Source organism: Zea mays, chromosome 2 (assembly GCF_902167145.1).
Source record: "Zea mays cultivar B73 chromosome 2, Zm-B73-REFERENCE-NAM-5.0, whole genome shotgun sequence".
Taxonomy (NCBI): Eukaryota; Viridiplantae; Streptophyta; class Magnoliopsida; order Poales; family Poaceae; genus Zea; species Zea mays.
In genome coordinates, this window is record NC_050097.1 from 207,764,321 (window position 1) to 207,836,409 (window position 72,089).

At 47.1% G+C, this 72,089-nt stretch overlaps 1 protein-coding gene across 2 annotated transcripts; it reads left to right on the forward strand.

Annotated features, from left to right (window-relative positions):
- Window positions 1-2,541: 2,541 nt before the first annotated feature.
- LOC103647692 (protein CHROMATIN REMODELING 4) lies at window positions 2,542-50,803 on the forward strand. 2 transcript variants are annotated; one of them, XM_035965463.1, is made up of 12 exons: window positions 2,879-3,105; window positions 4,623-4,868; window positions 5,350-5,437; window positions 5,534-5,635; window positions 5,727-6,398; window positions 21,577-21,627; window positions 21,792-24,467; window positions 26,160-26,314; window positions 27,806-27,920; window positions 47,242-47,309; window positions 47,430-48,036; window positions 48,330-50,803. In XM_035965463.1, the coding sequence occupies exons 5-12, from the start codon at window positions 5,787-5,789 to the stop codon at window positions 50,235-50,237; spliced, it is 6,192 nt and encodes a 2,063-aa protein (XP_035821356.1). In that variant the 5' UTR covers window positions 2,879-3,105; window positions 4,623-4,868; window positions 5,350-5,437; window positions 5,534-5,635; window positions 5,727-5,786; the 3' UTR covers window positions 50,238-50,803. The 2 variants fall into 2 exon arrangements, with proteins under 2 accessions (XP_008670425.1, XP_035821356.1); XM_008672203.4 differs by lacking the exon at window positions 5,350-5,437 and having other exon boundaries at window positions 2,542-3,105.
- The last annotated feature ends 21,286 nt before the right edge of the window (window positions 50,804-72,089 follow it).

The window sequence follows — 72,089 nt, forward strand, 5'->3', positions numbered from 1 at the left end:
TTCATTTTTTTTAATAGTCGGTCTGTCACCTCTAGGTTGGAGCGGTCATGGATAATGAAACTGTACGTACATGCGTTGATGTAATTGTAAACATGTATGGATAATATGATGCTATCAAAATCTAGCACTATTTTACTATGTATGGATCCTATCAAAACAATGAGAAAATGTTGTCAACATTTTGTAATTTAGTGTTTCGGTGTTTATGTATGTCTGTCAGTTTTTAGTGTCTCGGTGTTTCAATAGAGAATGCAATATGTTGAGCACTAATTTGACCAAGCGGACGGTCCAGCCATGTAGGACGAACGGTCCGTGGTCCGGACAATCCACGCGTGCGCAGAATCAGTTATGATTCCGAGTTTCTCGCGGGATTAACTCAGAAATTGACTTGTAACGGGTCCAGACCTCACTTGTATATAGATGTAGGGCTACGACCAATTAACCCCCAACAATCAATTAATCAATCAATATACATCTAGTTCTTTACATTTTGCCCTAGAAGTAGACAGTAACTTAGATTTCTCTCTATGAATCTTCACTTCTCCTGGCTCTACGTTGTTTAGAGACGTCTTGGGTGGCCTACTGATCCTAAGATAAAGCCTAGGATCTCTCCTCCCCGACGGGTTCCTACATGGAGCAAGATCCAGACGTCGACGGCGAACTCCACTGCCCTGAGCACGTGCGGACCGTCCAGCCACCAGGCGCAGACTGTCCGGCTCGTGAGGCAGGAACCCTAGCCTCTGCGCCAGGTCGCAGACCATCCGACCCCTAGTCGCGGACTGTCCGCGTCTCCGCAGAGAGCAACGACGCCGATTCTCATTGCAGTGATTGACGCCCAGATCGACATCAATACAATCTAGCAACATTTTTCTAGTTCGTGTGTATGTCATGACACATTCAAACTTAAACAGTAGCATGCGTTTTCTTACAAAAGAACGGTTGGCCAATAGCTCAGGCGAACTAAGCAACACATGATGCAGTTGTCAGAACAAAGAGAGAAAGGTGACAAATATTTTAGTACATGACTATGATTGTCGTAGCTGCAATCCATAAAAAAAAATACAGTAGAAACTGTAGCCGCAGCCGGATTAAAGCCGTAACAATCCACAACGAGTGTAATGTTATTATTGTCCATTATAATGAGTAACTAGTGCAGTGGAGTATTTTAGCTAGGAAGTGAGCTTATACTATATTCAGCAGCTTACCCATAACTATATTCAAATTTCACTCTGCAAACAATACAATATACAATGCAGAATAATGCTTTTAGGTAAACTTTGAGTGAACTGTTAGAGATATTTTGAAATAGAGCGAGAAAAAGAAGATTTGGTTAATGCTACTTCTATTAGTTTGGATAATTAGAAAAGTCTAAAAAAAGAACCCTTTATTTTGAAAAACAAAGGGCGATGAATCAGGTCCGACAATGAGTTTTTCAAACAAGTTGTACAAGGAGCTCTAGGAACTCTAAATAGTTATTTGAATACCGAGTTATATTTCCGTATGATTCATGTTTAGGGGTGGATATCAAGCCAGCTCGGCTCGACTCGTTATACTAACGAGCTAAAATCTGGCTCGGCTCGTTAGGCTCGCGAGCCACAACTAAATACAAGGATCTACGTACATAAATATATATATATATAACCGAAAAATTACATTTTAAATGTTTAACACTACAAACCCAAAACCTTTATAATATTATTATTGTATCACTATACTAGCTTCTAACTTTTGATATTAAATTAAATAACCAAATATGTATTAACTTATATATTTACAAACCCTTGTTATAATAAGATAACAATAAACATCATTATAAAGCAATTCATCATCCATTCCACAAACATGTTAGCCATGCAATAATGCAAATATTTAAGCACATGTCACATCCACACATGTCCATATCACAGATCATAACTATGAGAAAACAAGACTGTAAGAGATGAGAGGACACCAACGATTAGACAAACTTGTGTTGTGGTTTGGCCCGTTTGGCTCGCGAGCTAGCTCACGAGCTAACCCGAGCTGGCTCATTAGAGAATCGAGCTAGAATGCTAGTTTGGCTCGCTACAAAATTAAAACGAGCCGAGTCGAGCCGAGCTACTAACGAGCCGAGTCGAGCGAGTTATTGAGCCACGAGTATTTCGTCCAGCCCTATTCATGCTAATACTGGCATTCCCGAGCCATAGAATGGAAGAGATAATTTAATTTATTAAGTTTGGACTTTGGTGTGACAATTGTGCGAGCGCATTGGCGAGCGGCGGCAAAGAAGAGAGACTAAAAAAAGCAATAAGAGTATCTCCAATAGCTTACCATTTTTATATCTATATTTAAATTTTACTTTATAAATAGTTTAGTCTACGATATAGAATGTTTTTAGTTAAAATTTGGATAGACTTGTTGCAGATGGACTGGTCTAAGACCGTTTACAGCAGTATATTCAAAGTTTACCTAAAAACATATTTTTACACTATTATGTATTGTATACTATTAGTAGAGTGTGGAATTTGAATATGAGTAAGGTGTCTAAACTCAAAGAAGGGCGCAAATCACTGAAGAATTCACGAGCTTCCCAAGCAAATGATCCGTCCGCTCCACCAATCCCGTCTCCCCCGACCACGGCCGCGCCTGGAGCGGCGGGCCGCGCGCGGCCACCCTCGCCGTCTCCACGCCACCGCGGCGAGCGCGGCGCCCACTCGCCCACCGGGCGCACCCTCCCCCACGTGTCCCCCCTGCCGCCTGAGGGCCCCGCCTGTCACCCACCGTCCCCGGGGTGGGCAGCCGAAAGCGACGCGTGAAGCGCTCTGCCCTGCCTGCTGCCCTCAGCGCTCGCCTCTCGTCACGCGCCCCCTTCACAACCCCCGATGCGATGGGTGCCCCTGCCCCTCGATAGTCGCGCCGCTCTCCTGCCCGTTCGGCCGTTCCCCATTTGCCTCGTCGCCCACCGCCCCATTAGCGCCGCCCTCCCCTATCCGACCCAACGCCGCCGCCGCCGCCGCATAGACCTCGCCGGCGCCTCTGCGCCGCCCCGTGGCCTCCAGAGGTGCTATTCGCGCGCGATCCGCCGCTGCGTCCGTCGCTCTGGCATCGATTCGGCGGCGCTGGGAGGTGAGATGGATCTCTACCGCTCGAATTGGCGCCGCTTTTGGGCCGTTTACGGGGGTTTTGTGGGGAATTTGCTTGTGAAATGGTTTGCCGGCCATGGAGTTTGGGGGGGGGGGGGGGTAGGTTCGGATTTGGGCGTGGGTGGTGGCTGTGCCGTATGAGATGTGAAGCTAGTTACAGGCGGCGAGCTGCTTTTGCAAGCTCTGATGCTTCTGCCGCAGAGTTGACAAGGTCCGAATGGGAGTCTGTCTGTCTTTGCAGCTCTGTTTCTTCTGCACTTGGGTAAAAACGCTGTGAACCCCAAAATTAGGAAGATTCAGTTCAGACGTGAGGATTAGGGGTGGGTGTCCGGTCTGAAATAGCAGTGGACCTTTGATGCCTCTGTTTGTCTTGGTCTGGTTCCAGTGATAGCTGTATCTTGTGCTAGGTTATGGTTATAGCAGTTCATCATATGAGCTTTTGGGGACCAGCAAGATATGGAAAATTCCTGGTAATTACTTAAGTATCATTTCACTGAATGAGTAATGCTAGCTAGTTGTGCAAAGCTGATTAGTAAGGCAAGATTATTAAAACGATAAAACATTGAAACGATCATAGGTGAAATTTTGACTTTTAAACGTTTAATTGTTTAAACGTAGTTTTAAGCAACACAGGAAAAATACCAATATATCATAATTTCAGACAACAACATGAAGTTAAATACCAAAACAACAAGGTTAGTGGCTTACCAAAACTTCACCCATGAGCCAGATTGGACCCCAAAAGTAACTAATAGACTGGGCAGCTAATGGTCTAAAACACATGAAACACTGCGTTTTACAGTTTAGAACGCCAAAACGCTAAAACACGGTTTCAACTTCTAATTAGAGTTTTGAACGTAGTTTAAACATTGTTGAAACATAGTTTTAATAACACTGTAGTAAGGGTTTATAGTGATCTTTCTTATTTGGTTTTGACTATTTATTGTGTTATGGCTTTGTATGCAAAGCTCCAATTTGGGTATTAATGTGATTATATTAACAAATTTATAAGCAACAACCAACAAATTCTGGCCAATCTTGTTTCTGTCATTTAGCTTTCACACAGGTTTATTTCCTATGCGATGGAAATTTCTTCATTTAGACTTACTGTGTAGATTCTAGTTTATTATGTTTGCATTTGCTCTTCCACAACAATATTATCCAAAGAGAAAAGGAAACTTTCGATTGAACCAACAACCAAAGTAAGATAAATATTTGTTGCAATATGCACCTTTCTTTGTTTGGGACCTTGAGCAGAACTGTTCATTGACATCTTAGTATATGTTATGCCTCAAAATGCCTACTGCTCTAATGCATCAGCACTCGTAGTGTTCTTATACTTGATTAAACTACACTTGATCTCATTTTAGATCTGACTCTGGTCCTGTGATCGCATATGTATTAGATCACAGTAGACAACAGTTAGTTTATATCTATTACACGTTGTCTCTTTTGAGTTGGGCTACTAATGAAAAAACATGTTCCTCATTTTGATTGCAGTATGTCTCTGGTGCAAGTGTGCTGAAGATGAAGGAGAGGAGCTCTTTATGTGAAAGTGCAGCCGATGGAAACTGGGGTTTGAAATATAAAAGGAAAAGAAGCAAGTTAACCGTTAGCCCATCTAATGAGAATGAGGCTACCTCACCAACATCTGACTCTCCAATGAGCCATGGTTCCACCAAAAAGAAGTTGAAGCATGACACTAACATTTCTCCATCAGCCAAGAAGATAAGAGGACACGATGGGGTGAATTGCTTACCAAATTACTTTTCATAGTTACCTTAGTTTTGCTTGTAGATATTATTTGTGATCTTTTTGATAAGATTATATACTGTTGTACCTTTATGCGCCGCGCAACTATAATACGAGCAGAAGGCTTAAACAACGATTTAATACTATAGCCATTGTAGAAAAGACATTTTTTCACGGAGTACACATAGTATTATTTTTGTTAAACACCTGGGCTTCAGTCAGGTCTTCAAGAGTATTTTTTATGCAAGTAAGCAAGCCAAGTGAAGGGGAGCTTACATGTTTTATTATGTGAACTCTCTCACAGCCGAAATAGTCTATTAGGCTCATTCCCATAATCCCGTGTATATATGGGAGATATGACTAAGCTTTGAGTAAATATGGTGCTATTTGTTTCAATATACTGTACATGACTGCAACTATACTGAACTGACACATTTGAGTGAATTATGATAAATGGTTGTGAGAAACTTCTTAGCAACTGCAACTTGAAAAGATGTTTATGAATAACTGTTGAGCAATAGGTCTTTCTCCAGTTATCAACACGAGAACTACGAAAAATTGAGGTTTATACACTACGTCACTACCTTATGAATTGCTTTGTATGTGACCTCTGTTGTGGTTTCCAGATTTGCTTATACACTTTACTTTTGTTCTTTCAGTATTTTTTTGAGTGTGTAGAATGTGATCTTGGTGGCAATTTGCTATGTTGTGATAGCTGTCCTCGTGTTTACCACTTGGAATGCCTCAATCCTCCTCTTAAGGTTTGTATTGTGCCCTCACGTTTGGTTCAGAAGTTACAAACTTTCATTACAACGACGGATTTTTAATCCTTGACTTCTTTCCCCAATCTAGCGTCTACCCCCTGGGAAGTGGCAATGTCCAAGATGCCGTCCGAAAAAAGGTAGCTTGAAGATGTTAGGTAATGCAGAGGTTGGCACTTCTAAACATGAAAAAAGTACAAGGACATATGCAGGTACGACATCAGGTAGTCCACCTTCGCATACAAAAGTCTCCTTTAAGACCAGGAACTCCACACAAGACAAAACTGGATCAAAAGAACAAGGAAAACAGTCATCTGGTGGCACAATGATGGGTGGTGACCCGAATAATGAAGTTGAGAAAAAGAACACATTGATATTACATTTGAAGAAGCACTCAATGAAGGAATTATCAGAGAATGCTAAACCTTTGAAGTCAAAATTTGTTGGAGAGCCTTCAGAAGAGAAAATTGTTAAACATGGAAGTGTCTTGAAACTCAAGAAACATTCAGACCGTATGGACTTGTCTCCAAATAAATCTAAAAGCAGGGGGCAAAATAGTCAGAGAGAGAGTAAAAGGCCTGGCACAAAAAAGCTTAAATATTCAATGTCTGATGATGACAGTGTTTCCTCATCAGAACCATCGACATCTCTTGATAACAATGAACCACCACCAAAAAGAAAACCCTCAGATGGAAAAGCACCTTCATCCAGTACCAAGAAAGGGAAAAAGAAAGTGAAGTTCATTGAGAAAAGGCACTCTGAGGTATTGAAGCTAACACTTTGCCATGTTCAAATATTCATGGAGTAAATAAAATTTCCATGTTTTTTGCTAAAAAATGCTCCATATTTATTTTGTTTCTTACTGGTGATTTGATGGACAAATTAGTATGTCAGTTGTTCACGTTGATCTGCCACCATTTACTGTACTGCTATGTTTTTCATTTTCTGCATGTTGTTTTTTCTTTTCATTGAAATTGATAATTTCCCTGTTGTGATTACTTAAGCCTCTTTTTTGTAGTCAGTTACAACTCTATAAATAAACATAATTACGTAGGATGCATGCAGATTCTAAATTTTGATCACAAAGTAACATTTTTTCCGTAAATGTACCATATAATGCTTTCTGGTCACCTTTTGTATATCCTGAACATAAAGTTGGTTCGGTCATGGTTTTTCTTTCCTTTAACCTTCTGTCATCATATATTTTAGTCCATGCCACACTTCTTTTGTTCTTGTCTTTGGCTGCTAGTGTGATAGCATGATTAGCCATCTGCTTACCCTGTTTAACTATCGTATGATCTGTTACTAACCTTGGGATTAATAATTGATAATAAGTCCCTAAGGACTATCTGATATATATAGGCTGTAGGCCTAGGCCTAATGGGTCTTAACACCCCTCCTCAAACTCAATGTGGAAAAGGAGGATCTGAAGTGTTGAGTTTGATCAAGTGAAATTGATGTTGTGCTCTTGTTTGTGCTTTGGTGAAGAAATCTGCCAATCGAGATTCTGAGGGTACATATTGAAGATCAATAGTCTTCTGCTGACAATGAGACCGAGTAAATGATGCATCGACACCAATGTGTTTAGTAAGTTCATGCTTCACTGGATCATGAGAAATCTGTATAGCACTCATGTTATCACATAATAGAGGTGTAGGAGTGTCACAAGAAACACCAAGATCAGCCAATAGCCAGCGCAGCCAAATAATTTCAGCAGTGGTAGTAGCAAGAGCCCGAAGTTCAACTTCAGCACTAGAACGAGATATGACCGCTTGCTTCTTGGATTTCCAGGCAATAGGAGAGGATCCAAGAAGAACACAGTAACCTGTAGTAGAACAACGGTCAACAGGGTCACTTGCCCAAGTGGCATTAGAATACGCATGTAGCTGAAGTGGACTATTAGAATCATAGAGTTCAGTAAACATCTGGATTGTGTCCCGCGTAAGTATCGAAGCACACGAAGCAAATGACCATAATGAACTGAGGTTGGTGTGGATACAAATTGGCTCAACATATGAACAACATGAGCAATATCAGGTCTGGTGATGGTGAGATAAACAAGACTACCCACAATATGATGATATCGAGTGGGGTCTGCTAGAGGTGTCCCATCCTGCGGACGAAGTTTTAAATGAATATCCATTGGTGTTGCAACTGTCCGAGTATCAGTAATTCCAGAGCGATCAAGAACTTGTATATACTTGGATTGAGACAGATAAAAACCTTTTGAAGACTGCTGAACTTCAATACCCAAGAAATAGCTAAGTGGACCCAAATCAGACATCTGAAATTTCTTACTAAGATGCTGCTTGACATGAGAAATATGTTCTGAGTTGTCACCTGTAATCAGCATATCATCCACATATAATAAAAGTAAAGTGCGCCCTTTTGGAGAGACATGAACAAACAATGCAGGATCATGTTCACTAGAAGAGAAACTAGCAGCTGTGATGACAAAGATGAATCGCTCAAACCAAGCACGGGGGGCTTGTTTCAGCCCGTACAATGCGCGACGAAGACGACAAACGTGTCCTGAGGGAGTATCATCCCCCGGAGGAGGATGCATATACACTTCTTCACGTAGATCGCCATTGAGAAAAGCATTCTTGACATCCATCTGGGAAATAGTCCAAGAAGATGAGGCTGCAACTGCAATCAAGGTTCGAACAATCGTCATATGTGCAACAGGTGCAAAAGTCTCATCATAATCAAGTCCTTGAGTCTGTTGGAAACCATGAGCCACAAGATGAGCTTTATACCTATCAATGGAACCATCTGATTTTGTCTTAATTTTGAAAACCCATTTGCATGTAATAGGAACAACATGCGAGGGTAAAGGAACGATATCCCATGTACCCGTACGTTCAAGAGCAACCAATTCATCAATCATAGCTAGCTGCCACTCAAGAATCCCAGAAGCTTCCTGATAAGTAGTGGGTTCAACAATTGCCACACCAGCTCGTGGGAAACCATAGCGATCTGGAGGTTCAATGGTACCACGATCACGAAGACGACATCCCTGATTAAAAACATCGTTAGACTCATAATTGTTAGTACAAGAATCAGGTACAGGATCAGTATCAGGACCAGCCGCATGAATAGACCGGGAACGACAAATGTAGGTTTGGATGATAAGTGGTTTGGAAGAGTAAGTAGAGTATGACGTGGAGGTGGAAGGTGGTGTTATGGGAATGAGAACATCAGATGTGGATGTAGAAGGTGATGGTTCAGCGGCAGGAATGGAAGGAAGACACATGAAAGAAGAAGATTCTGTGGGATAATATGAGGAGTGAGTAGACTGGTTGTGAAAGAAGGGTCGATTTTCATTGAAACTCACATCTCTAGAAATTCGAATACGACGAGTAGATGGATCATAACAACGATATCCTTCGTGTTCAGGACTGTATCCAAGGAATACACACTCCACAGATTGAGCAGTCAGTTTAGTCCACTCACGAGGTGGTAACAAGACATAACATATACATCCAAACACACGAAGATGATCATATCGTGAAGTCCCAAAAAGAACTTCACCTGGTGATTTGCCAGAAAGTTTAGATGATGGTTGTCTATCAATGAGATACACGACAGTGGAAACAGCTTCACTCCAAAAGTGTGAAGGAACAGAAGAAGATATCAAAAGAGTACGCACACTCAATAATATGACGGTGTTTGCTTTCAGCAACACCATTTTGGGCATGAGCACCAGGACAAGAAAGTTGAGCTAGAGTACCTGATAGTCGCCTAGAGGGGGGGTGAATAGGGCGAAACTGAAATTTACAAATATAAACACAACTACAAGCCGGGTTAGCGTTAGAAATATAAACGAGTCCGTGAGAGAGGGCGCAAAACAAATCGCGAGCAAATAATGAAGTGTGACACACGGATTTGTTTTACCGAGGTTCGGTTCTCTCAAACCTACTCCCCGTTGAGGAGGCCACAAAGGCCGGGTCTCTTTCAACCCTTCCCTCTCTCAAACGGTCCCTCGGACCGAGTGAGCTTCTCTTCTCAAATCAAAGCCGGGAACAAAACTTCCCCGCAAGGGCCACCACACAATTGGTGCCTCTTGCCTTGATTACAATGGAGTTTTGATCACAAGAACAAGTGAGAAAGAAAAGAAGCAATCCAAGCGCAAGAGCTCAAATGAACACGGCAAATCACTCTCACTAGTCACTAGGGTTTTGTGTGGAATTGGAGAGGATTTGATCTCTTTGAATGTGTCTAGAATTGAATGCCTAGCTCTTGTAAGTGGTTGAGAAGTGGGAAAACTTGGATGCAATGAATGGTGGGGTGGTTGGGGTATTTATAGCCCCAACCACCAAACTTGACCGTTGGCTGGAGGCGTCTGCTCGATGGCGCACCGGACAGTCCGGTGCACACCGGACAGTCCGGTGCCCCTACCACGTCATCACTGCCGTTGGATTCTGACCGTTGGAGCTTCTGACTTGTGGGCCCGCCTGGGTGTCCGGTGCACACCGGACATGTACTGTTTGATGTCCGGTGCACCGGTATGGGCATGTCTGACGTCTGCGCGCGCTGTGCGCGCATTAAATGCATCGCAGGGAGCCGTTGGCGCCGAAAAGAGCCGTTGCTCCGCTGGTACACCGGACAGTCCGGTGCACACCGGACAGTCCGGTGAATTTTAGCGGAGCGGCTGCCGCGCGAACCCGAGGCTGGCGAGTTCTGGAGACCGCGCTTCCTTGGAGCACCGGACATGTCCGGTGCACACCGGACAGTCCGGTGAATTATAGCGCGCCGGCTTCCGAGAATTCCCGAGAGTGAAGAGTTTAAGTCTGAGTCCCCTGGTGCACCGGACAGGAACTGTTCACTGTCCGGTGGCACACCGGACAGTCCGGTGCCCCAGACCAGGGTTGCCTTCGGTTGCCCTTTTTCTCCTTTGTTGAATTCAAAACTTGGTCTTTTTATTGGCTGAGTGTGAACCTTTTATACCTGTATAATCTATACACTTGGGCAAACTAGTTAGTCCAATTATTTGTGTTGGGCAATTCAACCACCAAAATTATTTAGGAACTAGGTGTAAGCCTATTTCCCTTTCAATCTCCCCCTTTTTGGTGATTGATGCCAACACAAACCAAAGCAAACAGAGATGTGCATAATTGAACTAGTTTGCATAATGTAAGTGTAAAGGTTGCTTGGAATTGAGCCAATATAACTACTTACAAGATATGCATGGAATGTTTCTTTCTTATTTAGTATTTTGGACCACGTTTGTACCACATGTTTTGTTTTTGCAAATCCTTTTGTAAATCCATTTCAAAGATCTTTTGCAAATAGTCAAAGGTAAATGAATAGGAGTTTGCAAAGCATTTTCAAGATTTGAAATTTTCTCCCCCTGTTTCAAATGCTTTTCCTTTGACTAAACAAAAACTCCCCCTAAAAGAGATCCACCTCTTAGTGTTCAAGAGGGTTTTGATATACCATTTTTGAAATACTACTTTCTCCCCCTTTTGAACACAATAGGATACCAAATGATAAATACTTTTAGAAAGCACTAAGTTTTTGAATTTGGTGGTGGTGGTGCGGTCCTTTTGCTTTGGGCTCATTTCTCCCCCTTTTTGGCATGAATCGCCAAAAATGGAATCATTAGAGCCCTTTGGTACTATCTTCCCCTTTGGTCATAAGTAAATGAGTTAAGATTATACCAAAGACGAAGTCCTTTTGCTTTGAATTCTCATTTCTCCCCAAAAGAATAGAGAGATGGTTGGAGTGATGGCGAAGAATGAGTTACGGAGTGGAAGCCTTTGTCTTCGCCGAAGACTCCAATTCCCTTTCAATATACCTATGACTTGGTTTGAAATAGACTTGAAAACACATTAGTCATAGCATATAAAAGAGATATGATCAAAGGTATTTAAATGAGCTATGTGTGCAAGCTAGCAAAAGAAATTTCTAGAATCAAGAATATTGAGCTCATGCCTAAGTCTGGTAAAAGATTGTTCATCAAGAGGCTTGGTAAAGATATCGGCTAATTGATCTTTAGTGTTAATGTAAGAAATCTCGATATCTCCCTTTTGTTGGTGATCCCTGAGAAAATGATACCGGATGGCTATGTGCTTAGTGCGGCTATGCTCGACGGGGTTGTCGGCCATTTTGATTGCACTCTCATTATCACATAGTAAAGGAACTTTGGTTAATTTGTAACCGTAGTCCCGCAGGGTTTGCCTCATCCAAAGCAATTGCGCGCAACAATGGCCTGCGGCAATGTACTCGGCTTCGGCGGTGGAAAGAGCGACCGAATTTTGCTTCTTTGAAGCCCAAGACACCAAGGATCTTCCCAAGAACTGGCAAGTCCCCGATGTGCTCTTCCTATTAATCTTACACCCTGCCCAGTCGGCATCCGAATAACCAATCAAATCAAAAGTGGATCCCCGAGGGTACCAAAGCCCAAACTTAGGAGTATAAGCTAAATATCTCAAGATTCGTTTTACGGCCGTAAGGTGGGATTCCGTAGGGTCGGATTGGAATCTTGCACACATGCAAACGGAAAGCATAATGTCCGGTCGAGATGCACATAAATAAAGCAATGAACCAATCATCGACCGGTATACCTTTTGATCGACGGATTTACCTCCCGTGTCGAGGTCGAGATGCCCATTGGTTCCCATGGGTGTCTTGATGGGCTTGGCATCCTTCATTCCAAACTTGGTTAGAATGTCTTGAGTGTACTTCGTTTGGCTAATGAAGGTGCCCTCTTGGAGTTGCTTGACTTGGAATCCTAGAAAATACTTCAACTCCCCCATCATCGACATCTCGAATTTCTGTGTCATGATCCTACTAAACTCTTCACATGTAGACTCGTTAGTAGACCCAAATATAATATCATCAACATAGATTTGGCATACAAACAAGTCATTTTCAAGAGTTTTAGTAAAGAGTGTAGGATCGGCCTTGCCGACTTTGAAGCCATTAGCAATAAGGAAATCTCTAAGGCATTCATACCATGCTCTTGGGGCTTGCTTGAGCCCATAAAGCGCCTTAGAGAGCCTATAGACATGGTTAGGGTACTCACTGTCTTCAAAGCCGGGACGTTGCTCAACATAGACCTCTTCCTTGATTGGTCCGTTGAGGAAGGCACTTTTCACGTCCATTTGATAGAGCTTAAAGCCATGGTAAGTAGCATAGGCCAATAATATGCGAATTGACTCAAGCCTAGCTACGGGTGCATAAGTTTCACCGAAATCCAAACCTTCGACTTGTGAATACCCTTTGGCCACGAGTCGAGCTTTGTTCCTTGTCACCACACCATGCTCATCTTGCTTGTTGCGGAAGACCCATTTGGTTCCTACAACATTTTGGTTAGGACGTGGAACTAAATGCCAAACCTCGTTCCTCGTGAAATTGTTGAGCTCCTCTTGCATCGCCACCACCCAATCCGAATCTTGAAGTGCTTCCTCTATCCTGTGTGGCTCAATAGAGGAAACAAAAGAGTAATGTTCACAAAAATGTGCAACACGAGATCGAGTGGTTACCCCCTTATGAATGTCGCCGAGGATGGTGTCGACGGGGTGATCTCTTTGTATTGCTTGGTGGACTCTTGGGTGTGGCGGCCTCGGTTCTTCCTCATCCTCCTTTTCTTGATCAATTGCATCTCCCCCTTGATCATTGCCATCATCTTGAGGTGGCTCATCTTCTTGATTTTGCCCTTCATCAATTTGAGCTTCATCCTCATTTTGAGTTGGTGGAGATGCTTGCATGGAGGAGGATGGTTGATCTTGTGCACTTTGAGGGTCTTCGGATTCCTTAGGACACACATCCCCAATGGACATGTTCCTTAGCGCGATGCATGGAGCCTCTTCATTACCTATCTCATCAAGATCAACTTGCTCTACTTGAGAGCCGTTAGTTTCATCAAACACAACGTCACATGAGACTTCAACTAGTCCAGTGGACTTGTTAAAGACCCTATATGCCCTTGTGTTTGAGTCATAACCAAGTAAAAAGCCTTCTACAGTTTTAGGAGCAAATTTAGATTTTCTACCTCTTTTAACAAGAATAAAGCATTTGCTACCAAAAACTCTAAAATATGAAATGTTGGGCTTTTTACCGGTTAGGAGTTCATATGATGTCTTCTTGAGGATTCGGTGAAGATATAACCGGTTGATGGCGTAGCAGGCGGTGTTGACTGCTTCGGCCCAAAACCGGTCCGGAGTCTTGTACTCATCAAGCATGGTCCTTGCCATGTCCAATAGAGTTCTATTCTTCCTCTCCACTACACCATTTTGTTGTGGCGTGTAGGGAGAAGAGAACTCATGCTTGATGCCCTCCTCCTCAAGGAAGCCTTCAATTTGAGAATTCTTGAACTCCGTCCCGTTATCGCTTCTAATTTTCTTGATCCTTAAGCCGAACTCATTTTGAGCCCGTCTCAAGAATCCCTTTAAGGTCTCTTGGGTTTGAGATTTTTCCTGCAAAAAGAATACCCAAGTGAAGCGAGAATAATCATCCACTATTACAAGACAATACTTACTCCCGCCGATGCTTATGTAAGCAATCGGGCCGAATAGATCCATGTGGAGTAGCTCAAGCGGCCTGTCGGTCGTCATGATGTTCTTGTGTGGATGATGGACTCCAACTTGCTTCCCTGCCTGGCATGCGCTACAAATCCTGTCTTTCTCAAAATGAACATTTGTTAATCCTAAAATGTGCTCTCCCTTTAGAAGCTTATGAAGGTTCTTCATCCCAACATGGGCTAGTCGGCGGTGCCAGAGCCAACCCATGTTAGTCTTAGCAATTAAGCATGTGTCAAGTTCAGCTTTATCAAAATCTACTAAGTATAGCTGACCCTCTAACACACCCTTAAATGCTATTGAATCATCACTTCTTCTAAAGACAGTGACACCTACATCAGTAAAAAGACAGTTGTAGCCCATTTGACATAATTGGGAAACAGAAAGCAAGTTGTAATCTAGAGAATCAACAAGAAAAACATTGGAAATAGAATGGTCAGGAGATATAGCAATTTTACCAAGTCCTTTGACCAAACCTTGATTTCCATCCCCGAATGTGATAGCTCGTTGGGGATCTTGGTTTTTCTCATATGAGGAGAACATCCTTTTCTCCCCTGTCATGTGGTTTGTGCACCCGCTGTCGAGTATCCAACTTGAGCCCCCGGATGCATAAACCTACAAAACAATTTTAGTTCTTGACTTTAGGTACCCAAACTGTTTTGGGTCCTTTGGCATTAGAAACAAGAACTTTGGGTACCCAAACACAGGTCTTGGAGCCCTTGTGTTTGCCCCCAACAAACTTGGCAACGACCTTGCCGGATTTGTTAGTCAAAACATATGATGCATCAAAAGTTTTAAATGAAATAGCATGATCATTTGATGCAATAGGAGTTTTCTTTCTAGGCCACTTGGCACGAGTTGGTTGCCTAGAGCTAGATGTCTCACCCTTATACATAAAAGCATGATTAGGGCCAGAGTGAGACTTCCTAGAATGAATTTTCCTAATTTTGCTCTTGGGATAACCGGTAGGGTACAAAATGTAGCCCTCGTTATCCTGAGGCATGGGAGCCTTGCCCTTAACAAAGTTAGACAAGTTCTTAGAAGGGGCACTAATTTTGACATTGTCTCCCCTTTGGAAGCCAATGCCATCCTTAATGTCAGGGCGTCTCCCATTATAAAGCATGCTACGAGCAAATTTAAATTTCTCATTTTCTAAGTTGTGCTCGGCAATTTTAGCATCTAGTTTTGCTATATGATCATTTTGTTGTTTAATTAAAGCCATATGATCATGAATAGCATGAATATCAACATCTCTACATCTAGTACAAATAGATACATGCTCAACAATAGATGTAGAGGGTTTGCAAGAATTAAGCTCAACAATCTTAGCATGAAGAATATCATTTTTATCGCTAAGATCGGAAATTGTAACTTTGCAAATATCAAAATCTTTAGCCTTAGCAATTAAATCTTCATTCTCTAATCTAAGGCTAGCAAGAGATACATTCAATTCATCAATCTTAGCAAGCAAGTTAACATTATCATCTCTAAGATTGGGAATTGAAATATTACAAACATGTGAATCAACCTTAGCATTTAAAATAGCATTTTCATTTCTAAGGTTGTCAATCATCTCACGACAAGTGCTTAGCTCACTAGATAGTTTTTGACATTTTTCTACTTCTAGAGCATAAGCATTTTTAACCTTAACATGTTTCTTGTTTTCTTTAATTAGACAATCCTCTTGGGCATCCAAAAGGTCATCCTTTTCATGAATAGCACTAACTAATTCATTTAATTTTTCTTTTTGAGCTATGTTAAGGTTGGCAAAAAGGGAACGCAAATTATCCTACTCATCACTAGCATTATCATCACTAGAAGATTCATATTTAGTGGAGGAGTTGGATTTAACCTTCTTCTTTTTGCCGTCCTTTGCCATGAGGCACTTGTGGCCGACGTTGGGGAAGAGGAGTCCCTTGGTGACGGCGATGTTGGCGGCGTCCTCGTCGTCGGAGGAGTCGCTTGAGCTTTCGTCGGAATCCCATTCCCGACAAACATGGGCATCGCCGCCCTTCTTCTTGTAGTACCTTTTCTTCTCCTTTCTTCTCCCCTTCTTGTCGTCGCCTCGGTCACTGTCACTAGATATAGGACATTTAGCAATAAAATGACCGGGCTTACCACACTTGTAGCAAACCTTCTTGGAGCGGGACTTGTAGTCCTTCCCCCTCCTTTGCTTGAGGATTTGGCGGAAGCTCTTGATGACGAGCGCCATTTCCTCATTGTCGAGCTTGGAGGCGTCTATTGGTTGTCTACTTGGTGTAGACTCCTCCTTCTTCTCCTCCGTTGCCTTGAATGCAACGGGTTGGGCTTCGGATGGGTCGCCAAGCTCGTTGATTTTCCTCGAGCCTTCTATCATGCACTCAAAACTTACAAAATGCCCGATAACTTCCTCGGGGGTCATTTTAGTATATCTAGGATTACCACGAATCAATTGAACTTGAGTGGGATTAAGAAAAATGAGAGATCTTAAAATAACATTTACCACTTCGTGGTCATCCCACTTCTTGCTCCCGAGGTTGCGCACTTGGTTCACCAACGTCTTGAGCCGGTTGTACATGTGTTGTGGCTCCTCCCCTTTGCGAAGCCGGAACCGACCGAGCTCCCCCTCGATCGTTTCCCGCTTGGTGATCTTGGTGAGCTCATCTCCTTCGTGCGCGGTTTTGAGCACATCCCAAATCTCCTTAGCGCTCTTCAACCCTTGTACTTTGTTATACTCCTCTCTACTTAGAGAGGCGAGGAGTATTGTCGTTGCTTGTGAGTTGAAGTGCTCGATTTGGGCCACCTCATCCTCATCATAGTTCTCATCCCCTACCGACGGTACCTGTGCACCAAACTCAACAACATCCCATATACTTTTGTGGAGCGAGATTAGATGAAATCGCATTAAATCGCTCCACCTAGCGTAATCTTCACCATCAAAAGTTGGTGGTTTGCCTAATGGGACGGAAAGTAAAGGAGTATGTTTGGAAATGCGAGGGTAGCGTAGGGGAATCTTACTATACTTCTTGCGCTCTTGGCGCTTAGAAGTGACGGAGGGCGCGTCGGAGTCGGAGGTTGATGTTGATGAAGTGTCGGTCTCGTAGTAGACCACCTTCCTCATCCTCTTGTGCTTGTCGCCTTTCCGATGCGGCTTGTGGGAAGAAGATTTTTCCTTCTTCTCTTTGTGGTGAGAAGAAGATTTCTTCTCCTTCCCTTTGTTGGAGGAGATCTTCTTCTTCTCCTTCCTTTTGGTGCGGGACTCTTCCGATGAAGTGCTCCCTTGGCTTGTAGTGGGCTTTTCGCCGGTCTCCATCTCCTTCTTGGCGTGATCTCCCGACATCACTTCGAGCGGTTAGGCTCTAATGAAGCACCTGGCTCTGATACCAATTGATAGTCGCCTAGAGGGGGGGGGGGTGAATAGGGCGAAACTGAAATTTACAAATATAAACACAACTACAAGCCGGGTTAGCGTTAGAAATATAAACGAGTCCGTGAGAGAGGGCGCAAAACAAATCGCGAGCAAATAATGAAGTGTGACACACGGATTTGTTTTACCGAGGTTCGGTTCTCTCAAACCTACTCCCCGTTGAGGAGGCCACAAAGGCCGGGTCTCTTTCAACCCTTCCCTCTCTCAAACGGTCCCTCGGACCGAGTGAGCTTCTCTTCTCAAATCAAAGCCGGGAACAAAACTTCCCCGCAAGGGCCACCACACAATTGGTGCCTCTTGCCTTGATTACAATGGAGTTTTGATCACAAGAACAAGTGAGAAAGAAAAGAAGCAATCCAAGCGCAAGAGCTCAAATGAACACGGCAAATCACTCTCACTAGTCACTAGGGTTTTGTGTGGAATTGGAGAGGATTTGATCTCTTTGAATGTGTCTAGAATTGAATGCCTAGCTCTTGTAAGTGGTTGAGAAGTGGGAAAACTTGGATGCAATGAATGGTGGGGTGGTTGGGGTATTTATAGCCCCAACCACCAAACTTGACCGTTGGCTGGAGGCGTCTGCTCGATGGCGCACCGGACAGTCCGGTGCACACCGGACAGTCCGGTGCCCCTACCACGTCATCACTGCCGTTGGATTCTGACCGTTGGAGCTTCTGACTTGTGGGCCCGCCTGGGTGTCCGGTGCACACCGGACATGTACTGTTTGATGTCCGGTGCACCGGTATGGGCATGTCTGACGTCTGCGCGCGCTGTGCGCGCATTAAATGCACCGCAGGGAGCCGTTGGCGCCGAAAAGAGCTGTTGCTCCGCTGGTACACCGGACAGTCCGGTGCACACCGGACAGTCCGGTGAATTTTAGCGGAGCGGCTGCCGCACGAACCCGAGGCTGGCGAGTTCTGGAGACCGCGCTTCCTTGGAGCACCGGACATGTCCGGTGCACACCGGACAGTCCGGTGAATTATAGCGCGCCGGCTTCCGAGAATTCCCGAGAGTGAAGAGTTTAAGTCTGAGTCCCCTGGTGCACCGGACAGGAACTGTTCACTGTCCGGTGGCACACCGGACAGTCCGGTGCCCCAGACCAGGGTTGCCTTCGGTTGCCCTTTTTCTCCTTTGTTGAATTCAAAACTTGGTCTTTTTATTGGCTGAGTGTGAACCTTTTATACCTGTATAATCTATACACTTGGGCAAACTAGTTAGTCTAATTATTTGTGTTGGGCAATTCAACCACCAAAATTATTTAGGAACTAGGTGTAAGCCTATTTCCCTTTCAGTACCCTCTATGGTCAATATCTGGCGATAGTTATTAGATAAAAATTCACCACCAGAATCGGAACGAAAAATTTTAATAGTAGAAGAAAACTGGGTGTGAACCATGCGAGTGAAGGATTTATAAATAGAAGGCAATTCGGAGCGACGTTTCATGAAGTAAATCCAAGTATAACGAGAATGATCATCAATAAAAATGACATAATATTCATGACCACCTTTAGAAACAAACGGAGCTGAACCCCAAACATCAGAGTGAATTAGATCAAAAGGTTTAGCAGAATGAGAATTACTAGTAAAATATGAGAGTTGTATTTGTTTTCCAAGATGACAACCTTTACAATGAAAACTAGACTCAACATGTGTAGGACCTAAACATCCTGACTTTATTAGAGTAGACAGACTAGATCCACATAAATGACCAAGACGATGATGCCACTGGGCGAATGACGTCGTGGGGCCCGAAGCAGCAAGCACATGAGGTGTAGTAGTATGGTTTGAAGGAAGATGCAAAGTATCCAAGATGTAGAGGCGAGGCGAAGTTTTACGGCGACGGCCAGTCCCAATCACATCCCCTGTTTTGCGATCCTGTACAAAACAAGATGAGTCATCAAATCCAACAAAACAATTGTGATCGGTAATTTGACCAACTGATAGTAGATCCATGGATAACTCAGGTACAAAAAATATATTTGGGACAATAAAATTTGGATCAGAAAGAGATCCCTGGTGGGTGACATGACATAATGTACCATCAGCAGTTTGAACAGAAGTACCCTTGGTGACAGGTGTAGTAGTCGCCAGCCGTGACTGATCAGATGTCACATGAAATGAAGTTCCAGAACCAAGAACCCAAGATGATGACAAAGCACCAGCAAATGAAGTAGCAGCCACTGCATCTGAGCCTCTAGGAGATGGTCCTGTACCACGACCACGAGTAGCACGACGAACATGAAAATCAGCCAGCTTCTCTGGAAACTTAGCGAAGCAGTTCTCAGATCGATGAGTGGTCTTTTTGCAATGTTCACAAGGCGGAAAAGAGGTGTTTCTGGACTTCTGAGCAGCAGCCAACACACTGTGAGAACTCACACCAGTAATAGAAGACATGGACTTAAGACGAGTCTCTTCAGCAAGTAATTCAGATAACGCCTGAGCCATGGTGAGAGTATCAGAACTGTGAAGCAGCCTTGCACGTAAAGAATCAAATTCAGATCGAACTCCCATAACAAATTTGTATGTGAAAAACTTCTCAATGAACTTGTGGGCTGGGCAAGGCACAGTTGTACAAGCAGGCACCATGGAAGTCAAAGCATTCATAAGACGATCAAAGGCTGAATGGTATTCATCAATGGACATATCATGTTGCTCAATGACATGAGTCTATTGCATAAGGGTATGTAAAAGAGCACCGCTGCCCTGAACAAACCGGTCCTTCAGATGTGACCAGATAGCCTTAGCAGTGGTGAATTTAGAGAGACTCATAATCATAGTTGGTTTAGTGCTATTGACCATAGCAGCCATTACCTTGCCATCATTGATCTGCCAAGTCTTGATTGCAGCAGCATTGCTTCTATCGGCTGCTAGGACTGGTGAATCTTCAATCAAATGAAATAGTAAACCATGACCTTTTAATGCAGTCTGAACACAGAAAGCCCATTCTGGATAATTTTGACCATTAAGCACAAAATTGACAACAATAGCATTGGTCGACATATTGAAGAGCAAGAGAACAGTCAGAGAATACCAAAATTTCTGGCAGGTAGCCTGAACAAAACTGACTCCCAGCAGATCAGCACAAGTGGCAGGCGAATTCTGGACTGATCGGAGATGACCACGTCGCCGAAACAGATCTGGGCGAGGTGACCGCGTTGGTGCAGAGGACAGCAGGCAGACGGCGGACGGATCTGCATAGGGGACGGCAGACAGATCTGCGCAGGGCGCAGGGACAGCAGGCCGACGTCCCTGTTCGTTGGAGAAGTAGCGGGCGCAGGGGACGACGGAACCGCGGCGTGGCCACGAAGAGCAGCGCGGAGGCGAGCGCGCGGCACCGGTGGCCCGTAGGCAAGGACGTCCGCAGGTGAGCGCGGCGCCCGTCGGAGAGAGAGGCGAGGACGACCGCAGGCGAGCGCGCGACGCCTCGCGCCGAAGCAAAGGAGCGCCTCGCGTGCATCAAAGCAGAGCGGCCTCGGCGGCGGCCGGGAGCGCAGGGGCGGCCGGATCCACGACGGCGGCCGGGAAGAAACGTGACGGCGGCGGAAGAACAGACCTGCGGCCGCGACGGCGACCAGGAGCCGCGACGGCAGTGGAAAAAAAAAAATTCGCGGCGCAGGGACAACCGGATCCGCGACAGCGGCCGGGAGGGTGAGGGCCGGAGGAAGGGCTGCGACGGCGCTCGGAGGAAGACCGCGACGACGGCTAGGAAGGAGCGACGACGGCTGCTAGGAGATTTGAGAAACCCTAGTCGTAACTTGCTTTGATACCATGTTATTAACCTTGGGATTAATAATTGATAATAAGTCCCTAAGGACTATCTGATATATATAGGCTGTAGGCCTGGGCCTAATGGGCCTTAACATGATCATCTGTTAACAATTACAATTCGTTCAAGTTTTGTCACAAGATGAATACCTGATCCGATACTGCTCCCTTATCGATTGTCCTAGGACAGTAATTTTGCAACGCAACTATGCCAGAGTGATGCTCATGTACCTGCAAACATGTTGCAGGAACAGTGTGTGGTAGGAGACAAAACAACGACTTCCCAGGAGGATCAGCAGGTTGGTTGTGTCAGTTATCAATTACTGCTTGTGCATTGTGCAATTTACATTACTTATGTATATACATTGCATCTTCATACAAGCATCCTTAGTCTTTTCTCTGTTTTGTCCTATCATTTGTGTTATTCTTATCTGATTATCATTATATGGTGGCCTTTGCTTAGGTCGATCGCATTCTAGGCTGTCGGCTTCAAACAAACAAAATCAACCCACTGTCCCATGCTTCATTCAAGCAGTTTGAATCAGCTAATCTCCAGGTGGAAGATATGGCTCTTCCGCTTGCTTCCGCTGGCATTCCTAATAAATCTCATGATGGAACTGAGTCTTCTAGAAATGGTACAGTCGAGGATATATGTGCTGATGAATCAGCCAATCATAGTGGTCACAGTTTGGAAATGCAGAAGGATAGGAACAGTAAATCCCATGAAAACGAGTCATGTAAACGAGAACAAGGCAATAATATATTGTCAATATGTTTTGTTGATGAGACCAGTATAATGAAAGATGATCAAGTAGGCAGAGAGAATGTTGCAGCTTCCAAAAAGGGTGAAGATGCGACATATGATTTACCTGCAGAAAAGGATGATACCAAACTACCAGTCACTAGAGCTGATGCAATGACCAGGACCAATCAAGAGCATACAGATGAGAGCAAACAGCATGGGAAAATAAAGCAAATAACAGATAAAGACTACAATGATGCTGGATATGAGTTCTTGATCAAGTGGGTTGGAAAATCAAATATCCACAACACCTGGGTTTCTGAATCCGAGGTAAAAATATTAGCAAAAAGGAAACTAGAAAACTACAAAACGAAGTATGGAACGAGTTTGATAAACATTTGCAAGGAACAGTGGTGCCAGCCACAACGAGTTATTGCTCTTCGAGCATCTGTAGATGAAGTGGAAGAGGCTTTAATCAAATGGTGTGGTCTTTCTTATGATGAATGCACTTGGGAAAGATTAGATGAACCTACACTGATGAAATATAGCCACTTGGTCACTCAGTTCAAGAATTTTGAGTGCCAGGCTTTGGATAAAGATGTGGTAAAAGATTATGCAAACACAAGGAACCGACATGAGCTTAATGTGTTAGCTGATCAGCCAAAAGAACTTAAGGGCGGCATGCTCTTCCCTCATCAACTAGAAGCATTGAACTGGCTACGTAAATGCTGGCACAAGTCCAAAAATGTTATCCTTGCTGATGAGATGGGTCTTGGAAAGACAGTGTCAGCTTGTGCTTTTCTATCATCCTTATGTTGTGAATTTAAAATTAATTTGCCATGTCTTGTCTTGGTTCCTCTTTCTACAATGCCCAATTGGATGGCTGAATTTGCATCTTGGGCTCCTCATTTAAATGTTGTGGAATATCATGGTTCTGCAAGGTCAAGATCTATCATTCGCCAGTATGAGTGGCATGCGGGCGATTCAAGCCAGATTGGCAAAACAAAGAGATCGTACAAGTTAAATGTTTTGCTTACCACTTACGAAATGGTGCTTGTTGATGCTGCATATCTTCGTTCTGTCTCATGGGAAGTTCTTGTAGTTGATGAGGGACATCGCCTTAAGAATTCTAGCAGCAAACTCTTTAGTTTACTTAATTCGTTATCATTTCAGCACAGAGTTTTGTTGACTGGAACTCCTTTACAGAACAACATTGGTGAAATGTACAACTTATTGAACTTCTTACAGCCTACTTCTTTCCCTTCTCTGTCATCATTTGAGGAGAAATTTAATGACCTTACAACAGCAGAAAAAGTAGAGGAGCTGAAGAAACTTGTAGCTCCTCACATGCTTCGGAGGTTGAAAAAAGATGCAATGCAAAACATCCCTCCAAAGACAGAGCGAATGGTACCTGTTGAACTGACATCAATCCAGGCTGAATACTACCGTGCTATGCTTACAAAGAACTATCAAGTACTGCGCAACATTGGAAAAGGTGGCGCTCACCAGTCTTTATTGAACATAGTAATGCAGCTTCGGAAAGTCTGCAACCATCCTTATCTTATTCATGGAACTGAACCTGAATCTGGTTCACCTGAATTTTTGCATGAGATGCGCATAAAGGCCTCAGCGAAGCTAACTTTGTTGCACTCTATGCTAAAAATATTACACAAGGAAGGCCACCGTGTCCTTATATTCTCTCAGATGACAAAACTTCTTGACATCCTTGAAGATTATCTGACTTTAGAATTTGGCCCTAAAACATTTGAAAGAGTTGATGGCTCAGTATCTGTGGCAGAGCGCCAGGCGGCGATTGCTCGCTTTAATCAGGATAAGACACGTTTTGTTTTCTTGCTGTCTACACGATCATGTGGACTTGGTATTAATTTGGCAACTGCAGATACTGTTATCATATATGATTCAGATTTCAACCCACATGCTGATATACAGGCGATGAACAGGGCACACAGAATTGGACAATCGAATAGACTCCTGGTTTACAGGCTTGTGGTACGTGCTAGTGTTGAAGAGCGTATCTTGCAATTAGCCAAGAAGAAACTGATGCTTGATCAACTTTTCGTTAACAAATCAGAATCACAGAAAGAAGTGGAAGATATCATTCGCTGGGGTACAGAAGAACTCTTTGGGAGTAGTGACAGTGTGGATGGTAAAGATAGCAATGAAGCCTCAGGTTCTGTTGCTGATGTTGAATTTAAGCATAGAAGAAAAACCGGTGGCCTAGGTGATGTTTATGAGGACAAATGTATTGGTGGTTCTACCAAACTTGTTTGGGATGAAAATGCTATTTTGAAGCTGCTTGATAGATCAAACCTTCCATCATCAGTGGCCGAAAGCACTGATGGGGATCTGGACAATGATATGCTTGGTACTGTGAAGGTATTTTGATCTGTATGCCTATTCAAATGATGATTATTTATTATTATTTTTGGTAAATTATGATATCAAGATTTTGTTCTCATCCATGTATCAGAAACCGTTGGTAAAATATATATTCTGTTCAGTATTATGTTACAAAGTCTGTCCACTAAAATTTGGATCTTCAATTTTTTACACGTGAATTAGTACTCCTTCCATCCCAAGTAAGTTGTTTTGGTAGGTACATAACTTTTGCTATGAGCCTAGATGTATGATATGTCTAGATACATAGTTAAAACTATGGATCTAGAAAAACCAAAACGATTTACAATTTGGAACAGAAGGAATACATATTTCAATATTTGCATTTTGTGAACCCCTACGTGTTGCCTAAGTGCTAGGAAACCTATGTTTTCTGGTCGAGCGACCAGCTGGTCGACCTAGGGGTCCGACCAGGCGACTAATCACGATTAATCGACGACTAGGCCGACTAATCGACCTCTGGTCGACCCTGGTCGTCCACTAGTCTTCTTGTCCATCCAGGACATATATATAGTCAGTGTTCTTAAGGCGTCGCCTAGGTGTCCAGGCGCTCGAGCAAAACTGGCCGCCTTGCTCGCCTTACCCGCCTAGGCGCTAAGGCGGTTGTCTGGTGCACTTGCTCGCCTAGGCGCCTTAAGAACACTGTATATAATATATATGATATATATATATATATATATATATATATATATATATATATATATATATATATATATATATATATATAGTATATATGGTATATATAAAGAGTAAACATGACATGAATTCTGCAATGCTGATTTAAGAGAAGATATTTGTTCATCCAACTGAAAACAGTAGCTCCCCAATGACCCTAAAGTAATGCAGGTGTTCAAAACAGCAAAGAAACAGCGTTTAGAAGAACAAGTAATGAACAGAGAATCAGAGATTGAGATTTTCAGATCATGTCAGATAATGAACAGAGGTTTAGAATCAGATAATGAACAGAGGTTTAGAAGAACAAGATGGACAGATAATATCAGGGTTCAGACTCCAGAGTTCAGACCAACCTCTAGACGATGAACTCATGCCACACGCTTGTGAACTGGACCCACTGCACGCTGGTGAAGTGGAGCCGCCGGCGATCAGGTGGCAGTCGCCCGCCGGTTTGCTGTGGAGAGGTGGAACGAGAACGACGAGAAGACAAGAGATTGAGACAGAGGGAATCGAGAAGTTTTGGAAACAAGCCGTCAGGCGTCGGGGAAGGTTTTATTGGGGGCGGTGTAGGACGTTTCACCTCCCTGTAGCCGGGCTGCCCACCCAAAAAAAGCCCATGAAAATTTGAGACGCGCCGGACCCTGGGCGGACATGACCTCCTGATCGAGTGACTAATTGAAGCTAGTCGGCGATCAGGTGTCCTAATCAAGTCGCCTGCCTGATCGACCACCCAAAACCGACCAGCCTGACTAATCGCGGTTTGTCAGATGACTTGAAAACACAGTAGGAAACACCATCCCACCTAGCTGATTTATCATGCCCAGGCACCTGCCTAGTCACCAATTAGATGCTGGGTTGCCACCTGGCTCCTAGTGCATCACCTCTGTTATCCTTTTGTTTTTGTGTATGGCGGTCTAGGTTCTTACTCTATGCTATTCATACTTTATCATTGGAGATCTTTCTAACAGTAATCTCTTACTTCCCTCTGTTAAACAGTCAATAGACTGGAATGATGAGCTGAATGACCACCCTGGTACCAATGAGGATATTGCACCTATTGATAATGATGGGAGTGAGTTGGCATCTGAATCAAAGCAAGGTGCTACTAATCGTTTAGAAGAAAATGAATGGGATAAACTTTTACGTGTCAGGTACTCTGCAATACTGTATAAACTTGTATCTTTTTGTTTAACAATCCCATCATTTTGAGGGTTAAGTAGGTGCAATGTGATGGTCCTAATGATGTACTTAAAAAACTTCTTTTATTTTTAAAAATTATAATTGCCACAAAGGAAAACAAGTGGAAGAATGAATACTATAACACTAGCATGTATTTTTGTTCTCGAAAGGCGCAGGAGAACTGCACCCCCTTATAATAAGAAGATAAAAAGAAAGGTCCAAAACATAGACCAGAATACAGAGACTTCCCTTACGGAGGTCGAAAACACAGGAAAAACAGGAGATCCATCCAAAAAGAAACTAGAAAAAACACCAGAAACTATGCAGCCGAGGGAAGGGCAGTAAGGTATGAAAAACTTTTAGCCCCAGCCATCTCCCACATCAATCTCTCTTCACCCGCCATCTTGAGAGCTAGAGAAACATTAGGAGACCAGCCGTCGAAGATACACTTATTCCGGTGATTCCAGATTATCCAAGCTCCCAAAACAACAAGGGAATTGAAACCATTCTTGGCTTGACCAATAACTGAATCTGAGGCACTTTCCCACCAGTTCATAAAGGAGGAAGAACTAGGCTGCGGTGATATATTCTGCAGACCGTAAGGTTGCAAAAGCTGAACCAAAACACCCTTGAGAAAACACAAGAAACTAGAAGGTGATCCAATGTTTCAGCTTCTTGATCACAGAGGGGGCAGCTGGCTGGATGATCCAAACCTCTTTTAGCAAGTATGTTAGCCGTCCAACATCTCTCATGACTCATGAGCAGCGAGCCAGATAAAAAAACCTGCATTTCGGAGGAGCCCATGTTTTCCACACCCTAGTGTAGGGGCCAAAATGCCAAATAAAGTTGAGCCTGCAAAGAAGCCCTCATAAGCAGCCTTTGCCGAGTAGCAACCATCTGATGCAAGGCTGAAAATGTGTTTATCATCTTGATCCGGCCGAAGCTCAACATTTGAAAGTAGATCCCACAGCTGAATATAATCCACTAAAACTCCAACCGAGAGAGCTCCCTTAAATGTCTTTGATCCATTTTCTATTTAATAAAACCTCCTGGACAGTCCTTTATACTTTAAATTGTGGTTTATAATCACTCATTTAAATTGTGGTTTATCAACTTTTATGCTTTATGCCATCATAATGGAGCCAAGTTTGTGTTATTTCTTCTCCTGCGCTTTCGAAAAAAAAGTTTGTGTTATTTCTTATTAGGGAAAAAATGTACGTGCATGCACTATCCTTGATTTGTACGGTGGATGCAGTTGTGCTGAATTGACATAATCTGTTGCCCCTCATGTGCGTCAAAATCTCATTTGAACCTAGGAATTTACAGTGAGAATCTATCTACTTAAGCATAGTTTGGTGAGAAGCAAAGACCTGGGTTCTTCTATATTGCGATAATTGACCTGCTTGCTTTGTGTAGTCGTTTTATCTCTTTGGACCTTGAGGAATAATAATAATGTTATCCAGATGGGAGCAATATCAAATAGAGGAGGAGGCATCTCTTGGTCGAGGTAAACGTTTAAGGAAGGCTGTTTCTTACAGAGAGACATTTGCAACACTTCCTAATGAAGCATTAAGTGAGGTATTTTCCTGTTGGACTAACCTTTTTGTGCATATTCCTTACTTTTCATCAGGAAGCATTGATGATCCATTTGCTGTTTTGCTACTTTTTTTTTCTCGAAAAACGCAGGAGGACTGCGTTTCAGATATATATTAAGAAGAGGGAAACAAGGGTCTAAAGTGACCCAAAAAAACAACAACGCACTCCTTATGGAGGCCAGTAGCACCCGTACATGAAAGGATCCATAAAACACACACACACTCCCTACAACAACCTATGCAGGCAGGCAGCCAAAAAGGAGAGCCCTTTGGCTCCAGCAATTTCCTCCTCCTTCTTTCCTCATCTGCTTGCTCCAGAATCAGAGGAAGGCTGGGAGACCCTCCATAAAAAATGGCTCTATTGCGATGCTTCCAAATCATCCAAGATCCTAAAATGATGAGGGAGTCAAGATCTTTCCTGACCAGACCATTTAGGGTGTGTTTGGTTGCGGGACAGCCAGGACAGGGGTGTCCCCTGCCGTCCTCTCTCGTCTCTCCAATTTTGAGGGATAATTGAGGACAACACTGAGATAGGTCTGTCCTAATCCCTGACCCTAAACCAAACAACCTTATTTGAGGGATCGTCCCGTCCCATCCCGTCCTGTCATTGCAACCAAACGCACCCTTACTGTCTCTGAAACCATCTCCCACCAATCCATAAAGGAAACTGTATCTGGTTGTGGGGCTAAACTATGCAGCCCAAACTTTCTTAGCAAGTTGTACCAGAAAACTCTTAAGAAGACACAGCTCATGAGCAAGTGGTTCAGGGTTTCACCTTGCTGGTCACATAAAGGACATCTGGTAGGGTGATTCAATCCCCTTTTTGCTAAGCGATCAGCTGTCCAACATCTATTATGGGCCACCAGCCAAATGAAAAAATAGCACTTTTGAGGAGCCCAAGATCTCCAAACCCTTTTATAATTCCCAAAGGAGGTAGACCCTAAGAAAAACCCAGTACAAGCTGACTTTGCAGAGTAGTTCCATTCGATGATAAGCTGTAAATGTGTCTATCCTCAGTGTTAGGCTGCAGCACAAAATCTGTGAGGATATTCCAAAGGTGTAGATAATCTACAATGGCTCCAACTGTAAGAGCCCCTTTGATGTTTGCAATCCATTGTCTGTTCAAAAGAGCCTGCTGCACAGTCCATCTGTTAGTAATTCCTTTTGGGATAATGCTAAATAATCTGGGAGCAATATCTGAGACCCTTTTGCCATGGATCCATTAATCTGTCCAAAACATGGTGTTGGTCCCATCCCCCACCTCAGAAATCAGCACCTTGGAGAAGAAGGATCGAGCTTTGCTAGGGACTTGAATGGACAGGCTAGACCAAGGACGTCTTGGGACAGTTTTTTTGCAACCAAAGCCATCGCATGTGGAGGGCCCAACAGAGCTCAGGAAGGCTAGAAATACCCAGACCTCCAAGCTGCAAAGGTCGGGACACTTTTCCCAAGCCACCAAGTAACCTTTCACCTCCTTTCTACCTCCCCAGAGGAAACCTTTTCTTATTTTATCAATTGCTTCTATGGCCCATTGAGGGAAATCAATTGCCATTGCCATATAGACAGTCATGCTACTGAGAACATGCTGCACTAGAATTCTTCTCCCTGCTCTACTCATGGAGTCAGCCTTCCAGTTTGGTAGACGGTCTGCAATTTTTTCCACAAATTGTTGAAACTAATTCCTGGACAATTTATGTAAATACAAAGGGAGACCCAAATATCTGCAAGGAAAGGTTGCAATCTCACAAGGCAACCAGTTCTGAACTTCCAAAGTATTCTCCTCGGGGCACTTGATAGGGTACACATTTGATTGCAGAGGCCAGACACATCACCATTTTTTTTCTCGAACACGCAGGAGAGCTGCGCGTCAATATATTAAGAAGAAAAGGGGAAAAAGACCCCGAACAGACAGTACAACGCACACACAAACACACACACACACCGAACCCCACCTAGCCAGAAACAACATCTGGAGCAGGGGCAGGGACAGAGCGTTTGTCAGCTGATAGACACCCCAACACTAAAACAGAAAAAAACTAAACCACCCGACTTTGAGCTAGGAGGTAAGAAAAACCCTTAGCCCCAGCCAAAGACCACAAGAAAGCTTCCTCCCTGGCCAGCCGAACGACCACCACCAAGTTTGGATGGGAACCATTGAAGACAACACCATTTCTATGCTTCCACAACATCCAAGCGCCTAAAGCGACCAAGGAGTCAAAGCCCTTCTTACTCAGTCCACCCAACCGAGCACTATTAAAACTCCACCAATGATCAAAATCATCTATATCCTGTCCTGGAAGGAAGTCCTGCAAACCAAAAGGCCTGAGCAACTCAAACCAGAAATGACGCGCAAAGGAGCAGCCCACCATCAGATGGTTGATAGTCTCAACATTGTTAGACTACCCGTCTATGGTTTGTGTTATTCCCCTTGTAATGACCGTCATACCCCCAGTGTAATGGGCCTGGCCCAGTTACTCACTCTATTAATATCACTCCCAACCCTGTTTAGGGTATGGGTTCAGTTTCCAACATGGTATCATCAGTCTAGGTTTAGGTTACGTCCTCTCCACTGCTACAGCCGCCAGGGGCTTCTTCCCCCTGCAGCTGCCGCCGGCCCCCAGCCGCCGGACTCCCTCCCGCCGACGGCCCCCAGCCGCCGGCCCTCCCTCCCTCCCTGCCCGCCGCGCCGCCAGCAGGCCCCGCGCCCCTTCTTCCCCAGCCGCTGGCCTTCCATCGCCGGCCTTCGACGCTCCAGCCGCGACCACGACCGCGCCCAGGCCGCCAGGAGCCAGCCGCGACTGCGCCAGGCCGTAGGACCCAGCCGCGACCCCGCCCAGGCCGCCAGGACCCTGCCGCGTCCGCGCCAGGTCGCTGCCGCGCCGCCAGCCGCTCGGGTGCATCTTGCCCAGGCCACCGCGCTGCCTGCCGTCCGCGCCCGGACGCAGAGCCCACCGCCGCCCTCTGGTCGGCCACAGCCGCGGCCTCGCCCGGTCGACGCAGGACGCCGCCGCGCCCTCCCCGATTCGCCGCGCCGCCCTCTGGCCAGACGCGGCCCCGCCCGGTCAACGCCCCGCCAGGACGCCGCGCCTTCAGCAGGTCCCCGCCCGACTGCAGCACTCCTCTGCCCTGCTGCGTACACGCCCGATGGACGCACCTGCCGCCACCACGGCCGGATTCATCGTCGGGGACATCACCGGCCCTGGCACACACCCCCCCATCGCCCCTGCTGCACCCAGCAGCGAGCTCACCCATGGGGGGGCCCCCTACATCGCCGGCCTTGGTCCGATCCACGCCTCCTCCCCGCTGCCCCTGCGTCGCAGCTCCCCACCGGGCTTTCCCGCCTTCGCTTCACCGACCTGGAGTCACCGAGTCGCGCCCTCCACCGACTCCCCGCTCGTCGGCACCCTCGCCACGATCCAGGCCGCTGTGACGGCCTCGCGGGAGCGCGAGCGCGCTGCCTCCCTCGCCCTGGAGCGTGAGCGTGCCCTGGGCGTCGCTCTGACCACCCAGATGGCCACCACGCAGCGCCTCCTCGGCCGTCCGACACTCGCCGATGCGGAGCCCCCAGAGGACCCCCACGCCTCCGACCTCGACGCCGACCTCATCGCTGCTCTCCACGCTCAAGCCGCCGGCCTGCACAACATCCGGGCCCTCGTGTCCGTGGTGTTGGATCCGGCGTCTTCCCACTACCCCCGGTGGCGAGGACAGGTCCTTCTCACGCTGCGGCGGTTCGTCCTTGACGACCACGTCCTCGTCGACCACGACACTCCGTCGCCTCGCTCCTGGTGCCTCATGGACAGCGTTGTCCTCTCGTGGCTCCACGGCACCATCACCGTTGAGCTACAGGACATCATCCGCGACCAGGCGGACACTGCGCCAGGCGTGGCTCGCTCTCGAGGACCAGTTCCTCGGGAATCGGGATGCTCGGGCACTCCACCTCGACGCCCAGTTCCACCTGTTCTCTCAGGGGGACCTCTCCGTGGGCGAATACTGCCGCCAGATGAAGGGCCTCGCTGACTCTCTCCGCGATCTCGGCGAGCCAGTTGCCGATCGTACCTTGGTGCTGAACCTCCTGCGTGGCCTCAGCCCCCGCTACGACCACCTGAAGGCTCTCATCAAGAGGAGTGTGCCCTTCCACGCCGTGCGGAACGAGCTTCTCCTCGAGGAGCTCACCATGGCGAATGAGGCACCCACTCCTGCCTCGGCCCTCTACAGCGCTCCTACCAGTGGTCAGCCGCCTTCAGGGGGCCAGGCCACCTGTCCTCCGTCGACCGGGGCTCCCACCCGCCCCCCACCTGCCGTCCCGGCGGCCCCTCGTCCGACTTCCACGACCGACGGGGGTCGTCGCTCCCGCAAGGGCGGCCGTGGGAGCGGCGGCTGCTCTCGTGGTGGTCCCTCCGGCCGGGGTGGCGGCCACGCGTGGCCGTCATTCTACAACCCCTGGACCGGGACCATCGCCATGTGGCCGGGCCAGGCACCGAGTACCCCCCGTCCTCCGGCGCCAGCCCTCCTGACTACACCTCACTACGGCGCACCTCCTTACGGTGTCCCCGTCGTGCCCCAGGCTCCGCCCGCGCTCCTGCCTCCGGGGACCCACACCTCGACGCCTTGGTCCCCGCCGGCCGGTGGTTGGGACAGCGCCTCCCTCGCTGCTGCATTCAGCACCATGGCGATGACCCCACCCCCCTCCGACTGGGTGATCGACTCCGGTGCCTCGTACCACACCACTCCCACGGCAGGCACGCTCTCTCGCTCTCATCAACCCCTCCCCTCTCACCCATCCTCGATCGTCGTTGGAAACGGTTCCACTCTGCCAGTCACCTCAGTAGGTGCCTCGGTTCTCCCTGGGCCGTTTTACCTCAACGATGTTCTCGTAGCTCCCCACATCACTCACAACCTTCTTTCTGTTCGTCGATTCACCACTGACAACTCCTGTTCCATTGAGTTTGACCCCTCTGGTTTTTCTGTGAAGGATCTGGCCACCAGGACCCTTCTCGCCCGCTGTGACAGCTCGGGGCCACTCTACACGCTCCAGCCCTCCACCGCCGGCGTGTCTCCACCTCCTGCCCTGGTCTCCACCACCTCCTCCACCACATGGCATCGACGTCTCGGCCACCCTGGACCCGACGTCATGACCAAGATTACCAGTAGTCTAGATCCTTCATGTAGTAGGGGACATTTTGAGGGTCTCTGTCATGCTTGTCAGTTAGGCCGACATACTCGTCTCCCATTTACTACTTCTTCTCGGGCTGAGCAGGCTTTTGACCTGGTTCACTGTGATCTTTGGACCTCCCCTATACTCAGTCTTTCTGGCTATAAATACTATTTGGTGATTTTGGATGATTTTTCCCATTTTCTCTGGACCTTCCCGCTTCGGTTGAAGTCGGACACATTCACCACCCTCACACACTTCTTCACCTGGGTATCCACTCAGTTTCGTCGCCCGGTCCGTGCTCTGCAGTGTGACAATGGCCGCGAGTTCGATAACAACGCCTCTCGCTCTTTCTTCCTCACTCATGGCGTCCAGTTGCGTCTCTCGTGCCCCTACACCTCTGCACAGAACGGCCGAGCCGAACGCATGATCCGCACCACCACTAATATGCTCCGCTGCCTCCTCTTCCAGGCGTCTCTCCCTGCCAGCTACTGGGCAGAGGCCCTGCACACTGCCACCCACCTCCTGAACCGTCTTCCCTCGAAGGCGGTACGCCACCCTACCCCTCACTTCGCCCTATACGGCACAACCCCTTCCTATGACCACCTTCGCGTGTTCGGTTGTGCCTGCTACCCTAACACTTCCGCCACCGCTCCACATAAGCTTTCTCCTCGCTCCACCCGCTGTCTATTCCTTGGCTACTCCCCTGACCACAAGGGATACCTGTGTCTGGACCTCACCTCCCACCGCATCATCATCTCTCGTCATGTCATCTTTGACGAAGATGTGTTTCCCCTTGCTGGCTCCACCCCACCCACCGATCTTGACTCCCTCCTCGAGTTCGATCCGATTCCTCCCCCACCTTCGGCTCCCCGTCTTGCGCCGTTACCTGCTCCTCGTGCGGCCACTACGACCTCTTCCGCGCCACGCGCGGCCTCGTTGACCCCGCCTGCGCCACGCGCGGCCCCATCGACCCCGCCTGCGCCACGCGCGGCCCCGTCGATCCTGCCTGCGCCACGCGCGGCCCCATCGACCCCGCCTGCGCCACGCGCGGCCCCGTCGATCCTGCCTGCGCCACGCGCGGCCCCGTCGACCCCGCCTGCGCCTCGCGCGGCCCCGTCGACTCCGGCTCGATTCGCCAACCCCGCCCTCGTCTACCATCGCCGCGGCCACGCCACTACCTCAGCGCCCCCCGACTCGGGCCCGTCGACGAGCGCGGCCCGATTCGCCGACCCCGCCGTCGTCTATCACCGCCGCGAGCCGGCCCCACCAGCCGCTCCCGACGTTCCGGCAGTTCACTCCGAGTCGTCCGTTTACCACCCGGTCGCCATCCACCGCGACTCTGGGCACGTCCACCCGATGGTGACTCGGCACGCTGCTGGCGTTCTCCGCCCCGTCGACCGGCTGATCCTGGCAGCTACTACGTCCAGCACCCCCCCCCCCCCCCCCGACGCTTCCCCAGTGCCCTCCTCCGTTCGCACTGCCCTCGCCGACCCACATTGGCGTCGGGCTATGGAGGAGTACGCGGCCCTCTTGGCCAACCACACCTGGGACCTGGTGCCGCGTCCACCAGGCACCAATGTGGTCACCGGCAAGTGGCTATTTCGCCACAAGCTGACCTCGGATGGCTCCCTCGACCGCTACAAGGCCCGTTGGGTCCTTCGGGGCTTCACACAGCGCCCCGGAGTGGACTACGACGAGACCTTCAGCCCCGTCGTCAAGTTCGCCACTGTTCGCGCCGTCCTCTCCCTCGCCCTCTCCCGCGACTGGGCGATTCATCAGCTCGATGTCAAGAATGCCTTCCTCCATGGCACTCTGACAGAGACTGTCTACTGCAGCCAGCCCACCGGCTTCGTCGACGCCGACCGTCCGGATCTGGTCTGCCGGCTGAACCGGTCCCTGTACGGCCTCAAGCAGGCGCCACGGGCTTGGTACAGTCGCTTTGCCTCCTACCTGGCCTCCATCGGCTTCGTTGAGGCCAAGTCGGACACGTCCCTGTTCATCTACCGGCGCGGCGACGACACCGTCTACCTCCTGCTCTACGTCGACGACATTGTGCTCACGACATCCACCGCCGACCTTCTACACCGCACGATCGTCGCCCTTCAGCGGGAGTTCGCGATGAAGGACCTGGAGCCCCTCCACCACTTCCTCGGCATCACCGCCGAGCGTCGGCCCCAGGGTCTCTTCCTCCACCAGCGCCAGTACGCCATCGACATCCTGGCGCGGGCTGGCATGTCTGACTGCAAGCCCCGCTCCACGCCTGTCGACACTCAGGCGAAGCTCTCTGAGGACGACGGGCCTCCGGTCGCCGACGCGACGTCCTACCGGAGCCTGACCGGCGCACTCCAGTACCTCACCTTCTCCAGGCCCGACATCGCATATGCCGTCCAGCAGGTGTGCCTGCATATGCACACTCCGCGGGAGCCCCATCTCACCGCGCTCAAGCGCATTCTGCGCTACCTCCGTGGCTCCCTCGACTACGGCCTCCTCCTCCGACCGTCCCCGACGTCGGAGCTCGTGGTCTACACCGACGCTGACTGGGCTGGCTGTCCCGACACGCGCCGGTCCACCTCCGGTTACGCCGTGTTCCTGGACGCCAACCTAGTCTCTTGGGCCGCTAAGCGTCAGCCCGTCGTCTCTCGCTCCAGCGCTGAGGCCGAGTACCGTGCCGTGGCCAACGGCGTGGCCGAGGCCTCCTGGCTGCGCCAGCTCCTCCACGAGCTCCACAGTCCCCTCCAGCGCGCCACCCTCGTCTACTGCGACAACGTCAGCGCGGTCTACCTCTCCACCAACCCCGTGCAGCATCAGCGCACGAAGCATGTGGAGATCGACCTGCACTTCGTCCGCGAGCGTGTCGCTGCCGGTGACGTCCGAGTTCTCAGCGTCCCCACCACGCTTCAGTTCGCCGACATCTTCACCAAGGGGTTACCGTCGAGTGTCTTTTTAGACTTTCGATCCAGTCTCAACATCTGTACAGGATAGCGTTGTGACTGCGGGGGGGTGTTAGACTACCCGTCTAGGGTTTGTGTTATTCCCCTTGTAATGACCGTCATACCCCCAGTGTAATGGGTCTGACCCAGTTACTCACTCTATTAATATCACTCCCAACCCTGTTTAGGGTATGGGTTTAGTTTCCAACAAACATGTTGATCACAGAGCGGGCAAAGAAGCGACTGAGTCAATCCTCTTTTAGCCAATCTATCTGCTGTCCAACATTTGTTGTGAGCCACAAGCCATAGAAAAAACCGACATTTGCTAGGGGCCCATGTCTTCCAAATTCGATCAGCCTGCTTGAAAAACACCGAGCCATGGAACATAGCATTGTAAGCGGATTTTGAAGAATAATCCCCGGAACTAGAAAACCTCCAAACATGACGATCTTGCACATTGGGTTGCAGCAAGGTACCTTCCAAAATCTCAGCCAAATCCAAAAACTGCACCCAGAAAGCATAGGAAAGAGCTCCCTGAACATCTTGAACCCAACTCAAATTAGTCAAGGCATCCTTAACCAATCTACTTTTGGTAACCTTCCTAGGAATAGAGGCAAACACTGCAGGGGCAAGCTCTTGGATGCAGTGCCCATGCAGCCATTTATCAGTCCAAAAGAGTGTGTTTAATCCATTTCCAATCTCAGTATACACAGCAGAATTGAATAGGCAAACCACTTCCTTTGTGAAACGAAGCGGAAAAACAACCCACGACCTCCTAGGATCTGATTTCTGCAACCAAAGCCACCTGACTCTAAGAGCCCAACCAAACAATTTTAAATCAAAAAGACCAAGACCACCCAATTGTTTAGGACGGGTGACTTTACTCCAAGCCAAAGAACAGTGCCCTCCCTTGATTTCTTTCCCACCTTTCCAAAGGAAAGCTCTCCTTAATCTGTCAATTGCCTTGATTGCCCAAGCAGGGAGATCCAGGGCCATAGCCAAATACACAAATCTGGAAGTCATAACCGACTGAATATAAACAGCCCGACCAGCCTGGACATAAGCACCGCCTTCCATCCTGGAAGCATGACCGCAATACGATCAATGATAGATTGCAATTGCGGTCTAGATAGACGTTTTAAGGATAACGAAAGCCCAAGATATTTGCATGGGAAATTAGACAACTGGCAAGGTAAAGATGCCTGCACTGAAGCCAGATCTTCCTCATCACAATGAATTGGGAAAACATTACTCTTCTGAATGTTGGTCTTCAGACCAGAGGCTTCACCAAAAAGATGTAGAATCCCCTTAAATGCCTCAATATCAACCACATCCGGCCGAAGAGGACAACAAGCCGCAAACGACGTTGCACCAAATCTGTCCAAAACCCAGCCTAATGAGAACTTCAATTAAAAATGCCCAGGAAACACTATCAAAAGCCTTAGAAATGTCCAGTTTGATCATGATACGGGGCTGTTTTTGCTGCTGCAAAAAACGGGCAGTATGTTGTACCAGCATAAAATTATCTTGAATAAACCTTTTCTTGATGAAAGCAGATTGATTAGGCGAGACAAGATGCTGCAACTGACAAGCCAATCTATTAGCCATAAGCTTAGACACCAGCTTTGCAAAACTATGAATAAGGCTGATAGGTCTAAAATCTTTGACCTTGTCGGCCCCTTCCAATTTTGGAATGAGAGTGATGTAAGCAGAGTTCAGACAATTCATGTTGGCAAACTTTCTAGCCCAAACACAGGATATTGCAGCCATGACATCAATCTTGATAATGGACCAACAGACCTTGTCAAAACGACCTGTGAACCCGTCTGGCCCTGGCGCCTTGTCAAGAGGAAGACTAATGATTGTATTCCAAACCTCATCCGCCGAGAAAGGGCTGTCAAGAGCTTCTAGATCAAAAGTGGGAACTCCAAGCTGTTCCAAATCAACCGCAGCCCCCCTATTAATTGCAGAACCAAGCAGATTCATATAGAAATTAGTGAACAAGTCCGCCTTCTCTTCCTGGGCAGTGAAAACCTTTCCATCCTCTGAGACAATTCTAGGGATGAAACTCTTAGCTTTGCGATACCTCGCATGAGAGTGAAATAAAGCAGTATTCGCATCCCCATCCTTCAACCAACAAATCCGAGATCTCATCCGGACCAAGGAACGCCATAAAGACGCAAGAGCAAGACTGTGCTGCTTTAAACTATTACGCAACCAAAATTCTTCAGGAGAAAGACTTCTACTGTCCTGAGCTAAGTCGAACTGGTGGAGCAGCTCCCTGGCAAGACCAAGCTGTGATCTAATATGACCAACCTTTTTCTCGCCCCAACCTTGAAGAGCTTTAGCCGTGGCCTTGAGCTTCATGGAGAGAGTGAGCAACGGACAGTGACTAGCAGGGACAGCAGCCCAGGCTTCCTCAACAGCTACCAGAAACCCTTCCAATCTTGTCCAAAAAGCTTCAAAATGAAACCGTGGCTTTCCTTGCACAATATCCTTAAGCCCCAGAAGAAGCGGGCAATGGTCTGAATCGAATGAGGCCGAACTTTGCAGCAGGGCCCAAGGGAACTGATCATCCCAATCCAAGGAGCAGAAAACACTGTCCAATTTGACAAGAGTTGGATTATGCTGCCCATTCGACCAGGTGTACTTACGCCCAACCAAAGGCAACTCCTTAAGAGCCAAGTCATCAATCCATCTCCGGAAACTATGTTTCATTAGCCTATCCAGGTTGGAGTTATTTTTATCCTCATCTTTATAAATTAAATTAAAATCCCCAAGGACCAACCAAGGGCCAGAATAGGAAGCACGAATATCTCTCAATTCTTGAAGGAAGGCAATTTTGTCCTGGTTGAACTGGGGACCATACACACAAGTCAGCCACCACTCAACATCATCAACAGGATGAAAAAGAATTGACACTGAATGATCATCCACTCTAGAAACACCAGACCAATTTATATGATCTTTCCAAGCAACCAAAATGCCACCACTAGCACCAATAGATGGGCGAAAGACAAAGTTGGCAAAATCTGGTCCAAGCATCCGAATAACAAAAAAACGAGAAATATCCTGCATTTTAGTTTCCTGTAAACAAACCACATCCACTCTAGAGGAGACGACCTCAGCCCTTACAGCATCCTGGCGAGCCGAGGCATTAAGCCCCCTAACATTCCAAATGAGAATTTTTGAAGGATCCATAAACCACTAGCTTAAGACGACCAACAAACCCGCAACCCAAGGAAGAGAACCTTCCTCAAAAAGTAGCCTCCACTACCAACGTCTCTTCTGGTAGAGACCAACCGAAAAGAGAGGCAAGAGCTTGGATCTGCACCTGGGAAAGAGTTTTGCTGAAAATGCGACTATATTCATCCAGCACCTCTTGACTCAAAGAATCCCCATCACGGATCACTCCCAGTGTCTTCATAATGGTCTTCTTGCTTTTCTTGATAGAAGATAGGCGTTGGTGACACTCAACCCCGACGCCAGCAACACGCCTGCTGCGCCTAGGAGTAGCCACCCGCCCCCAGGCAATTTTTTCTTTCTAAGGGGGTTGGGGTAGGGTTCTCCAACACAACATCGACCTCTTTGGTAATACTGGACAAGAACTCGGACACCCTTGAGGTTGAAACATCAACAGCAGAAGCCGGTGGTTGAGACGAAGAGCTCCCCAAGGCTGTTTCCTCAACCCTCCTCGCTCCTCGGCGTCGCCGAAAGTAAACTTGAATAGGTTTTGTCGGAGGAGCAAAGGAGGGGAGGTGGCAGCCACAGGAGACTCCCTGGGAGGCAATACCTCGCAGGCAGCCATAGAACCCAAATCTCCAGCTAAAACAAATACCTGTTGACTTCCAATCTGATTGTGATCCTCATGACATCTGTTCATCTGCCCATTGCTAGGACATTTAAGCATAGAAAACTACCCACCCCCCTGCTGACTTCCAATATGACAGAAATCCTCAGGACACCCAATCATCTGCCCACTGCCAGGGCACTCATGCACTGAAAACTGTCCACCCCCTTGCAAGCTGGAGCACTCGGCAGACCTGCTACAAACCGGAACTTGTTGATGGACCATTGTTGATACCAGCGGGTCAGAGACAGCGCGGGAAGAAGCCACATGACTGTGATTTTGGATCTGGACATCAACTTCTCTGATCTCCACGTTGCTGAATTCCACCAGCTCAGCCTCAGCTAAGACCTGAGAATCAATCTTCCAACCTTCAGAACATTCATTCGGCTGATCCCCATTTCTTACTCTTGGGCCTATCCGGTCGTGAACTGAACGACGCTCCGATCTCTGACCCCCTATCATGATGTTCCTGAACAAACTCATGGGAAGGCGAGATGAGACGCCTTCTACGAGGAGAGTGATCCTCATCATCAGGATCCTCAGAACGAAGAACTGGACCGGAGCCATCCTGCCGGAGAGTGATCGAGACCGCAATATTCACAGAGTAAACCAACACTCGTTTTCCTGCAGGATCACCCTCAACAGCAAAAGGAGGTTCTACAATCCAAAGCTCTTTAGAAGAAGGAATAGCAGAAGGGTCCAAACACCACGCGGAGCAGCGGAAAACGGCCACATCCTTCAGATTCAAAGTATTAGGGTGGACTTGATGTATCCACGCAAAAGGGTTTAGTAAATGATCCACGGTGCTTGTCTCCCAAGCATGTATAGGAATTCCCTGGAGCTCAACATTGATCAACACCGGGAGTAAGGCGCCCCTGGACTCCATGAGACGGGACCATTTCTTGCAAACCACAGAAAAAGACCCAGCTCTGAGAGTAGCCCATCTACCAGCCAACTCCTCTACCTTGTCACGACATGGGAGGACAAGAAGATAATTTGACGCAGAAACCCGCCGCAACACCAGAGAACTAGCTTCCATTTCCAGCCTTGGGGCAAGCAGATCAGCTATCTCCGAAACCCGGACCGAAGACCGATCGCTGATCACAGTCACCATTACCGCGTATTGAAGATCATCCTCTACTCTCGTCATTTGGTGGCTCCATCCCATGATACACGGAGGAACGTGGTGCACTGGGGTTACCAAAGCAGCGGTGGCCGCCATGCGGACTGGACGATCCGAGGAAGATGGAGGTGGGGCACCTGAAGGTTTTGCCCTGGAACGTCGCTTCCTAACCCGCTTTCTCTTGGGGCGGACGCCAACCGGCAGGGGAGCACTGGAGATGCAACCAACAACCTCATTCCCACTAGCCTGCGAAGGACTATCCCCTGACGCGTCCACCCCGGAGGAAGGCTGATGAGTGATACGCCTCCACATCTGCCCAGAAGACTTAGTCGACGGCAACAGCTTCAGCTTTGGACGAAAGGCCGGTGGGGTGATTCTCCTCCAGACCGAAGCTCTTGCCTCAGGTCGAGGAATACCGCCCCACAGCAAGCACTGGCCGAGACGTCCGAAGACGGGCTGATCCTCCTCCAGACCGAGCCCTGAGACTCAGGTCGAGAAGGATCACCGCACCCCGACGACGACCTGGCGGCAGAAATTCTCCGCCAGACAGGAACTTTGGCCCTCACACACTTGTAGGAACGATGCCCAAGCTCACGGCAGCGGAAGCATCTAGTCCTCTTCAAACACTGGAAGGCGAAGTGCCCCTGGGCGAGGCAGTTAAAGCATCGCCCGACGAGGTCCAACGGCACAGCTCTCTGACGTTCCAACTTCAAGCGCTGCCTCTTCGAACGCCTGGATTCCACCACAGTCCAATCATCTCCGCATGCATCCTGAGAGACCGTCAGGCCAGGTCGCGAAGACTGCACCAGACCGCTCTTCTTCTTCTCCGGGGACCTCTGCGTTGGGACGCACAGCAAATGATCGCTGCCTGCCTTCGAAGCTAATACAACAGGCTGAACGGCCACCACATCACGGTAGAGCTTGTGAAGCGACTTCCGCCAAGAAAGGCTATCTGAGCCGCCAGCCGGCGAACTGTCCTGCCACCTCTCAAGTCGTGAACGACCGCACGAGGCCCGCGTGGACTGGGTGGGGGAAGGCTGGGAGAAAACCGGCACCGGAGAGGAAAAGAGGAGGTCTGTAGGGGTGCTGATGGTGGCCGCCGGGCCCGGAGCAGACGCCGGCGTGGGGATGGAGGCAGAGGAAGCGCCGGGAAGGGAAGGGGAAACGCCAGGAGGCGGACAGTCGCCAGGACGTGAAGCGTCCCGAGGACCCATCCTATTACCAAACTTTCTTGAAAACAAATATCATGTATGGCTGGTGTAACCCTGCTACTGGGATCTCCAGCCTATATCAACTATCATCTCCATACAATCTCAAGCTGGGAGATATACAGAGAAGTTGAAATATCTGTAGCTGTAGGGTGCAAGAACAACGCCACATCATCTGCATATATCGAGACTCTGTGAAGCCTTTTCCTTCTTGACAGTTGTTGGAGTAAGTCTGCTTCCTCAACTTTAGAGAAAAGAAGGCCAAAAACATCCATAGCGATGATAAATAGCATCGGGGAGAGAAGATCTCCCTGTCAAGCCCTCTTCTATGCTTAATCAGCTTACCTGGGACACCATTGAACAACACCTGAGTATTGGAAGAGGCTAATAATCCACAGACAATGTCTCGCCAGATATGTCCAAAACCCATCTGCTGCATTACTTCAATTAGGAAGGGCCAAGAGACAGAGTCGAAAGCCTTTGTTATGTCCAACTTGAAAAGCAGTCTAGGCATGTTATGTTGTTGGAACAACCTTGAGGTTGTTGCACTAACATGAAATTATCCTGGATGAACCTTCCTTTTATGAAAGCGCTTTGATTTGGGGAAACTATCTCATAAAATCTTTTTGCCAGCCGATTAGCCAGGATCTTAGTAATCAGCTTTGCAAAACTGTGCACTAGGCTTATTGGACAAAAGTCCTTAACCTGATCAGCTCTACCTGCTTTTGGAACCATTGTAATATATGCCGTGTTGAGTTTACTGAAATGATCAAACTCTCTGCTCCAAATAGCAGCCAAAGCAGCCATAATATCATCTTTAATAGTGCTCCAACAGACCTTATAGAAGCGTCCAGTGAACCCATCTGGACCTGGGGCCTTATCTGAAGGTAGCTCACTGATGGTTTCCCATACCTCTTGTTCTGAAAAAGGAGAGTCAAGAGTAGATAGCTCTAAAATATTGTGTTGCAATGTTTCATTTATGTAAAAACTCGGCATGCAGGGGGTAAGACAACCCTTGAGTATTGTATTAAGAAGTAGACTTTCTCACGCAAGTCGACGTGAGAACCGTAGCCCATGTGAGAACGATCGCGACCTGGGTTGGGCCTTAGACCTATGCTTTTTTATGGGACATACAATTAGATTTTTTAACCCCAGCCTGAAATTCGCTCTCATGAGGAGTTGAACTTAGGACCTGAGGAGTACTACTCAGATCACCTAACCAACTCAGCTAGAGGGCCTTTCACATGTTTTCATGTATGTAGTACTCAACAATTCAGTTTGAAATCATCAAACTAAAACTATACGAGACGAAGATGGCTCTCGCTCTCGTCCCCACCCCCGCTCCTGCTCCTGCCCACTGCTCCTTCGTTCGCCGCCATGCACCTGATGCTCCATTGTTGTCCTCGCTGGCTGATATCATCTCGTCCCAAGCTTGGGGGGTGTCCCCTGCCTCCTCTGTGGTTGTGGGGGGCTTTTGTCCTTGGTTCCTACTCGATGGCTTCCCCATTTAAGTGGGATGGTCGTGGCGGGTTGCTGGCTAGTGACTTGGAGTGTTCTTCTGGTAAAGCTTTTGAACTTTCGGTTCTAAGGAGACTTGGTTCCTCGGTTCATCATGCTTCTTCATCGCCTTCGGGATCCTTTCTTTTGCTCGCGGTTTTTTGTCGTTTTACCTTTCGCCTTTCTGCTGAAGCTGTTAGTCTTGCCTTACACTCGGTTCTCGGTGGCTCTCCGGCGGTTTTTCATGTTGTTGAAGAATCAGACCGACACTTTTGGTTCTTGGTAGCCTCCACGAAAGTGGGTTTCATGGTGCTTGATCTGAAGCGCATCCTCTCTGAGATCTTTGATATCTACTTTCATCTATAGAGGAATGGTGGTCCCAATTGGAGAAAGGAGTATGCATTCTGGTGTAGAGAAGATGATAATTAATGGACTGTTGCTAAACGCAGGAATTCTAATCTTCCCAAACTGGTTTCGTTTGCTAAGAATTTGGTGCAAGACACCAATCAAGAAGCATCATCCTCTGAATCATCCTTGAAGGTTTGGTTCTAGATCGGCTATAAAGAAGCTTAGCTCTATGTAATATCTCAGATGATAATGGCCAGTCTTATTTTGTGCAAGTTGGGGAATTCAAATGCTTTGTTACAAACCCCAATTTCTCATCATTTTCAAATTCAAATTTGAGTCTTTGGTTTGGCTCTGCTGGGAGCAACAGTGCACCTGCCCTTGCCTTGGTTCCTGTTCCGTCTATCTTCTCTCAGATAAGTCCCTTGGGGTTTCGTGCAAAACACTTCCTTCGTTTGCAAGGCGTGTTATCACATCGCAGGGGCATTCCGCGGTGGCTGTGGCCCCCAGCCTTGGGACTAGGGCCACTCATGGCAAGTCTTGCTACCGGTGTTTTTCGTGCTTCCACCTCGTCAGGATCTGCTTGAGTCCGGTCAGATGTCGCCGCTGTCTTTCGCTAGGCCACTATGAAAAATACTGTAACAATAGGCGTGTGCAACCTATGACACGACTACATTGGAGGCCCAAGGTACATCACATTAATGAGTCGGCGGCAAACAATGATGATTTGGAAGTTGCTTTGGAAGTTGTTCCCCACACTCTTGAGCAGCCTGCAGTGCCTCCGGCAACCGGTCCCACGGAATCCACTGGTTTACCTTTTACATCTTGACGTTGACAACTGTTCAGTTCTCTCTGAGAAAACCCCACCAACTTCTCGCTCTCCTCGCCTGGGGTTTTCGCCACGAGCAGTTTGGCTTTGCAACCCTCCCGTACCCCGATCATGGCCAACTTCCCTGCTGATTCTAGGCCTTTCATCCTGCCAGAGTTGGTGCTTGATGATGGCGGCATCGATCGTCGTTCGCGGGCGCTTGTTCATCTTGCGCTTGGTCAAGAAGCTCGTCGCGATGACTTTGTCATCGCGACTGATGTTGAAGGAGTGGTTCAACGGTTCAACCTGTTGATGCTGGTATGTGGGTTCATCAGATTCAGGATTTTATTGAAAATGACCTCAAACTCCACTCTATCAGTTGCTCGGCTCATCCGTTTGGGTTGGGCATTTTTGAGATGGGTAGCCTTTTTCAGGACATACTCCTTTCTGGTGACATCTACAATATAGAAGACACACTGGTTCAAGACAGCACAAAACTTTAGAGAAATCATGTACACCAGAAAATGTTGGATCCTGATGCTGGGTTTTCTGGCCACTCAGATGAATGTGTGCATTCATCAGGTGGTAGCTTCTTTTGGTAAGCTACTGCGATGGCACAATAGCCCACGGATCAAATCTTATGTATTGGTTAAATGTCTTTACATCTCAGCTCGTGAGGTTTCCAGAAGTGTTTTGCTTTCTTTTGGAGATGATAACACCGGTCTGGGATGTTCATGGTATATATCCATCTACTTCCTCACCTCTGATGATGGCTGGCAGCTCGGAAACAATGATGCTATTGCCAACCAGGAAGATAGCATCTCTCCTAATGGTAACCCCCACCCCCTACCTGAGGATGACAATGATGAGGATTTCCTGCAGGCAGGAGATTTTTCATCGAAAACATGGTCAATCAGAACATGGGTGGTCTTCAAGAAGCCCATGGAGACCCTATTTGGGACAATGCTGTGCTGAACATGGGACCAGCAAATGGCTGGCCTCTTTGGCCTCAACATCCTCAACCTGTTTCTCTGCACCCCGCTGCTCAAAATCAGTTGATGGTGGACCCTGATGACAGGTCTGAAGATGTTAACTCCAGTTCCTCGTCCAGCAACTCTCTTGTCAGGAGAAGAAATTAAAACAGACTCCCATACCGACAAGCTGGGGAGTTTTCTCTATGGGGAGCTTTTCCCTTGTCCTTAAATCTGCAGTCTTCGAAAATGCCAGCGTGGGTTTCTTTATTTGTTTCGGAAGGTTTGAGAAAGCTTCTTAGTCAGGCCATGCCACATCTTCAGTCTTCCGCATGGTGGACAAATGCAAGTCTCACTCACCACTTCTTGGGCTCTCAAAACAACATAGCCGGTTGTTCCTCAGTGCAAATCCAGGCCGTGGAAGAAGATTCTTAAATCCCATGCCTGATCTTGGCACTGCCAGCTCCTATGGCTTTGGAAGATAGTCAGCATGATGCTTATTTATCTGAACAATAGTTCCTGTTTCTTCCAACCCTAACTAGGTGCAATTGTTTAGATAAAGAAGCTTCATGCTGACTATCTTCCGAAGCCATAGGAGTTGGCAGTGCCAAGATCTGCCTATCCAGTTTCTTTTGTACTCCCGTATTAGCTTGTTTTAATAAATAAAGTTGTGCTGTAGGGGTCTCCCTTATAGCTTTTCCTTTCAAAAAAAATCAGTTTGAAATTTATCCTAGATGTCAATACACAATATACAAGCAGCGAACTGGCACTGTTTATCATGTGCTGAGTGCTGACAGCGATATTTTATTTTTTGAAACATCAAAGATAAGTTTCAAACTGAATCTTTGTGGTAAACTTACCTTTAGGTGTACTACAAACATTATTTTTCTGATGATTTTTTGAAACATTTGCAACATGATATTTTAGCTAAAGAGGACGACATCCCTCCTGTGCGCCATACAATCTTCGTTCTTCATAATGACAGCTGTGACTAATATGTGTACATTTAATGGGAATATGTGAGCACTCAAAATTTATTGACTGAATGTGATTTGCATTGTGGACACAGCCGTACAGCAACTTGCACTGTAGTTGCAAATAAAGCATTTGTTTTGTAAGTTGTTCAAACATGTCACCAAAACGATTCCTGTGTGTACCGGTGCCTCGGACTGGGCTACTAGGATTCACATGCATTAGGAGTCAATTTTAGAGTATAGAAGGATATGGTTAATAGAAGTCTTATACTCTTATGTTTTCCTCCCTAGCTCACATGGATATCACAATATGCATAAATACAATTTTCCTGTGTAATATTGCACATTCTGAAATTCTGTATGAATTGTTACTTTTCATTTACTGATGTCCTTTCATGCTTATCTTCCAACTGTTTAATATGTTGCAATGATTTGCTGTGTAGGGCTCTGATGAGGGAGATGAACCAAAGAGAGAATATACAGCAGCTGGACTGGTCTTGAAGGAAAAATAGTATGCCATCCTCTCCACTCTCTCCCTCGTTTTCTGTCATGTGTGGAATTTCGGCCATATGCTAGCTTGCAAAGGTGCAATTTTCATCTTTAGGCACTGATCTGCCTCTGCTTTTGACAGTGGAAAGCTTCGAGCTAGACAAAAGGAAAGGATTGCGCAGCGACACATTATCAAGAACTATGCTGTTGATAATCTTGAGGAGTTCATGACTCCATATATCTCTATTGCTAATGAACCTGCTGAAAATCCTTTGATAATCGTAGAAGACCCAAGTTCTTCACAGCTATGTGGTGCTAAATGTTTCAGTGAATCAACTGGAGAAATGAGGCAATCCTCCAAGAAATCAAGGAGATATTCTGAAATCCCTCAAGATCTTTATGCCAGAATTCCTGATAACGCTGCTTCATCCAAGGACAACTCAAAGGCCACCGATGTCTTCAATCCAGGGACCCCAAATCACCTGCTACCTGTACTTGGCCTTTGTGCTCCAAATGCTGATCAGGTGAACTCATACAAAAACTCAATTTGTGCACCAAGCATAAAGGAGCATAAAAGGGCCAGTGGTGACGTAGTCAACAAACAACTGTCAACTCCCGCTGACCATTCTAATGAGCTTAGAAACGAAGTTCAATCAGCTTCTGATAAGGTCATCTTTCCTGGTGCATCTGAGGAAGCTTTGCGAAGGATAAGTAACATGATCCCAGATAATTATTTTCCCTTCAGTCATGTACGTCATCTTTCTTAGTTTGGCACTCGGACCATTTAATTGTTCGTATAGTTACTTTCTTTATCATTCTTCTTAGGGCATTTGTTTCGTAACAAGTAAAAACTTTTAAGATAGTTTCTCACTTTCTTATTTGTTTATTATTTACAACGTAGCTCAACTGTTGATATTTGATTTATTGGTAGCATTAACAGAGCAAATAAATCATTCTCAAGGGGAGCATACCTAAATTTTTCTTATCAAGTAAAGAGCAGTATTGTCAAGCAGGAAAAATAACACTAGTTCTTACTGTGCAGATTCCTCCTATATCAGGGAAGGCGGTTGATCCTGTTGAATATATTGGAGCTTCGAATGCATCATTTCAAGGGAAACTGGGTCTTCCAAACTTCAGTCTGGAAGACAACACTCCACTTAAGCATATTAAGCCTATACCTGATATATTTCCTTACCTGTCACTGGGTGCTCATAAGGATTATATTCGTAGTTCTGTCCCAGAGTTGCCAGATAGTTCATTATTACCAAACTTCATGGCAGATATTGCTGGTACTTCAAAGCAAAAATCATTCATGTCTGGTCCACTTCCTGGGCTGGGTCTTAGCCCAGGACAACCAATCCATTTGACTATGCCTGATAATCACAAGAAAGTCTTGGACAACATAATGATGCGTGCTCAGTATGCCTCAAACAAATTCTTGAAGAAGAGATCAAAACTAGATTATTGGTCAGAGGATGAACTTGATGCTCTGTGGATAGGAGTTCGTAGGCATGGAAGGGGAAATTGGGATGCTATGCTTAGAGATCCAAAGTTAAAGTTTTTGAACAACCGAACTAGTGAAGAGCTGGCCTCGAGATGGATTTTGGAGGAGCAAAAGATTATAGATGAACCTATGTCTGCAGCCACAAGACGTTCTAACTCAACAGCATTTCCTGGAATATCTGATGCAATGATGTCTCGGGCGCTCAATGAAAGTAATTTATCTAAGATGAGGATGGAGCAGCCTAAATTGCAGTCCCACGTAACTGATATTCAGTTAGGTTCGAGTGATATCCTATCCAGATTTCCTCATGTTGAGGCTCCTAATTACATTAACTCAGGGGAGGGTGGCCCACCTCAGATACCATGGCAGGATTTCAAGCATAGATCAAGTTATGGTGGTGATTTTCCTGGCGGTGCATTTGACAAGTTGGAGAAACCTGATGTTGGACTGATCCCGCCATTTATGCCTAATCCTTTCATGACTGATAGCATTGATTCACTTCCCATAAACAGAAAAAACAATAGTTCCATTCCGCGTAGTGAAATCAGATCAAGTTCTCGTGAGAACATTCTTTTTTCTGGTGTTTCGGATGGACAAATCAACTTGCTTCATGAGATGCAGCGTCATGTGAGGTCAGGCAAACAACCCATTGAGATAAAGCTCAACCACATAGACCACTCAAATCCTCAGCTTGGTAATGCTAGTGACCTCGGAGGTTTAAAATCAAACAAGTTACCTCATTGGCTTCAGGAGGCTGTACGTGCTCCTGCTTCATCTAAGCCACCTGAACGTGGGCTACCAGCAACTGTCTCAGCAATTGCTCAGTCCATGTGCCTTCTTCTTGGAGAACAAGAACCATCAATACCTCCATTCTTGATCCTGGGAACCCCTCTTTCTCCCCCAAAAGATCCAAGGATTAATTCAAAGAAGAGGAAACTCCGCAAAGCTCATCAATCTACCTCTCATGTAGGTGATTGCATCGCTACCCAAGCACCCCCATCCGTTAAAGCTTCAGCTGCTCCTCTTGCTGTCGATTGCAATGATGGTGCGCCTTCACTCAACTTGAACTCTGCATTGCTGTCATCTTCAGCTGTAAGCAAGAAGCTAGATGAGTTACCTCCCACATTTAAAGAATCAAACCAAACCATGGATGGTTCAGAAGCTGTTGCAGGCAAGTTGGAGGCTCCTGAAATTGGTTGTCAGGTAACTGGTTCCTCTCCAGTAGATGACAAAGCTAGAGAATCTTCAGGATCACCAGTGAAGGATACTCCTGATGCTGGAGTCAGATTGCAAGGATCAGATAACTCAGCTATGGCATTTTCTGCACTCCCACTTGAAGCACCTGTGACAAGCAGCAGAGCAGAGCCTGTGGCATGTGATGGCAGTGACATGAAAGAGGATATTCCACTAGACGCTGAAAGCAACGGGAACCTGGAGGAGCGATGAACTGGCTCCTCTTGTGAACATGGATGCATCACATCAAGTATCTGCTAAAACGTCAACGGAGATTGGATGAAATGTTCTCAGATGAGCATTAGACTTGAGCCAGTTAGCTCGACATTCCTTTCTCTTCCGTTGAGCAGAATACTGGGATTTTCCCTCTCCCAATGTTTCCAGTGTTGATGATCTCATGTTGTGTAATGCTTTAGTGCAGAGTGCAGATAGGATAAAATTCAACGACAAGTGGTGCTTCTTAGCAGTAGTTGGGCACTAGTCCGTCGGGAGCAACTCTTGGAAACCTGTATACAAGAAATGTATATTTTTGCTAACATGGTGTTGGTTGGGTGTGTAGACTGTAGACCGCTATTCATTTATTTATGCGTATATGGTTCAGTAATTTGCCGTCTGTCTAGCGGTCGCTGTAAGAGTAGACATGGTGATGATAATACCTCGCCTTGAGTGGTGGCCTGATAGAACATGAAACTCACTTTCCCCAGCTGTTATTGTTTGATAATTGTAGCGGATGCCTTTATGGTTGGACTAAAGAGAAAGCTGAGATGTTGTGTTTACTTCGCAAAGGAGAGTTTTTACTGTTTTTGTGGGAAACCCTATCCCTCACAAGGGGTTGTGTAATGTATATATAGACTGAGTTAGATGAGTCAGGCTTATTACACAGGGGTGACACGGTAAATACACGTGGTAAACTCCAAACCCTAAACAGGTACTTTAATACCCCTTGCAGTCGCAAATCTATCATGTATAGATATTGAGATTGGATCGAATGTCTAAAAATACACTCGACGATAATTACTTGGTGAAGATGTCGGCGAACTGCAGCGTGGTGGGGACGCTGAGAACTCGAATGTCACTGGCAGCGACACGCTCGCGGACGAAGTGCAGGTCAATCTCTACGTGCGCTAGTGCTGTACGGGGTTGGTGGAGAGGTAGATTGCGCTGACGTTGCCACAGTAGACGAGGGTAGCGCGCTGAAGAGGGCTGTGGAGCTTGTGAAGAAGGTGACGCATCTAGGAGGCTTCGACCAAGCCGTTGGCCACAACGCGATACTCGGCCTCTGCGCTGGAACGGGAGATGACGGGCTGCCGCTTGGCCCAGGAGACGAGGTTAGCGCCCAGGAACACTGCATAACCGGAGGTTGATCGGCGTGTGTCGGGACAGTCAGCATCAGTGTACACCACGAGCTCCAACGTCGGGGATGGTCGGAGAAGGAGGCCGTAGAGGTAGTGCATGATCCGTTTGAGAGTGGTGAGATGGGGCTCCCGCGGGGTGTGCATATACAAGCACACCTGTTGGACGGCGTAAGCGATGTCGGGCCTAGAGAAGGTGAGGTACTAGAGTCCGGTAAGACATTGCATCGGCGACCGAGGGTCGTTGTCCTCAGAGAGCTTCGCCTGAGTGTCGATAGGCGTGGAGCAGGGCTTGCAGTCGGACATTCCAGCCCACTCGAGTATGTCGATGGTATACTGGCGCTGGTGAAGGAAGAGTCCCTGGGACCGGTGAAAGGGAATTAGGCTTATACCTAGTCCCTAATTAATTTTGGTGGTTGAATTGCCCAACACAAATCTATTGGGCTAACCAGTTTGCCTAAGTGTATAGATTATACAGGTGTTAAAGGTTCACACTCAGCCAATAAAAAGATCAAATTTTGGATTCAACAAAGGAGCAAAGGGCCAACCGAAGGCACCTCTGGTTTGGCGCACCGGACTGTCCGGTGTGCCACCGGACAGTGTCCGGTGCACCACCGGACATGTCCGGTGCACCAGAGGACTCCAACGCAAACTCGCCACCTTCGGGAATTTCCAGAGGCACTCGCGCTATAATTCACCGGACTGTCCGGTGTACACCGGACAGTGTCCGGTGCGCCAAGGAGGAGCGGCCTCAGGAACTCGCCAGCTTCGGGAAACTCCAACGGATAGTCCACTAAAATTCACCGGACTGTCCGGTGTACACCGGACTGTCCGGTGCGACTCCGGAGCAACGGCTATCTCCGCGTCAACGGCTCTCTGCCGCGCATTTAATGCGCGATCTACGCGCGCAGAAGTCAGGCGCGCCCATACTGGCACACCGGACAGCAAACAGTACCTGTCCGGTGTGCACCGGACACCCAGGCGGGCCCACAAGTCAGAAGCTCCAACGGTCAGAATCCAACGGCAGTAATGACGTGGCAGGGGGCACCGGACTGTCCGGTGTGCACCGGACTGTCCGGTGCGCCATCGAGCAGACAGCCTGCCAACGACCACTTTTGGTGGTTGGGGCTATAAATACCCCAACCACCCCACCATTCATTGCATCCAAGTTTTCCACTTCCCAACTACTACAAGAGCTCTAGCATTAAATTCTAGACACACCAAAGAAATCAAATCCTCTCCATATTCCACACAACGCCCTAGTGACTAGAGAGAGAGATTTGCTTGTGTTCTTTCGAGCTCTTGCGCTTGGATTGCTTTCTTCTTTCTTGATTCTTTCTTGTGATCAAACACTCACTTGTAATTGAGGCAAGAGGCACCAATTGTGTGGTGGCCCTTGCGGGAAGTTTGATTCCCAAGTGATTTGAGAAGAGAAGCTCACTCGGTCCGAGGGACCGATTGAGAGAGGGAAGGGTTGAAAGAGACCCGGCCTTTGTGGCCTCCTCAACGGGGAGTAGGTTTGCGAGAACCGAACCTCGGTAAAACAAATCCGTGTGTCACACTCCTCATTTGCTTGCGATTTGTTTTACGCCCTCTCTCGCGGACTCGTTTACATTTCTAACGCTAACCCGGCTTGTAGTTGTGTTTATATTTGTGAATTTCAGTTTCGCCCTATTCACCCCCCCCTCTAGGCGACTTTCAATTGGTATCGGAGCCCGGTGCTTCATTAGAGCCTAACCGCTCGAAGTGATGTCGGGAGATCACGCCAAGAAGGAGATGGAGACCGGCGAAAAGCCCACTACAAGCCACGGGAGCACTTCATTGGAAGAGTCCCGCACCAAGAGGAAGGAGAAGAAGAAGAGCTCCTCCAACAAAGGAAAGGAGAAGAAATCTTCTTCGCACCACAAAGAGAAGAAGGAGAGATCTTCCTCCCACAAGCCACATCGGAGAGGAGACAAGCACAAAAGGATGAGGAAAGTGGTCTACTACGAGACCGACACTTCATCAACATCGACCTCCGACTCCGATGCGCCCTCCGTAACTTCTAAACGCCAAGAGCGTAAGAAGTTTAGTAAGAACCCCCTACATTACCCTCGCATTTCTAAAAATGCACCTTTACTTTCCGTCCCATTAGGCAAACCACCAACTTTCGATGGTGAAGATTATGCTAGGTGGAGTGATTTAATGCGATTTCATCTAACCTCACTCCACAAAAGTATATGGGATGTTGTTGAGTTTGGTGCACAGGTACCATCCGTAGGGGATAAAGACTATGATGAGGATAAGGTGGCCCAAATCGAGCACTTCAACTCTCAAGCGACAACAATACTCCTCGCCTCTTTAAGTAGAGAGGAGTATAACAAAGTTCAAGGGTTGAAGAGCGCCAAGGAGGTTTGGGATGTGCTCAAAACCGCGCACGAAGGAGATGAGCTCACCAAGATCACCAAGCGGGAAACGATCGAGGGGGAGCTCGGTCGGTTCCGGCTTCGCAAAGGGGAAGAGCCACAACACATGTACAACCGGCTCAAGACTTTGGTGAACCAAGTGCGCAACCTCGGGAGCGTCAAGTGGGACGACCACGAAATGGTTAAGGTTATTCTAAGATCTCTCATTTTCCTTAACCCCACTCAAGTTCAATTAATTCGTGGTAATCCTAGATATACTAAAATGACCCCCGAGGAAGTTATCGGGAATTTTGTAAGTTTTGAGTGCATGATCGAAGGCTCGAGGAAGATCAACGAGCTTGATGATTCCACCACATCGGAAGCTCAACCCGTCGCATTCAAGGCGACGGAGGAAAAGAAGGAGGAGGCTACACCAAGTCGACAACCAATCGACGCCTCCAAGCTCGACAATGAGGAAATGGCGCTCGTCATCAAGAGCTTCCGCCAAATCCTCAAACAAAGGAGAGGGAAAGACTACAAGTCCCGCTCCAAGAAGGTTTGCTACAAGTGTGGTAAGCCCGGTCACTTTATTGCTAAATGTCCATTATCAAGTGATAGTGACAGGGGCGACGACAAGAAGGGGAGAAGAAAGGAGAAGAAGAAGTACTACAAGAAGAAGGGCGGCGATGCCCATGTTTGTCGGGAGTGGGATTCCGACGAAAGCTCAAGCGACTCCTCCTCCGACGAGGACGCCGCCAACATCGCCGTCACCAAGGGACTTCTCTTCCCCAACGTCGGCCACAAGTGCCTCATGGCAAAGGACGGCAAAAGGAAGAAGGTTAAATCCAACTCCTCCACTAAATATGAATCATCTAGTGATGATAATGCTAATGGTGAGGAAGATAATTTGCGTATCCTTTTTGCCAACCTTAACATGGAACAAAAAGAAAAATTAAATGAGCTAATTAGTGCCATCCATGAAAAGGATGATCTCTTGGACTCCCAAGAGGACTTCCTAATCAAGGAAAATAAGAAACATGTTAAGGTTAAAAATGCTTATGCTCTAGAGGTAGAAAAATGTGAAAAATTGTCTAGTGAGCTAAGCACTTGCCATGAGACCATTAACAACCTTAGAGATGAAAATGCTAGATTAATTGCTAAGGTTGATTCTCATGTTTGTATTGATTCAGTTCCCGATCTTAGAAATAATAATGATGATTTGCTTGCTAAGATTAATGAATTGAACGATTCTCTTGCTAGTCTTAGAGTAGAAAATGATAATTTGATTGCTAAGGCTAAAGATTTTGATGTTTGCAAAGTTACAATTTCCGATCTTAGAGATAAGAATGATATATTACATGCTAAGATTGTTGAACTTAATTCTTGCAAACCCTCTACATCCACCATTGAGCATGTCACTATTTGTACTAGATGTAGAGATATTAATATTGATGCTATTCATGATCACATGATTTTAATTAAGCAACAAAATGATCATATAGCTAAATTAGATGCTAAAATTGCCGAGCACAACTTAGAAAATGAGAAATTTAAATTTGCTCGTAGCATGCTTTATAATGGGAGACGCCCTGGCATTAAGGATGACATTGGCTTCCAAAAGGGAGACAATAACAAACTTAATGCCCCTCCTAAGAACTTATCTAACTTTGTTAAGGGCAAGGCTCCCATGCCTCAGGATAACGAGGGCTACATTTTGTACCCTGCCGGCTATCCTGAGAGCAAAATTAGGAAAATTCATTCTAGGAAGTCTCACTCTGGCCCTAATCATGCTTTTATGTATAAGGGTGAGACATCTAGCTCTAGGCAACCAATCCGTGCCAAGTTGCCTAGAAAGAAAACTCCTAATGCATCAAATGATCATACCATTTCATTTAAAACTTTTGATGCTTCTTATGTGCTTACTAACAAATCCGGCAAGGTAGTTGCCAAGTTTGTTGGGGGCAAACACAAGGGGTCAAAGACTTGTGTTTGGGTACCCAAAGTTCTTGTGTCTAATGCCAAAGGACCCAAAACCGTTTGGGTACCTAAAGTCAAGAACTAAACTTGTTTTGTAGGTTTATGCATCCGGGGGCTCAAGTTGGATACTCGACAGCGGGTGCACAAACCACATGACAGGGGAGAAAAAGATGTTCTCCTCATATGAGAAAAACCAAGATCCCCAAAGAGCGATCACATTCGGGGATGGAAATCAAGGTTTGGTCAAAGGACTGGGTAAAATTGCTATATCACCTGACCATTCCATTTCCAATGTTTTTCTTGTTGATTCATTAGATTACAATTTGCTTTCCGTTTCTCAATTATGTCAAATGGGCTACAACTGTCTATTTACTGATGTAGGTGTTACTGTCTTTAGAAGAAGTGATGATTCAATAGCATTCAAGGGAGTGTTAGAGGGTCAGCTATACTTGGTGAATTTTGATAGAGCTGAACTCGACACTTGCTTGATTGCTAAGACTAACATGGGTTGGCTCTGGCACCGCCGACTAGCCCATGTTGGGATGAAGAATCTTCATAAGCTTCTAAAGGGAGAGCACATTTTAGGATTAACAAATGTTTATTTTGAGAAAGACAGGATTTGTAGCGCATGCCAAGCAGGGAAGCAAGTTGGTACCCATCATCCACACAAAAACATCATGACGACCGACAGGCCACTGGAGCTCCTACACATGGACCTATTCGGCCCGATTGCTTACATAAGCATCGGCGGGAGTAAGTACTGTCTAGTTATTGTGGATGATTATTCTCGCTTCACTTGGGTATTCTTTTTACAGGAAAAATCTCAAACCCAAGAGACCTCAAAGGGATTCTTGAGACGGGCTCAAAATGAGTTCGGCTTAAGGATCAAGAAAATAAGAAGCGACAACGGGACGGAGTTCAAGAACTCTCAAATTGAAAGCTTTCTTGAGGAAGAGGGCATCAAGCATGAATTCTCTTCTCCCTACACTCCACAACAAAATGGTGTAGTGGAGAGGAAGAATCGAACTCTATTGGATATGGCAAGAACCATGCTTGATGAGTACAAGACTTCGGATCGGTTTTGGGCGGAGGCAGTCAACACCGCTTGCTACGCCATCAACCGGTTATATCTACACCGAATCCTCAAGAAGACATCATATGAACTCCTAACCGGTAAAAAGCCCAACATTTCATATTTTAGAGTCTTTGGTAGCAAATGCTTTATTCTTTTTAAAAGAGGTAGAAAATCTAAATTTGCTCCTAAGACTGTAGAAGGCTTTTTACTTGGTTATGACTCAAACACAAGGGCATATAGGGTCTTTAACAAGTCCACTGGACTAGTTGAAGTCTCATGTGACGTTGTGTTTGATGAAACTAACGGCTCTCAAGTAGAGCAAGTTGATCTTGATGAGATAGGTGAAGAACAGGCTCCATGCATAGCGCTAAGGAACATGTCCATTGGGGATGTATGTCCTAAGGAATCCGAAGAGCCTCCACATGCACAAGATCAACCATCCTCCTCCACGCTAGCATCTCCACCAACTCAAAATGAGGATGAAGCTCAAGTTGATGAAGTAGAAGATCAAGCAAATGAGCCACCTCAAGATGACGGCAATAATCAAGGGGGAGATGCAAATGATCAAGACAAGGAGGATGAAGAGCAAAGGCCGCCACACCCAAGAGTCCACCAAGCAATACAACGAGATCACCCCGTCGACACTATCCTCGGCGACATTCATAAGGGGGTAACTACTAGATCTCGTGTTGCACATTTTTGTGAGCATTACTCGTTTGTTTCCTCTATTGAGCCACACAGGGTAGAGGAAGCACTACAAGATTCGGATTGGGTGGTGGCGATGCAAGAGGAGCTCAACAATTTCACAAGGAACGAGGTATGGCACTTGGTTCCACGTCCTAATCAAAATGTTGTAGGAACCAAATGGGTCTTCCGCAACAAGCAAGATGAGCATGGTGTGGTGACAAGGAACAAAGCTCGACTTGTGGCCAAAGGATACTCCCAAGTCGAAGGTTTGGATTTCGGTGAAACCTATGCACCCGTAGCTAGGCTTGAGTCAATTCGCATATTATTAGCCTATGCTACTTACCATGGCTTTAAGCTTTATCAAATGGACGTGAAAAGTGCCTTCCTCAACGGACCAATCAAGGAAGAGGTCTATGTTGAGCAACCTCCCGGCTTTGAAGACAGTGAGTATCCCAACCATGTCTATAAGCTCTCTAAGGCGCTTTATGGGCTCAAGCAAGCCCCAAGAGCATGGTATGAATGCCTTAGAGATTTCCTTATTGCTAATGGCTTCAAAGTCGGCAAGGCCGATCCTACTCTATTCACTAAAACTCTTGACAATGATTTGTTTGTATGCCAAATTTATGTTGATGATATCGTATTTGGGTCTACTAACGAATCTACTTGTGAGGAATTTAGTAGGATCATGACACAGAAATTCGAGATGTCTATGATGGGGGAGTTGAAATATTTCTTAGGATTCCAAGTAAAGCAACTCCAAGAGGGCACCTTCATTAGCCAAACGAAGTACACTCAAGACATTCTAAATAAGTTTGGGATGAAGGATGCCAAGCCCATCAAGACACCCATGGGAACAAATGGGCATCTCGACCTCGACACGGGAGGTAAATCCGTGGATCAAAAGGTATACCGGTCGATGATTGGTTCATTGCTTTACTTATGTGCATCTCGACCGGACATTATGCTTTCCGTTTGCATGTGTGCAAGATTCCAAGCCGACCCTAAGGAATCTCACCTTACGGCCGTAAAACGAATCTTGAGATATTTGGCTTATACTCCTAAGTTTGGGCTTTGGTACCCTCGGGGATCCACATTTGATTTGATTGGTTATTCGGATGCCGATTGGGCGGGGTGTAAGATTAACAGAAAGAGCACATCGGGGACTTGCCAGTTCTTGGGAAGATCCTTGGTGTCTTGGGCTTCAAAGAAGCAAAATTCGGTCGCTCTTTCAACCGCCGAAGCCGAGTACATTGCCGCAGGTCATTGTTGCGCGCAATTACTTTGGATGAGGCAAACCCTGCGGGACTACGGTTACAAATTAACCAAAGTTCCTTTGCTATGTGATAATGAGAGTGCAATTAAAATGGCCGACAATCCCGTCGAGCATAGCCGCACTAAACACATAGCCATTCGGTACCATTTTCTTAGGGATCACCAACAAAAGGGGGATATCGAGATTTCATACATTAACACTAAAGATCAATTAGCCGATATCTTTACCAAGCCACTTGATGAACAAACTTTTACCAAACTTAGGCATGAGCTCAATATTCTTGATTCCCGCAACTTCTTTTGTTAGATTGCACACATAGCTCATTTTATATACCTTTGCTCATGTCTCTTTTGTATATGCTATGACTAATGTGTTTTCAAGAGTATTTCAAACCAAGTCATAGGTATATTGAAAGGGAATTGGAGTATTCGGCGAAGACAAAGGCTTCCACTCCGTAACTCATACTTCGCCATCACTCCAAGCAACTCTCTATTCTTTGGGGAGAAATGAGCATCAAAGAAAAGGACTTCGTCTTTGGGAGAGAGTAAGAGCCCAAAGCTAAAGGACCGGATTTCGCCTTTGGTATAATCTTAACTCATTTATTTATGACCAAAGGGGAAGATAGCACTTCGAGGGCTCTAACGATTCCGTTTTTGGCGATTCATGCCAAAAAGGGGGAGAAATGAGCCCAAAGCAAAAGGACCGCACCACCACCGATTTCAAAAAACTTAGTGTTGAATACTTATCAATTGATTTTCCTATTGTGTTCAAAAAGGGGGAGAAAGTAGTATTTCAAAATGATATATCAAAACCCTCTTGAACACTAAGAGGTGGATCTCTTCCAGGGGGAGTTTTGTTTAGTCAAAGGAAAAGCATTTGAAACAGGGGGAGAAAATTTCAAATCTTGAAAATACTTTGCAAAATCCTATTCATTTACCGTTGACCATTTGCAAAAGAACTTTGAAAAGGATTTACAAAAGAGTTTGCAAAAACAAAACATGTGGTGCAAGCGTGGTCCAAAATGTTAAATAAGAAAGAAACAATCCATGCATATCTTGTAAGTATTAATATTGGCTCAATTCCAAGCAACCTTTACACTTACATTATGCAAACTAGTTCTATTATGCACTTCTATATTTGCTTTGGTTTGTGTTGGCATCAATCACCAAAAAGGGGGAGATTGAAAGGGAATTAGGCTTACACCTAGTCCCTAATTAATTTTGGTGGTTGAATTGCCCAACACAAATCTATTGGGCTAACCAGTTTGCCTAAGTGTATAGATTATACAGGTGTTAAAGGTTCACACTCAGCCAATAAAAAGATCAAATTTTGGATTCAACAAAGGAGCAAAGGGCCAACCGAAGGCACCTCTGGTTTGGCGCACCGGACTGTCCGGTGTGCCACCGGACAGTGTCCGGTGCACCACCGGACATGTCCGGTGCACCAGAGGACTCCAACGCAAACTCGCCACCTTCGGGAATTTCGAGAGGCACTCACGCTATAATTCACCGGACTGTCCGGTGTACACCGGACAGTGTCCGGTGCGCCAAGGAGGAGCGGCCTCAGGAACTCGCCAGCTTCGGGAAACTCCAACGGATAGTCCACTAAAATTCACCGGACTGTCCGGTGCGACTCCAGAGCAACGGCTATCTCCGCGCCAACGGCTCTCTGCCGCGCATTTAATGCGCGCTCTGCGCGCGCAGAAGTCAGGCGCGCCCATACTGGCACACCTGACAGCAAACAGTACCTGTCCGGTGTGCACCGGACACCCAGGCGGGCCCACAAGTCAGAAGCTCCAACGGTCAGAATCCAACAGCAGTAATGACATGGCAGGGGGCACCGGACTGTCCGGTGTGCACCGGACTGTCCGGTGCGCCATCGAGCAGACAGCCTCCCAACGGCCACTTTTGGTGGTTGGGGCTATAAATACCCCAACCACCCCACCATTCATTGCATCCAAGTTTTCCACTTCCCAACTACTACAAGAGCTCTAGCATTCAATTCTAGACACACCAAAGAGATCAAATCCTCTCCATATTCCACACAACGCCCTAGTGGCTAGAGAGAGAGATTTGCTTGTGTTCTTTCGAGCTCTTGCGCTTGGATTGCTTTCTTCTTTCTTGATTCTTTCTTGTGATCAAACACTCACTTGTAATTGAGGCAAGAGACACCAATTGTGTGGTGGCCCTTGCGGGAAGTTTGATTCCCAAGTGATTTGAGAAGAGAAGCTCACTCGGTCCGAGGGACCGATTGAGAGAGGGAAGGGTTGAAAGAGACCCGGCCTTTGTGGCCTCCTCAACGGGGAGTAGGTTTGCGAGAACCGAACCTCGGTAAAACAAATCCGTGTGTCACACTCCTCATTTGCTTGCGATTTATTTTACGCCCTCTCTCGCGGACTCGTTTACATTTCTAACGCTAACCCGGCTTGTAGTTGTGTTTATATTTGTGAATTTCAGTTTCGCCCTATTCACCCCCCCTCTAGGCGACTTTCAACCGGCGTTTGACGGTGACGCCGAGGAAGTGGTGAAGGGCCCCAGGTCCTTCATCGCGAACTCCCGTTGAAGGGCAATGATCGTGCGCAGAAGATGAGCGGCGGTGGATGTCGTGAGCACAATATCGTCGACGTAGAGCAGGAGGTAGATAGTGTCGTCGCCACGCCGGTAGATGAAGAGTGACGTGTTTGACTTGGCCTCGACGCAGCCGATGGAGACTAAGTAGGAAGAAAAACGACTATAGCATGCCCGCGGTGCCTACTTGAGGCCGTATACGGAGCGGTTCAGTCAGCAGACCAGATCCGGATGAGCGGCGTTGACGAAGCCAGTGGACTGGCTGTAGTACATAGTCTACGTCAGAGTGCCATGGAGGAAGGCATTCTTGACATTGAGCTGATGGATCACCTAGTCCCGGGAGAGGGAGAGGACGACACGAACAATGGCGAACTTGATGATGGGGCTGAAGGTCTTATCGTAGTCCACTCTTTGCGCTAGGTGAAGCCCTGAAGGACCCAACGGGCCGTGTAACAGTCAAGAGATCCGTACGATGTCACCTTGTGGCGAAAGAGCCACTTGCTGGTGACCACGTTAGTGCCTGGAGGACACGACAGCAAGTCCCAGGTGTGGTTGGCCAGCAAGGTCGCGTACTCCTCCTCCATAGTGAAAGGGAAATAGTGTTCAACCTTTTCCTATAAATAATTTTGGTGGTTGAAATACCCAACACAAATAATTGGTCTAACTAGTTTGCTCTAGATTATATTCCACATGTGCATAAAGGTTCACATAAACCAATAAAAAGATTAAAGAAAGGGTTCAAAAAGAAAGGAGCAAAGAAACCCAAGTGTGCCCTGGTCTGGCGCACCGGACTGTCCGGTGTGCTACCGGACAGTGTCCGGTGCACCAGGACCGTACCACTATGAACTGGCCAGCCTCGGGTTTCTCCAGCGACCACTCCGCTATAATTCACTAGACTGTCCGGTGGACCAGCGGAGCAACGGCTCTCCAGCGCAACAGTCGGCTGCACAGTGCCCTGACAGCGCTACAGTTCGCGGCAGAAGTCAGAGCAGAGGTCAAAGGCGCACCGGACAGTGAATAGTACCTGTCCGGTGCGACACCGGACTGTCTGGTGCCACCAGAAGTCAGCGCTCCAATGATCGACTGCGTTAGAACCCTAACGGTGGGGTGACGTGGCTTGCGCACCGGACTGTCCGGTGCACCCATCGACAGCTGCCACCCCCAACGGTTGTTTTGGTGGTTGAGGGCTATAAATACCCCCAACCACCTCTACTCCAACCATCCAAGCATTTATCACTCTCCATTCAATACAAGAGCAAAGTGCAACACTCCAAGACACAAATCAAAGCCACCGATCCGATCAAAGTCCTCAATTCAATTCTAGTGTTTTAGGACTTGTGAGAGGATCGTTCTTGTGTTTTCTTGTTGCTTGGTTGGCTTTCTTCTTTCTCTCATTCTTATTCTCAAAGCCTTGTAAGCGAAGCAAGTGACACCAATTGTGTGGTGGTCCTTACGGGGTCTAAGTGACCCGACAAATCAAGGAAGAAAGCTCACTCGGTCTAAGTGACTGTTTGAGAGAGGGAAAGGGTTGAAAGAGACCCGGTCTTTGTGACCACCTAACGGGGACTAGGTTCTTTGGAACCGAACCTCGGTAAAACAAATCACCGTGTCATCCGCTTTATTTTCTTGGTTGATTTGTTTTTTCCTCTCTCCCGGACTTGATATTTGTTCTAACGCTAACCCCGGCTTGTAGTGTATTTAAAAGTTGTAAATTTCAGTTTCCGCCTATTCACCCCCCTTTAGGCGACTTTCACATAGCCCGACGCCAGTGTGGGTCAACGAGGGCGGTGCGAACGGAGGAGGGGACCGTGGACAAATCCGGTGGAGTGGCGGTCGTATCAGTAGCCAGAATCAGCTGGTCAACAGAGCAAAGAACACCAGTGGCGCGCCGAGTCACCATCGGGTGGACATGTCTAGGGTTGTGGTGGATGGCGATCGGGTGGTACATATGTGGCTCAGAGTGGGCCATCGGGGGCCACGGGCGTGGCCGGAGCGCATCAGTTTTAGACGACCATGCTCGTCGATGGGCCAGGTCTGTGGGTGCCGAGCGAGCGGCGCTCTCGCGACGGTGGTAGAGGAGGGAGGGATCAGCGAAGCGAGTGGCACACGTTGACAGGGCCGCGCGTGGCACTGGCATGGTTGACGGGGCCGCGTGAGGCGCGAGAAGAGGCACAAGCGGGGGCGTCAGGGCCACACGTGGTGCAGGTAGCGGCGCAAGGCGGGGTGCCTAGGGTGGAGGAGGGACCTGATCGGACTCAAGTAGGGAGTCAAGATCGATGGGTGGGGAGGAGCTAGCAAGGAAGGACACATCTTCGTCGAAGACGACTTGATGGGAGATGATGATGCAGTGTGAGGTGAGGTCAAGGCAGCAATACCCATTGTGGTTAGGGGAGTAGCCGAGGAAGAGTCAGCGAGTGGAGTGTGGGGATAACTTGTGGGTAGCAGTGGCAGAAGTGTTAGGATAGCAGTCACAACCGAACACACGAAGGTGGTCGTAGGATGGGGCTGTGCCGTAGAGGGCAAAGTGGGGAGTAGGGTGGCTCAACGCCTTCGATGGAAGGCAGTTATTGAGGTGGGTGGTGATGTGCAGGGCCTCTGCCCAGTAAGTGGTAGGGAGAGACACGTGGAAGAATAGGCAACAAATCATATTGGTGGTGGTGCGAATCATGTGTTCGGCCCGACCGTTCTAGGCAGAAGTGTAGGGGCACGAGAGATGCAACTGGACTCCGTTGGAGAGAAAGAAAGACGTGAGGCATGGTTGTCGAACTCACGGCCATTGTCACACTGCGGGGTAGGGACCGGGCGACAGAACTGGGTGGATACCTAGGCGAAGAAGTGTGTAAGGGTGGTGAATGTGTCAGACTTCAACCGAAGAGGAAAAGTCCAAAGAAAATGGGAAAATCATCCAAAATCACCAAATAGTATTTATAACCAGAGAGACTGAGTACAGGGGAGGTCCAGTGATCACAATGAACCAAGTCAAAAGTCTACACAACCCGAGAAGAAGAGGTAATGAATGGGAGACGAGTATGTCAGCCTAAATGACAAGCACAATAGAGGCCCTCAAAATGTCCCCTACTACATGAAGAATCTAAACTGTTGGTAAGCTTGGTCATGACGTTAGGTCCTGGGTGGCCAAGACGACAATGCCAAGTAGTGAAGGTGGTGGTGGAGACTAGGATGGGAGGAGGGGACGTGTCGGTGGAGGAAGGCCGGAGCGTGTAGAGGGGCCCAGCGCTGTCACATCAGGCGAGAAGGGTCTTGGTGTCTAGATCCTTCATAGAAAAACCAGAAGGATCAACCTCAATGAAACAAGAATTGTCGGTGGTGAACCGACAGACTGAAAGGAGATTATGGTTGATATGAGAGGCTACGAGAACTTAGTTGAGATAGAACGGTCTAGGGAGAGGCACCTACTGAGGTGACCGACAGATTGAACTGTTTCCAACGACGATCGAGGTGGGGTGAGAGGAATGAGGTAGGTGGGAGAAAGAGAGCATGCCTGCAGTGGGGGTGGTGTGGTAGGAGGCACCGGAGTCGATGACCTAGTCAGGTGAGGGTGGAGACAACACCATGGTGCTATAGGCGGCGGCAAGGGAGGCTGGGTCCAAGATTCTAGCGAGTGGGGACTAAGGAGTCGTGGTGGTGGTACCCGGAGGCGGGAGCTGAGGCGGGGCCTTGGTCATCGGGGCACGCCGTATGGAGGTATGCCATAGGCGAGCGTCTGAGGTGAGCCGTAGGGACCACAGTCAGGAGAGCCAGCGCCGGAGGATGGGTGGCACTCGGGGTCTGACCCGACCACATGGAGATGGTTCTAGTCCAGGGGTTGTAGAATGACAGCCAGCCCTGGCCGCCACCTCAGCTGGTGGAACATCCATGAGTGGAGCTGTCACCCCCGCGCCCGCCCTTGTGGGGGTGATGGCCTCCATCGGCGTTGGCAGCCGGACGAGGGGCTGCAGGGGTCGCAGTAGGAGAGCGAGCGGGGGCCCCGATCGATGAAGTACTAGGAGCCTGTCCCCCGAAAGACGCTTGACCTCCGGGAGGAGCGCTGTAGAGTGTCGGGGCCGGAGCGGGCGCCTCAATTGCCATGGTGAGCTCCTTGAGGAGAAGCTCGTTCCGCACTGCACGGGAAGTGGGAAAGGGCACATTCCTCTTGATGAGAGTCTTCAGGTGGCCATAGCGGTGGCTGAGGCCACACAAGAGGTTCAACACCAAGGTATGGTCGGCCATCGGCTCACCGAGGTCGCAGAGGGAGTCCACCGGGCCCTTCATCTGGCGGTAGTACACCCCCACAGAGAGGTCTCCTTGAGAGAACTGGTGGAACTGGGCATCTAGGTGAAGGGCCCGAGCGTCCCAGTTCCCGAGAAACTGTTCCTCGAGGGCGAGCCATGCCTGGCGGCCCGTGTCCGCCTGGTCACGGATGATGTCTTGTAGCTCGACGGTGACAGTGTTGTGGAGCCACGAGAGCACCACATTGTCCATTAGGTGCTAGGACAGAGACGGTGGGGTGATGATGTCATTAAGGACGTGGTCGGCGAGGGCGTACCGCCGAAGTGTGAGGAGAACCTAACCTCGCCAACGAGGGTAGGTGGAGGACGCTGGGTCCTACATGATGGACACACGTGACCAGATGTTGTGGAGTCCGGTGGCTTGTGCGTGGACGGTGGTGATGTGGTCGACGTCGAGTCCAGAGGCGAGGGGGGCCTCGGGAGTAGGAGGAGGAGCCTCATGGACGACCGAAGTAGATCCGAGGATGAGACGTTGCGCAGTGGCCATCTGGGCGGTCAGAGTGATGACCATGGCACACTCTTGCTCCAGGGCGAGGGACGCGACATGCTCGTGCTCCTGCGACGCAGCCAGGGCGACCTAGATGGTGGCGATGGCAGAGACCAGTGTGGGGTTGGTGGAGGGCTTTGGGGAAGCATAGGTGGGGTCTGCGACGAGTGGGCGAGTGGTGGGGAAGATGGGGCGGGTGCCGAGAGAAGCGAGCCAGCGTGATGGGGTTGGAGGCCAGCATGGTGGCGAGGGCGCCCATGGTCATCGGGTACCCCGGGCGATCGAGAGCGCCCATGCTCATCGGGTACCTCGGGAGGTCGAGAGCGCCTGTGCTCGTCGGGTACATGGGAGTCTGAGCCTGGAGGGGAGAACACCGGTAGTGCGCGCTGGCAGCCACGGCTGCGCCCGCGGTCGCAGTACCAGTGGCGGGCACGACATCAATGCTGACCATGGCGCCAGGGACGATAGTCGCGTCGATGGTATTGGCGGCTATCTCCATGGGGTTCATCGCTGGGGGTAGATGGCGACGATGACGACCGGTGCTGCTGGAGGTCCAGAGGAGACGTAGGGGCGGCTGTGGCCTGGCTAGGGGTGCGGCCGCTGGGCGTGGCCTAGAGAGGGGGTGGCGCAATCGTTGGGGGGCAACGCGACCAGCAGGGAGGAGGGCGCTTCCATCCATTAGCCAAGTGCCCAATTCATACAGTCCAATCTTGGCTTGTCAAAGAAGAAATCTATTGAGTGAATGGGATCAGTGGTAGAAGTGCTAGGTGCTAGTGCTCAACCCAAAAGACAGGTGCTGAGTTGAAGAATAAGACGGGAATGGAGGAAGCAAAGAAAGCAGATGCAAAAGAAAATGGATTCCATAGTCATCCTAACGCGCAACGGAAAGAAGCCCACTTACCCACTCTTCTTTCCCACCATCCGCAGTATACCAATCACTCACTAGATGGTGGCCTCGGAATCGGAAAGGAAATAAGCTCATACTACTGCAATGGAATGGAATGGAATATGAGACACTTTACTTCCTACAAAACTCAAGTGAGGGGAGGGATGGATGTCCCACCACAAACGGAAACATCAAGCCTCCCCAATGGTTATGTTACGTATCCACTCATCCTACAAGGAACTATGTCCAACCTATTCTATTTATTTCGCTATTCTATTTATTCACGACGAATTTGTTTCTAGAAGTGGCATTGAGAAGTGTTGCTCTAGCCTTTCATACTTTACTCGAATATTTTAGAACACAAATAAGATCCCTCATAAGTGCAAACTATGCAATAGCTTCGGTTAAGGCAAAGCCCAAAAAAATAAAAAGAAAATAAAAATAATTGTCTCGCTAATGATGGATTTCTAGCAACTGGATTGGTTTCTAGTAGAAATATCATAGAATAGACATATAGAATTTTTGGTTGGGAAATTTGAATGAATCATTGAGTGAAAAAGGAGCAAAGAATGACAAAAGATGACACTCTACTAGTCTTCACTCTTGTGGTTTCCTCGGTTTCTATTTTCTTATTGGGGATCTTGCTTTTCATGGTTCTCATCTCTGTAACTCACGATTTTCACGAGAGAACCAAATCCAAGTTGGTGAAGATCATGATTTGGGCTGGCATAGTAGTTATTACCTTTGCAATTGCGGTTCGAATCTATCCGATCTTTATCTTTTTGCTCAAAGAACGAATAAAACCCCTTGTTGAAGCCCTTTATGATAAGCTTCCCTGGATCTGGGAAGTTTCTCTTTCACGGTATTGGGATCGTTTGATTGATTTCCTTGATCGCTATTTATGGGCGTGCACTCAAAGCACTAAATCAAGGAGAAATAAAGAAGTGTGGAGGAGAAGCAGTCAAGCTCATTCCCTTCGCTTCCTATGCCCATAACAGTGCTTTGTTTCCTGGCCAAATCAAGGATTTGGGACTAATTGCAAAAGATATCTGAATAGAAAGATAGATCTATCCATCTATCCAGATATCTAAAAAAGAATCGAGCATCTCTTTCTGATGAAACCTTTGTCCTTGCTTTCTCCACTACACCTGGTAACGCACAGTGCTTATTTCTTTGATCTATCCAAGGGAGGCTTATTCCTTTAAGCAGAGTATCCAGTTCGGCATTCCCCTTTTCTTTCTGATCGTAGTCCTTCTCCTTTATTCGAATCTGAGTGACGACCTTTCTTCCTATTTGAAAAGAAACAACTACTGTCACTCTAGCTCCAAAGAAAGCAGATCAAGAAAGCTGATCCATAACTTCACCTCCAACCCAACCCTATGCTAAAGAAGGTGCAAGAAAAGCTTATGCTGGTGCAAGAACTTACCCTACGAAAGAGACCTTGCCACAGCCCACTTCCTCGGACGAGTTATATTCCTTTTTTGCTATTATCCCATTCTCTGCTTCTTCTATATCTGATGATACCTTAGCCGAGGACGAAAACGACTACGACAAAGAAAAACGAACGAAGGTCGGTTTCCTTTTCCCGGTGGTGGGTACCTCGACTCCAATAACAAAAGAAGAACAGTCTCCCCTACTGCCAATCTACACTACATGAAGAAGGGAGGAAAGTCGTTGATTGATTGCAGCCTCGCTTCAAATCTCTTGTCTGTTCTCTAGTCTCTAGCAGCAAGGATTGATTGCCCCAGCCCACGCTTGGAATAATAGGGATGTAAATGTCGTTGACCATTAATCCGGTTGAAGGACAAATGGAGTGGAGAGTAAAGGAAAATAAGGTCATTCTTCTATCTAGCTTCTGGTCGGTGCCCCTTCTCCAACTCCGCCAGCCAAGACACTGTTACTCGAGCAGGAAAGTTTTTTGTGCGTCCTGTGTTCTCCCGGTTCTTACGTCTCTCAAGCCGGTTCACTTGCCTAGTCATTACTGGACTACCATACAAGATTCTATACTGAGCTGACCTATCAACCAGACGGACTTGAACAACTGACATGTCTGCTATTGTTATTGCCGCGCTCAGGCGCTAGGGAAGGGATGATCAGAGAAGTCAAGTCTTGCCTTGGGTCAGAGTTCCAGTTCTCTCAGAAGAATCTCTGCTTTCCAATCCAGGTTTACGGCTTCCATAACGTATGTCATTGTCTATTCTTTCCAACTATCTTTTGAAAACACTAAGCAGGGATCAAAGCACTATTAATAGGTCCTCCAGAACTAATCCTTAATAGTTGTGAAATAATGGCTTTTCTAACCAACAGGTCTATTGTTTTAGCCAGTAATCCAACCAACAACTGACGTTTTTCCCAAGTCTAAAGTCGGGAGGCCTGGAGAGATGAGGGTGCAGCCGTAGGGGGGACCAGTCGGGAGGAGGGCGCGGCCGCCGGGGGGCAAAGGGCAGGTGGTCGGCTGCTGGGAGGTGGGGGTGGGGCAGCAGCGGCTGGTGGGCAGCAATGACTGGTGGGTGGAAAAAAATAAGTGTCTAACCTAGCTTATAACATGTGGGAAACCCTAACCCTCGCAAGGGGTTGGATGATGTATATATAGGCTGAGTTAGATGGGCCAGACCCATTATATAGGGGGACACGGTAAATATACGAAGTAAAACCCAAACCCTAAACAAGTACTCTAACAATTTTGTTTTTCCTAAGCAATGGCAAAGAAGCATAAACTGACTGAATGAGCGACTTTTGGCTGTTTTGTTTTTTCCCGGGAAGACCAGAGCTGAACTTCACTGTTTTGCTTTTGTTTTTTCTTTCGAAAAAGTCCTGACCTCTTAACTACTATTGTGAAATTTACCTCCTCAAATTAGAAAATTGATGTTTTGGCTCCTACATTTGAAGTTGTTTTTCCCTCTTCCGATGGCTTCTAAGAGCATCTGCAAAAGACTAGCCAAATGGCTCGTCAATCCAAATTTTAGCTACTCAATAACAAAATAACTCTCCAACAGACTAGCGATCTAACTCGTCAAGCTATCCGACTCTTTAAATTAGCTTTCTCACTAGCCAAACTTTACTAGTCACTCTAACTAGCCAAACTAGATAGATATCATGTTACAGTGAGATGCTACAGAGTCTATTTTTTTATGAAAAATTAAATAAAAGTTAAATAGAGAGTTAAAAATAAAAAGTCTCTTAGAGACGCTCTAAGGCAGTTTAGTTTAACGTGAAGCCATGTATTTTAAATCCTGAAATCTAGTTTATTATTAGAAAATTCATAAGAAAAAATTTAATCTCAAAATATATGAATTCAATTTTAGTTCCCCCTAGGAAACATGCTCTATATTATGGTGCATATAATACAATTATTTGGATCTTCTATGATCTCACTTTAATGATTAATTATTAGTATATGCTTTTATTCTGTGTTGTAAGTAGTCTATGAAAACATCTAGGCACTCGGTTGTTTGAGTGATTAATGATAATATAAAATTATTGTGAATAACCTGAGTTTTATACAGACAAAATTGTAGGCCACATTGATGAACATTGTTTGGGAAAACTATGATTTTTATGTCCTTGAATATGGATTTTATTTTGGTTTTAAAGGATGGAAGACGAAGTTAAGCATGGATTAGTCATGTGTCGTTTGAAGTTGAGAGACATTTTGAATAATTTAGGACTTCATTTACTTCGTTTGACCATACTATAAAGAGAGGTATGAACTAGTAGCTTAACTTAAACAAGTTAAATAAGTTTAGTATGATGCACATTAATTGTATTTAGTTTTAGGTGGCTTAAGAGAGGCCCAAAACGTATGGATCAAAAATCATTTTAAAGTATTGAATTGGGACAAGTTTGAGAGGTTTTTTAGACACCAAACCATATGTTTCGGGATTGTCATACCATAGTCAATTGATTCGATGCCTCTATGTAGACAATGATAGAGTGATCATTGGACCCTATAAACAGAAAACAGTAGGGCGTTGAACTAATGAGTTGAGTCTGATGATCTAAGAAAACAAACAAGAGGGTTTTAGAGCGCGTCGAACCACATAACACAACTGATTAAGTTACAATTTCTTCTACGGGGTTAGTGTCATACCAATGTGTATGGATCCGATTGTTTATGATTCATGGACGTTGAACGGGGCTGATGGCGAGCGTCAAATCATACGATCATAGCAGTGATTCAGACGACTAGTTTTGATATATTAGTACAACCATTTGTTGTTGTGTCTCACTAAACGTGCGATGTAGTCTCATGGGTGAGCATTAAATGGTTTGATGATCACATTTTTTCCATAGTTACTATAACACCAGTGGGTTAGTTACAAGCTATACTAACTAGCCTATACACTACCGGAATCGAGCGCTTTGCCGAGTGCTAACACTCGGCAAAGACTTTGCCGAGTGCCGGTCGGTACTCGGCAAAGAAAAGCGGCCTTCACGGCGCCGGGTGACGGGGACGGCGCCTTTGCCGAGTGTTCTAGGTGACACTCGGCAAAGAAGTTACCTTTGCCAAGTGTCACCTAATACACCCGGCAAAGAAGTTACATTTTTGTCGAGTGTCCGCCGACCTACACTCAGCACAGGGTCCACCAGCGGGGCCCTTTGTCAGGTTCTTTGCCGAGTGCTCTAGGAGGCACTTGGCAAAGCTTGCTTCTTTGTCGAGTGCCAGAGCCGTAGCACTCGACAAAGAAGCTTTACAGGTGCCCAGGTGTTGCTTCTCTTCCGAAGTGCTATGGCCCTGACACTCGACAAAGTGACTAGTATACACCTTTTAATTTGTTTTTTCTATTTTATCCAAACAAACAAAAGATATCACATATACATCACATATATCACATATATCACATATATCACATATACATCACATATATCATCACATATCTCACAAAGACCATAAATCGAACATAAGACACTCAAGAACATAAGTCTCATAAGTCTCAAGTCCTCACATAAGTATCCAACACAAACATAAGTATCCAACACAGCATTACCAACAAGTTCTGAAGTCTCAAGTATCTCATAAGTCTCAACACTAAGAACATAAGTCACATCGAGGTGGGCGGCTGGACTGGCGCGGCGATGGGCTAGGCG

Bases quoted from the DNA above. Each gene is read 5' to 3' on its own strand.
- LOC103647692 (XM_008672203.4), top strand. From the start codon at position 4,650: ATGAAGGAGAGGAGCTCTTTATGTGAAAGTGCAGCCGATGGAAACTGG. The intron at 21,628-21,791 runs GTTGGTTGTGTC...GCCTTTGCTTAG, and splicing joins CTTCCCAGGAGGATCAGCAG to GTCGATCGCATTCTAGGCTG. The intron at 27,921-47,241 runs GTATTTTCCTGT...TTTGCTGTGTAG, and splicing joins CTAATGAAGCATTAAGTGAG to GGCTCTGATGAGGGAGATGA.